The 72089-nt window shown below is 36.2% G+C and overlaps 1 protein-coding gene and 1 pseudogene across 1 annotated transcript; both read left to right on the forward strand.

The window, feature by feature from the left end:
- The first annotated feature begins 12213 nt into the window (after positions 1 to 12213).
- Positions 12214 to 40893, forward strand: YIPF4 (Yip1 domain family member 4). Its single transcript, XM_074209677.1, has 6 exons — positions 12214 to 12570; positions 33336 to 33489; positions 34938 to 35109; positions 36652 to 36729; positions 38850 to 38963; positions 40615 to 40893. Exons 1-6 carry the CDS (start codon positions 12489 to 12491, stop codon positions 40750 to 40752), a joined length of 738 nt encoding a protein of 245 aa, XP_074065778.1. The 5' UTR covers positions 12214 to 12488; the 3' UTR covers positions 40753 to 40893.
- LOC141504584 (protein LTO1 homolog pseudogene) lies at positions 12584 to 33327 on the forward strand (annotated as a pseudogene).
- Positions 40894 to 72089: the final 31196 nt, after the last annotated feature.

Genomic DNA, 72089 nt, shown 5'->3' on the forward strand with positions numbered 1-72089 from the left:
GTTTCAGACGTGGATTTACTTTTCTCTTCTCACAGAGTCTCTCTGCTTCAGGTCACTTGCACAGCAGTGGAACTGAGGCCCTCAGACAATAGCAAACTGCCAAACTTGGGCAGGGCATATTTTTTGCCAAGTTCCTAAAACCAAGGCATCCCCAATGGTCGTGTGATCCCGCTGGAGGCCCCAATTGTGTGGTATGTACTCCACCCAATAAATTTCAGAGATTTCTCAAGGTATGAAGAAAAGAGTTTTATTCAATTCGCATGAGAAGCAGACATCACCTCCACCATGCATATGATGAAGGGAGGCACTGAGTACAAGCAGCAGAAGCAATATATGTGATTCCTAATGTGACCCCCCCCCCTCCCCACTGACCCATCCTTATTAGCTAAGAATGTGGTGTTTACAATCTAGGTATGTAAATTAATTTAAAGAAAAGCACATAATTCAAACAAAGACATGTTTTTCCTCCTGCTCTGAGGAATATATAGACATCTGGACTAAGTAGATAAAGAGAAAGGTCAGTTTGCTCTTTACATTCTGGTCGTTGTGACATCCATTGACACACCAGGAGTTGTTTGTCAGGGGAGGAGGATCAGGAAAGACATAACTCATAGCTCAGCTCATTCTCATCTATAGTATTCTCCCGAAGAAATATCAGACTTTATCTCATTCAGGATGTAAATACATGATGCAAAATTGAGTACTTAGTTATATCTTTTCTGCTAAATTATGAAACTCCTGATGGCAATCTAACATCATTAATCAATGAGTCAATCAATACACACTTATTAAATGTTGATTTTATGCCCTACCCCATACTTGGGGGCTGTAGGAAACAATCAACTGTTTTGCTTTCACAGGATGAGAAAGGCTATGGCCAGATTCTCATAGATGTCTGTGAGGATAATATATTACAAAAACCAGAATGCCAGGTCTTTGTGGCAATTCAAGAGATGCCAATCAGTTTATAACAAGGACAGAGTTAAGACAAAAGGAAAAGGTTAAGTAACTTTACATAGGTTGAATGAAAGTCTGTGCTATTGTTCCTTACCCTTAGAGAAGGAAGTAGCTGTTCTTGTTCATTAGTATAAAGAGCAAGGTGAGGAAAAGAGTAGGTGTGAAAGTTGTGAATTAGCTCAAACTGATGCACCTGCTTAGTGAGGGGAGGGTGTATCCTAAGAATGTAACACTCCCCCCCCCCCATGATGAGGACCTATCAGGACTCAGAAGGGAGGAGCAGGGATCTTCTACTACATAATCTTGTATGTGAGGAGGATTCAGTGTGTCTCCCGCTACGGGACACCCATTTCTTGCAAGAACCATTAATAAATTCTTCCCACATTCCAGTTAGCATAGTCTCCTTTCACATGCTATTTAAAGCCAGTTTCTTCTTCCCAGAAATCATTGTAGTAGCAGAGAAAATTTGGAGTGGCTCCAGGCTATTCATACTTTCCCTTCAGCTCTGCTGAGGGAGAAAAACATGTTGCTCTGTTTATAACAAGGTCTGAGGAAACAAAGATATAAATAAAAACATCCCTGGACTCAAGGACATATCTTATAGGAAGAGACGACATATTCAATAGAAGAATATACAAAATTTGTGAAAGTAAACAAGAGGTAGTTTGGGTAGGGAAGCAATAGCAGGTGGGAGATTAGATGGGGGCTCCTGTAGCACATGGTATGTGAGTTGATCTTTGAAAGGAATTAGGGCTTCTTAAAGGCAGGAGTGAGGAGGGAGTATATTCAAAGTGGGCTAGATAGTGAAAAGGAAAAGACATAGGAGATAAGAGGGCTATTCATAATGTTTAACAAAAGGCCAATTTGATTGTTCTATTGAGTGCATTAAGTGGAATCATATATAATGATCTGAATGGTAGGTTGGAAACAATGTAAAGGATTTTAGGTTTGCATTTTATCCTAAAGTAATAGGGAGCCACTGGAGTTGAACTAGTGAGTACTTTGTGCTTCTGAACATGTTTGTGCTTCAGAGATTTTTTTGGCAGTAGTATGAAAGATGGTTGGAGGGGGAAAAATGAGTTAGAAAAAACAATTGCAATGTATATGAAAGGTGATGAGGAACTGAACTAGAGCCATGGCCATGTATATAAGGACAAAATATCATTATGAAAGGTATTTGGAATTAGGATTGAAAAAGTTTGGCAAATGGGGCAGCAAGGTGGGGTAGTGGATAAACCACAGTCCTGGACTTAGTTCAAATTTGACCTCAGACAACGATTGTCTGTTTAACCTTGGGCAAGTCACTTAACCCCATTGCTTTAAATAAATAAAATAATTTTTGAAAAGAAAAAAAGAAAAAGTTTGGCAAAAGACTAAATAAGTAGAGGGAGAGTGAGGAGTCAAACATTATTGTTAAATTTATGCTAATAGTAGCTTTGGCAGAAATAGGAAGGTTTGGAAGAAGTAGGTTAGCAGGAAAACTAATGAATTCTATTATAGTCATATTTGATTTTAAATATGAATTAAATTTTGATTTTTAAATTTGAAAATATCCAATAAGCTGTAGCAATATGGAACTTGATAATGGCAAAGAAAATACTGACACAGATGATCTCTTAGTCAAGGAAGTTTAGAATGCAGGACTGTGTATAACAGGCAAGGGAGGGACTCTTGTATGGGATTGGGGTAGGGTCCCTATATAAGGTGAGGTAAACAAAATTTGACAGGTGCAAGGATATGATTAGGAGGCAGTAGGACTTAGGATGCCAGCAGGGGCTTCAGACAGGATAAAAACATGTCTCAGGAAATCCTCCAGGACTTGTAAACATGTTTTCTAAAGTTTCTAAAGATATTCATAGTAGAAAGGTTTGTAGTCTCAAAGAATAGACATGATTGAGTTCTCATCATTGGTGAATGGAGTGTTGAATGTTGAAATCAGGAAGATCTGTATTTATATCTGGCCTTGGATATTTACTAGCTGTGTGTCCTTGGGCAAGTCATTTGCCTTCTGTTTGTGTCTTTGTCAAAATGAGGATAATAATAGCACCAATTTGGCAAAGTTGTCATGAAGATCAAATGAAATAATAATTGTAAAGCACTTATATTGTGTGTGGGATATAATATGTGTTATATAAACATTAACTTTAATAAAAGTAATTACTATTGTTAGCTAGGAATCATAAAGTTAATAACTGAGCTCCTGGAAATTGATGAGGTTGCTAAGAGAGCATGTATAGAAAAGAGACAAGCAAAGGGACTAATGCCATACTGAGGATAAACCAACAATTAGGGGTCACAATAGAGATGATGGAATCTGGGAAGAAACAGTCAATTAGACTTGAGGAGAGCCAAGAGAGAGAGAGCATGTTACAAGAATCCAAAGGGGAGAGTATCAAGGAGAAGAGGATTGTCAACAATGTCAAATGTTATGCAAAGGACAAGAAAGTTGAAAGTTGAAAAAAGTCCATCTGAGACTGAGGTTTTAATTTGGTGCAAAATAGCAACACCCAGACAATCAGACTATGATACTGATAAAGATAAATAAAGAAAAGCAGCTATGTGGACTAGATGGCTAGAGAGTACTGACTTTGTTTATCCTTGTGATCTATTTTAAATTCCTTTACATGCTAAGGATCTTGTGAGTATTCAATAATAAGGTAAATAATTATCAGCAATAGAATGTTTGATAGAGAAATTAAAAAGGAAAAACCTATTTTTTAGTAGGAGGAGCATTCTGCCAGTTTTGTCAACTGAGCATGGTGGAGATGATCAAAGAGCTAAAGGTTCTTCCCTTTTTTGTGTTATGTTCCCCCAATGGAATTTAAGCTCTTTGATGATCTTCCTTACATGTATTTATATCTTCAGAGCTTAATATAGGCCCTGGTACATAGAAAGCAATTAAAAAAATGTTTTTCACTCATTCATTCACATGAGAGAAGGAATTGCCTCGAGTATCACGGAAAAGGTTAGAAAATTAATGAAAAAAAGTAAAGGTATAAATATGAACTAGATTTTCTTTTCAGACTTATTCCACATTATTCTCTATGGTCCAGCCAAACTACCTATTTGCTATTCCTTACACATAGCTTACCATTTCATACCTCTTTGTCTTCACATATACCATTCCCTATGACTAAAATGTACTTGCTGCTCATATCTTCCTGAAATTCCTAGCTTCCTTTGAAGTTCACCTATTCTTCTTAAATGAGGCATTGGAGAAAGTGCTGCTAGTGTTACCCAACTATTCGTTTAATTTGTATTGCCTGAATATAATTTCACTATGTAAATTGGGTGAAATCAATTGGTCAAATATCCCCCAACTTCCTGAATTATATAAGTAAACAAAAATAATATGTAATTGACTAATATTACTCTAAGCTGCTACATAAGCACATTATTATTATTACTATTTCCTTAGTTGAGAGTAATCATGAGGGACCCCTCTCAATTGATTTCTCTTAGCCCAACTGATGAAATTACAGGCTATAAGAGACAGATATCAGAGACAATAAGATGTTAAGACATGCTGTATGAAAGAGAATTGACCCTAGAAATCAGGAATAGAGCTGCAGAGAGGAGCCCTGCAAAATGCTATATGCAGTGGGAAGCAATGTGAGGACACTATGGGAAGAAAAAAGACATTATGGCCTAGCAGCATCAGAGGCATGAATTAATTGCCTTGGCTATAGGTTATCCCTAAGTATGTATCTCTCTACCAGTTTATTTTTTTCTTTCCACAATTATTATGTGTGATTGTGGGAGAGTGCATGCCAGATTTATAATTCTGTTGCTCAAAATATATCATGTTCTTAACATTCTTTTGCTTTGATCTAATTGTGTCAGCTAGCTGACAATAAACAGTAAATACCCCAGTGGAGTTCATGAATTAATATTTTAGGAGTACAGGGTCACAGAGTGGTCTAAACCTTAGGTAATCATCCTTTGAGAGATTCCATATGTGAGTGTCAGTGTCAGTGAGTTTCAGGAGTGCTATACTTACTTACTTAAGTATATACTGTTTTCCCTTTAGAAATATAAGTTTCTAGAGATCGATCATAGATTGTTCCATTTTTGTCTTGATATCCTTAGCACTAAGCACAGTGTCTGACACATAAATGACATTTGATAAATGCTTATTGATTGATAGGATCTAAAGCTTATATTCCATTCCATTATCATATCCTTTAGGAACCCAGGGCACCCTCCATGCCACAATGAAGTGTCAGAGAAGGACTTTTATCAAAGATTCTTGATGATCAGAATTTCTTCAAATAACTGGCATGATATAATTTTATCAGAAATTGATTTGCATCATAGATGGAAGTATTCAGATTTATTTTGGTCTAGAGCTAATTTCCTCATTCCCTATTTCTCTGTAATTAAAGTAACAAATCAAAAATAATTTATAAACCTCAATCATCTCTGTACTGAATATTTCTCTCCCCCTCCTCCCTTTATTAGACAAAGAGTTTTGCTCTTATGCTCTGGTTAAAACTATGGGGGGGAAACTCCTTTCTGCCTGTTTATCCTTTTCAGCATGATTTCCTTTTGTCTTTTTCTTTATTTTTCTTTATGTTTTGGTTTTTGCAAAGCAATGGGGTTAAATAACTTGCCTAGGTCACACACATAGGCAATTATTAATCTGAGGTCAGATTTTAACTCAAGTTCTCCTGACTCCAGGGCTGGTGCTCCATCCACTGTGCAACCTAGCTGTCCCATCTCCTCAGAAATCTCTATGAATGTTTGTTAAATGAAGTTATAACTTCTAGTCTTCTCTCACAATTTTTAAAGCACTATGTTTAATTTTCCCTTTGCCCTTTACAAATTCTACCTTGTATTTCATATATTTCTTTACATGTTCCATCTCTTTCATATTCTTATCCATTAGTCTATAAGCATCATGAAATTAGGGACTGAATTGTTTTTATTTTTCACCTTTCTATACTCATCTCCTAGAAGTGGGACTTGCACAAGATAGTTGCTTAGAAACTAACTTTTAAATTGACTTGGATTTTTAAGCTGTCAACATAAGTTTGAGTCTCTACCATGCATAAGAAAATATACTAGAACTTAAATACAAAATACAGTTCCTTGTTGTTAATGTGTTTTTAATCTATTTTGGAAGAAAGACTATTTAAACAGTTGAGTGTTTTTTAAATTACTTTAAACTTTTAGCTAAATAACAGTTATTTGCTGAATGACATATAGCTCACAGAGCCTATAAGAATTCATATAAAGAATAATAAAGTGAGAAAAAATTTTGGAAGTGGGAATAATTTTAAATGTCTTAAAGAATAGCTAGATTTTGGATTTAAAAGTTAATTTTTTAAAAATTAATTGTTTTACATCACTTGTACAAAAATTTTCATAGCAGCTCTTTATGGTAGCAAAGAATTAGAAATCAAGTGATTTCATCATCTGGGGAAAGGCTGAATAAATTATGGCATATGTATGTTATGGAACACTATTGTTTTCTTAGAAACCAGGAAGGATGGGATTTCAGAGAAGCCCAGAAAGATTTGCATGAACTGATGCTGAGTGAGATGAGCAGAACCACAAGAACATTGTACACCCTAGCAGCAACATGGGGGTGATGATCAACCTTAATGGACTTGCTCATTCCATCAGTGCAATAATCTGGGACAATTTTAGGGTATCAGTAACAGAGAATAGCATAGCTGTAGAGTTAAAACAAAAATCAAAGACTACTGCCTTCTATCTAAAAAAAAGTTGTCTTTTATACTACAAATTTTTGCTATCTATAATATTTTATTTTTTCCTCAAGGATATGCTTTTTCTCTGTCAACACATTCAATTTTGATCAATGTATAGCATGGAAACAATGTAAAGATTATCAGACTGTCTTCTGTGGGGGGGGAAGGAAGGGAGGGTAGGGGGAAATTATAAAATTCAAAACCTTACAGAAAATGATAGGTAGAAACTACTATTGTATATAATTGGAAAACAAATATTTTTTTAAAAAATTCATTATTTTATTAAAAGTATATACATAGGGGGCAGCTAGGTGCACAATGGATAGAGCACCAGTCAGTAATATCTGAGTTCAGATCCAGCCTCAGACACTTGATTACCTAGCTGTGTGGCCTTGGGCAAGCCACTTAACTCCATTTGCCTTGAAAAAAACTAAAAAATAAAAGTATCTACACAGTGACTACAATAATGTAAAGAACAGATCACTTCCAGGAAGCTGAATTCTGAGTAACAAAATAACCATTGAAAGACTAGATGGATAGCCAGCCTTTGGGAATTGTACCTACTCTCTGCTGTAGGAGTGGAGCTCAAAGCTGAGCACAAGAGAGAACCTCACAGTATCTGGTATCTTATCTTTCCAGGTGATCTTCAAAATCTTCAGTTTCCCTGCATGGCTCTGGAAGACTGTCCAGGTTTCATAGGCATATAACAACAATGACCTTTAGTTTGGTAGGAAGCCTAATACTTCTCTCCTACACATTCTTTCAGAGCCTCTCAAACACTGAGCTAACTCTGACATTGTGTATATCAATATTATCATCTATGTATCCATCTCTGGAAAATATACAACCAAGATAAGTGAACTTATACAAAGCATTCAAAATTTCTCTGTTTTCTCTAACTGATAGATCCATTTATAGTTGGTTCAGTGCTTTCTTGATGTTAACTGTCAGGCCAAAATTAGCACAAGTAGCACAGAATTGATGTATACTTTCTTGCAACTCAACCTTTGCATTAAGTATACTATCATATATATGAACAAAAAGTCACTCACTAACTCTCCCTTCACTGTAATCTTGGCTTGTAACATTTTCAAGTTAAATAATTCATCATCAGTGTGGTAGTTGATTTTGATGCCATTTTTTGGTCCTCATTGAAGGCAATTGACAATATTGCCAGAAACATTGTGCTAAAAAGCATACGGCATTGCTTCTCTCCATTGGGGACTAGAAAACTTGAGAGTATTGTCCATTAACCAGAGCTCATACAAGCATGTCATCATGAAATTGGTATACTTCTCTGGGCAACCAAATTTTGCCATGATCTTCCATAGACCTTTATAACTAAGATCAATGCACTTAGGTCATTACAAATTGTGTACAGATTTTTGGTCAGCTCCTGTCACTTTTCTTAAAGTTGTCAGGGGGCAAACACCATGTCAACAGTTCCTTGGCCCTCTCTGTAGCTGTCTCTCTGATAGCCATCTTTCTAGTGAAGGATCAGCCTATTAAGGAGGACTCTTTCAAAAATCTTGCTTTCAATGAGTAAGAGAAAGATTCTTTTCCCCTCCCTACCTCCCTTCCTTTTTAACTCCTCCCCACCACTACTCTGTTGTTACAAGCCTACCTATTTCCTTTTTCTTTACATAGATAATGGTGTCATCCTTGATCTCCTGTGGTTTAATATCCAGTTGCCATTTAACTCAGATTTCTATCAATTTTTTTAAAATTTATTTAAGGCAATGGGTTTAAGTGACTTGACTGTGATCCCACAGCTAGGCAATTATTAAGTGTCTGAGACTGGATTTGAATTCAGGTCCTCCTGACTATCCACTGCATCACCTAGTTGCCCTGAGATTTCTATCCATTCTTAAATGAGCAATAGACTGACTCCTTGTCTTGTAGAACTCTGCTGAAATGGATGGAAGTGTTCAGACTATCTCTCCAGGATCATGTCCTTATCATCAATCAATGTGACTCCATCAGCACCAAGTAGTTGAGATGCACCAAAAGTCTTTTGACCCAAAAATAGCTTCAGAGCATTGTAAAAACACTTTGATTGTTACACATATAGAAGTGTTCTAATCTATTGATGTTGAGTCTGATAGTTGTTGTGTCCTGTTTTGCTTTTGTTGAATGTGAATGTTTAGTTTGGAGATGATAAGTCTATAATCCATCCAGCACTCACATATTGTCTCTGTTACTCTCACATCCTATCTCTTTTCTCTTCTCACAATGATGTAGTCTATTAAATGCCAATGTTTGCTATGAGGGTTCATCCATGAAGTTTTGTTGCTTTTAGTGGGGGAAAAAGGGGGAGTATCGAGGAGGTGGGACAGTAGATAGAGCACCAGCCCTAGAGTCAAGAGGACCTGAGTCCAAATCCTGCCTCTGACACTTAACATTTACTAGTTGTATGTTCCCTGGGCAAGTGTCTTAACTCTGATTGCTTCACAAATAAAGAAAGCTGAACTTAAAAAAAAAAGTGTAAGTGTAAGGCAATGTCAGCAATGAGGTTGAGAGATGCACACAATAGTAAATGACCATTGCTGTTGTGTTTCTGTCTCTTTTTCTCAAGGACTATGTTTGATAGTCTGTGCCTACTCTGGTATTAAAATCACCTTATCCTCTTTTAGCACTTTGATGTTGAAGGTCTCAAGATCTTAATAAAATTGTTCTTTGACTATATCAGGGTTCATTATAGTAGAAATTTATGCACCAACGATGGTGACATGGCACTCTACCATAAGTGGCAATCACATTGCCATAATCCTGTCATTTCCTCTTTTGGGGAGGTATGAGAACTCTTTGATTAGATTAGATTTGATCATAAAATATATGCAAGCTTCAAGGGTCTCTCTCTGCAGCCACTCCAGAAAATGTGTATCTAGCTCAATCTCAGTAAACTGGCCTTAATTTACCAACCTTGTTTCATTCAGGGCTGCTATGTGCTGAGAGACTGTCTAGCAAGAATTGTTTGTCTTTCAAGTCTATAGAATTTTTTTTGTCCATAAGCATGTCACATTTCACATGGCAATGATAAATTGGAATCATCTTTGCAAAATTTTTGCACATGTTTTTGTGTTTTGGTCACCTAGTGTATTCCCTGTCTGCCTTGATAAACAGGCCAGGATTAGGTGAAACCATTTCTAACCCCTTCCTTACACTAGGAGGTGAGCAGTATGGTCCTTAAGAAGACTGCCTAGATACTCAAGGGACTATCCCATTGCTGCTTTAGTCAAATGAGAAAATGGCTTGGTGCAGGGCTGTGACTACAGCTCCTAATATATATGCACTTGCTGCTATTACCACAGGATTTAATAGGTAAAATAACAAGATATTAAAATAGTAAATAGCAAAATATAAATAGGAAATGTTGAATAGGAAAAAATGAAATAGTAAAGTGGTACAGGTGATGCCTTTTGAATCCCAAATAAATTGGATTTAAGTAAGGCAGAGTTGAGTGAAGACATCAGCCTCACTCTCTATTCCAGAGACATCAGAGTCTAGGGGCAAAACAAAAGTCAAGATGATTTGCAATGTCTCTAGATGCAATGGATGACCTTGGCATCTTAAGTATCTGACAGTGTCCACTATTTTTATAGCCCATTGAAACAAAGTGATTACATCCACGTCAGGAAGTCTTCACATGCTTGGGGTCAACACCCCTCTAATTCCATTATCAGCACTTATTCTTAACTTGGTTTAGCCCCATCTATAGAAATAGTTTTGTGGGGGTGTGGTCACTTTGCATTCTACAACTTCTTTTGGAGTCACAAGTGAGAGCTGGTTGGTATTATGGACACCAAAGATGGATGAGCAGCCCTGAAAAGGGCTTGTCAGTCCTCATACAAAATTACTAACCCACACCGACCTCTGCATCCACTGAAAATCCTGTCCATTAACTACTCTTTGAGGAAAACCCACTCCCAACCAAAAAAAGGAGCCATTTAATTTTATGTTAAAAATATTAAGTTCATTTTAAACCTATTCCTTGTAGCTCTAATAATTATGAAAAGTCAAGTTTCTTGAGAAAGCAATGGGGCCCACTGGGAAGGACAATAGCTATGGAGTTCAAATCCCACTTTGCCAGCTCCTCTCTGGTGTTTCCACCTCTGTAAAATGAGAGGGTGGGCTATAAGGCACCTGGGTCCCTTTCCAGTTCTAAAATCCTATGAAAATCAACATAATATATCCTCTAAGATACAGCTTTCCTGTCATCCCTCACTAGAAACACTTCATTTCTCTACTCTGAAGCTTTTCACTGAATGTCCTCCTACCTGAAATTCTTTCCTTATTCATTCCACCTCTAGGAGTCCTTCCCATTTCACCTAAAATCTTACCTCCTAAAATAAGCCTTTCTGTAGGAGCAGCTAGGTGGCTCGATGGATAGAGCACTGGCCCTGGAGTCAGGAGGATTTGAGTTCGGATGTGACTCAGACTTTTAATACTTACTAGCTGTGTGACCTTGTGCAAGTCACTTAACCTCATTCCCTCACAAAACCAACAAAAAACCCAGCACTTTTTCTCTGAGATTCTCATTAATTCTTCCGGTATGTAACTTGTTTGTACATCACAGTTTGGATTTTACCTCCCCTATTAAGACTGTAAACTCCTTGGCAAGACTGTTTTTACCTTTTTTTCTTTCTTTTTTTTTTTAAAGTTTTTTGCAAGGCCTTGCCCAAGGCCTGAGGCCAGATTTGAACTCAGGAACTCCTAACTCCAGGGCCAGTGCTCTATCCACTGCGCCACCTAGCCGACCCTTACCTTTTTTAATAAAAAAAAAAAAAATCTGGGCCACCTAGCCGCTTCTTACTTAAAAAAAAAAATCCGGGGCGGCTAGGTGGTGCAGTGGATAGAGCACGGCCCTGGAGTCAGGAGGACCTGAGTTCAAATCCGACCTTAGACACTTAATGATTACCTAGCTGCGTGGCCTTGGGCAAGCCACTTAACCCCATTGCCTTGCAAAAAAATGCCTTAAAACCCCCCCACCCAGGTTTGATACAATGTTTGACACATAGTAGGCGCTTATTAACTTGTGTTAACTTGATTCTAAGAGCAAGTATAATGTAATGGGAATTAACTTTTGGGGACAAGTGTTTCCTATGTAGATAGCTCCTTGAGAACAGTTTTTTGATTGTTTTTGCCTTTTTAATAGTCTTTTGTCTTTTGTAATATCACTTTTAAGAAGCCCCACAACAACCCAATTCACTACAGGTTCCCAGGAGTGAAGGACTGGAGAGGACAGAATGAAGTTGGATGGAACATGGGAGAATGACGAGAAGAGAACGAAGGGAAAAAAGGGCTTTTCAAAAGAAAGAACGCCCCAAAGTAACAAAGGAAGGGGGGGGGAGACAGAAAGGCGAAAATGGACAGCCCGGCGCCTCCACCAATCACAAGTCAACTTCCTCGCCGAGCCCCGGGGAGAACTTCCTGAAGCAACAATGAGACCGGCCAATCGGCGTGATCCTCGAGGCGGCCAATCGGCGGCCGCATTACAAACGGCCAATGGGAGGCCTCCTGTTAGTGTTATGGTCCTGTCAGGGCGCCGGCGTCGTGGGGCTTGGGCGCTCGCCACCGCCGCGGCCCGGCTCGGGGTGTGGACCCCGCTCCGCTCGAGCCCGCCGGCGGCCTCCCGCTCGCTTCCTCCGCTCGCCTCCACCCCAGCTCGAGGGGCCGGGAGCCGCCGCCGTTTGCGCGGCCGGGGCCGGGGCCGGGGCCGGGGCCGGGGCCGGGCGAGGCTGCGTGTCTCGGGGTCGGCGCCGCCGCCTCCACCTCAGAGCCTGGGCCCGGTCGCCGCCGCCTCCGCGGGGCGGGGAGATGCAGCCGCCGCCGGGGCCGCCCCAGCTCTATTCGCCCACTAACGGGGACTTCACCTTCGTTTCTTCCGCAGACGCTGAAGGTGAGGTGTCGGCCGTCCCGGGGGGCCCTGAGGAGGCCGGCGCCCGGGGCTGCACTTGGTTTCGGCCTACTCGGAGCCCCGGCGGCTGCGAGGGGGCAGGGACGGGCCGGGCCGGGCCGGGACCGGACCCAGACCCACCCAAACCCGCCCCGGTGGCGCCTGTGGGAGGTTTGGGAGATTCTGGGCTCCACTCTCGGACTTGTGGGTGGGAAAGATGACAGGCAGGGAGGGAGGACGTGCGCACCTAAGACCATTCACGTAGCGCTTTAAAGTTGACGTTTTCAGGGATACGAGAATAAGAACGAAACGGCCCCTTCCAGCAATTGAGATTGTTCTCGCTTGATTCTCAATAAATGTTTGTGATTGATTTGATTTCAATTGTATGAGTAAGAATCTGTCATTAGCAGCATTTTACAGAGAAGGAAATAGGATCCGAGACATCGATTAGTAGAGGTTCAGTGACACGGCCAGAGCCTTAGAGGCATTTCTGACCGGCACCTTCGGTAGTGTACTTATTTACTCGACCTGAAAAGCTCCATCGAAGTGACGTTACCGGTGTACACAGAAACGCTGACACTGTGCAGTGATCAGCTGGGATTGCCTTGGCTCTTTTCAGCAGTACGGTGATCCAGAACAATTCCAAAAAATTCAGTGGCGGAAAATACTGTCCACATCCGGAGAAAGAATTATAAAGTCCCAATTCAGATAGAAGCATTGTTTCGCTTTTTTTTTTTGGTGGTATTTCTCTGTTGTTCTGTTCTTTTTTTTCATTAACATGACGAATGTGGAAATATGTTTCTATGATTGCACATATGTAACCTAAATCAGATTGCTTACCGTCTTGGGGAGGGAGAAGGAGGAAAATTGACAACTCAGATCTTATAAAAATGAATGTTGAGGGGCGACTGGGTGCTGCAGTGGATAGAGCACCGGCCCTGGAGTCAGGAGGGCCTGAGTTCAAATGCGGCCTCAGATGCTTAATAATTACCTAGTTGTGTGGCCTTGGGCAAGCCACTTAACCCCATTTGCCTTGCAAAAAAAAGCTAAAAATAAAAGAATGTTGAAAACTCTTTACATGTCATTGGAACAAAATGCTATTAACACGGGGGAAAAAAGCAACGTTACCAAAAGAGCACCGCTTTGGGGGTCCTAAGTTATTGAAGTCCACTTAAGATGCATTTAGGATTTAATGAGACACCTCATTGTCTGCTTGTTGACAAGAGTTGTAAAGGATCTATAATATAACTCATATAACTCATTTCACATGTGAGAAAGCTTGAAGTTATGGTTACAAAGTTAGTAAATGTTAGGGCCAGACCAGGTCTTGAGCTCTGTGCACCTAGTGATCCAGTTGGAAGTAGCAACTAGGAAAGGATTTGACACAGTCCTATGACACAAAGTATTGGAAGAAAAGTTGGCTGACAAAAACTGTAGCAATATCTATAGTCTCTGTACTGATGTTCCTTTATCATGCCTAATCATCTTTACACCTACATTTTTGACTCTTACTCTGCACAGTAGTGAACTTTTTAAAAAGTATCCTTTGTTTTTATAGGACCTGAATTTTGCAATGTCGTCCTCCTGCCCCAGTTATCTTTTATACAAAAAAAGAAAAATAGCAATATTGCAAAAAAAAAAAGTCTGACTTAAGGAATTTTCAACATTTAGAGTCCCTAACCCCAACAAAAATGTCTGGGAAGTGCATTCCCACATTTCTTCATTGATGCACACTTTATTATTTGAGTTTGTAAAACTTTAAAGTGCTGTATAAACGTTACATAAAGATAAAATCTATGTTCTTAGCAATAGAATTTCTGGATCAGAGGGTTTGGACGCATTAGTCATTTTCTTTGCAAAATTCCAAATTACTGTCTGAAATGATTAAACTAATTCAGAGCTCCACAAAAAGTGGATTGCTGTGCTTGTCTTTCCATAGCCTTCCATTGATGATTTCTACCTTTTGTCCTCATTGCCAGTTTTTGAGGTGTGAGGTTAAACTTGAATTGTTTTGATTTATATATTTCTTTTATCATTATTTAAGTTTTTACTTTGAAGAAGGGCAAGAAAGCAAAATGGTTATCTGAGGAAGCTTTACAAATAGTTGAGGAAATAAGGAAAGCTAAAGGGAAGGATGTACTTAATTGAATGTAGCCTTCCAGAGAATAGCAAGAAAACAACGTTTTCTTAAATGAGCAACACAAAGAAATAAACTATATAAGAAAGTTTGTAACATCACAGATAAGATAGTGTGGTTATTGATCTAAAGCCAGATATCTTAGAGAATGAAGTCAAATAACCCTTAGGAAGCATTGCTAGGAAGTGATGGAATTCCAACTGAACTTTTTAAAACCCTAAAAGATACTGTTAAAGTGCTGCACTCAATTTGCCAATAAATTTGGAAAGCTCAGCAGTGGTCACTGGATTGGAAAATATTTTATGTCCCAATCCTGAAGAGAGACATTGCCAAGGAATGTACAAATTGCCAATCATTTACACTCATTTCTTAAGCAAGATGATGCTTAAGATTCTGCAAACTAGGCTTCAGCAATATGTGAACCAAGAAGTGTATATTTTCAAAGATGCAGAGGGACTAGATAACAAATTGCCAACATTTAATGGATTATGGAGAAAGCAAAGGAATTTCAGAAAAACAGCTACTTCTGTTTCATTGACCGCACTAAAGACTTATACGGTGTGGATCACAACAAAATGTGGCAAGTCCTCAAGATGGGAGAAACAGATAATCTTGTCTCCAGAAGGAACTTGTATTCAAGTCAAGAAGAAACAGAATGGAACATGAATTGGTTTAATGTTTTTTAAATTAATTTTTATTAAAGATATTATTTTGAGTTTTACAATTTCCCCCCATCTTACTTCCCTCCCCCCACCCCCACGGAAAGCAATCTGTCAGTCTTTACTTTGTTTCCATATTGTACCTTGATCCAAATTGGGTGTGATGAGAGAGAAATCATATCCTTAGAGAAGAGACAAGAAGTCTAAGAGGTACAAGATCAGACAATAAGATATCTGTTTTTTATAAATTAAAGGGCATAGCCCTTGCACTTTGTTCAAACTCCACAGCTCCTTATCTGGATACAGATGGCACTCTCCTTTGCAGACAGCCCAAAATTGCTCCTGATTGTTGCACTGATGGAATAAGCGAGTCCTTCAAGGTTGATCATCACTCCCATGTTGCTGTTAGGGTATACAGTGTTTTTCTGGTTCTGCTCATCTCACTCAGCATCAGTTCATGCAAATCCCTCCAGGCTTCCCTGAAATCCCGTCCCTCCTGGTTTCTAATAGAATGATAGTGTTCCATGACATACATATGCCTCAGTTTGCTAAGCCATTCCCCAATTGAAGGATATTTACTTGATTTCCAATTCTTTGCCACCACAAACAGGGCTGCTATAAATATTTTTGTACAAGTATTGTTTTTACCCTTTTTCATCATCTCTTCAGGGTATAGACCCAGTAGTGGTATTGCTGGGTCAAAGGGTATGCACATTTTTGTTGCCCTTTGGGCATAGTTCCAAATAGTTCTCCAGAAGGGTTGGATGAGTGAATTGGTTTAATATTGGAAAAAGAGTACAAGTCTATATGTTGTCACCTTATTTATTTACTTATTTAATGCAGAATACATTATACAAAATGACTCGATGTAAGCTAGAATTAAGATTTCTGAGAAAAATACCAACAGTCTCATATATGCAGACTGCATCATTTTGATGGCAGAAAGTGAAAAAGAGTTAAGAAGCCTCTTGATGATGGGCAGCTAGGTGGTGCATTGAATAGAACACTGGCCCTGGAGTCAGGACCTGAGTTCAAATGTGCCATCAGACACTTAGTAATTGCCTAGCTGTGTGACCTTGGGCAATTCACTCAACCTCATTGCCTTAAAAAAATTTTTTAAATTTTAGAAAAAAGAAGCCTCTTGATGGACAGCAGAACTTGGTTCATGCTGGATGTAGTATTCTAGAGCCTGGGATACATCACTCTTGAATTCTACCCTAGATGCAAGTAGTCTCAGTGTACTCTGGATCTGTGATCTGGGACTTGGTAGGGAACAGAGCTGCCAGTTTGGTACCTGTTCTTATACCCTGCACAAATTTTGGCTATTCTGATTGGATTTTTCTTGTCCTTATGTACAACCTCTCCTTTTGCTGAAATATTCTGTTGGTGGTTCCCTTCTAGACCTAGTTTATACAGATTTCTCTTTGCCAACATTGGCAGGAAAAATGACTCACTGATTTTTTTTTTTTCTTTGCTTTTCTGATCAGAATTTCATGTGGTTACATTTTTATATCTATTTGCATGAACTTCACTGTATCTATTATTTTGACTTTTTATTTTCAACATATGGACTGAGAATTGAAGATTTAAACTTAAGATACTTAACAAGATATTTGCTATTCTTGATCATTATTTAATTTTATAAGCATGAAAAGAGTCAAAAAAGTTTTGTTATTGGAGTCTGAAGAGTAGGGTTCAAATAGCAACTCTTTTATCTTATATGAAGGACCTGGAAAAAGTTAGATAATTTCTCTAGGCCTTGGTCTGGGTGAGAATGGGTGCACTAAAGCTGTGATTGTATAATAGGGATTTACTATTATTTGGTGACAGTATTTCACAAAGTAAATTTAACTACAAGATAGAGAATGCTGTAATATTGCCAAGAATTTGAGTGATGTTTGTTTATTCACTTCTCTTTGAGTTTTGCTTTGATATTTGAGGAACTATGACTGCCTACAAAGATGAACTGTCTTTTTTTCCCTCTTGTTAAAACTATTAAGAAAAAAGGTATGGGCCAGCTAGGTGGCGCAGTGGATAGAGCCACTGGCCCTGGAGTCAGAGGAGTATACCTGAGTTGAAATCTGCCCTCAGATACTTAATAATTACCTAGCTGTGTGGCCTTGGGCAAGCCACTTAACCCCATTTGCCTTGCAAAAACCTAAAAAAAAAGTATAAGAAACACTTCTGAAAAAAATTAAAAATGGTGATTATCATCTTTTTTAGACTTTCATTGATAAAGTTTTTATTCAAACTGATTTTCTCTGGAGAGACTTTTTTTCTCTATTTTTAATAGAGAATAGTCGTTCAGAATTTGTGTTTTAAATTCTTTTATGGACAAGGTGCTGTGGAGGAAATAATTAAACATTTTCTGCCTTCCTAGAATTTCCAGGTTTCATTAGTAGTTCTAACTGTGGAGATAACTTAGTTTAATAGTTCTCTAAATCTCATTATTAAGAAGGAATAAAACAAGTAGATGTTATGTTTGCCACTGGCATAGAGGATCTCTTATGTGGAGTCCAAATAGAAAGGGGATACGTTATCAATTAAAGTTCTCCAAGTGTCCTATATGAATATAATGAAGGGCTGGTATCATCAAGTCTCAGGCTGCTACAGAACCTTATCAAAAATAGTTCTAATTCATGAGGTCTGCCTAACAATGAACACTGTTGTCCAGTCAAAGATAGGCAGTTGAATTATCAGTGTATTTAGTTAATATTTTAGTTTATATATCTTTTCCATATACTGAAGATGAATAATGAAGTGGACCTGAAATTGAATAGGAAAAGAGAATCACTTGGGGTGTCTTCAAGAAACTGTGCATGCAGCACTTGAAATGATCCCGACTCTTTGACTGGAGACCATCTTTTTTTATCTTGATATTATTTTATTTTTTCTAATTACATGTAAAGATAGTTTTCAACATTCATCTTTCTGTAAGTTTTGAGTTCTCATTTTTTTGCTTCCCTCCCTTTCCCTGCTCCCCCTGACAATGAATAATTTGATATAGTCTATCAATCATGTTCAACACATTTCAATATTCCTCATGTTGTGGAGAAGAATTAGAACTCAAGGGAAAAATTTATGAGGAAAAGAAAAAAGCATAAAAAAATTTTTTAAAGTGAAAATAGTATGCTTTGGTCTGCATTCAGAACTCCTTAGTTTTTTTCTCTAGATGTGAATGACATTTTATATCACATGTCTTTTAGAATTGTCCTTCATCACTGAACTGCTTATAGGAACTAAATTCTTCAAAATTGATCATCATATAATGTTGCTGATAATACAATGTTCTCCTGATTCTGCTCACTTCACTCAGTGTCAAATTCATGCAAGACTTTCTAGGCTTTTCTGAAGTCCACTGGCTTTTGATTTCTTACAAAATGATGGTATACCATATACCATACTTTTTTAATCCATTCCCCAAATGATGGGTAACCCCTTCAGTTTTCAATTCTTTGCCACTACCAAAAGAACTGCTATCAATATTATTGTACATGTTTCCCCCTTTTTACCATCTCTTTGGGATACAGACTTAGTTGTGAAATTGCTGAATCAAAGAGTAAGCACAGTTTTATTGCCCTTTGGGCATAGTTCTAAATTGCTCTCCAGAAAGGTTGGATCAGTTCACAACTCCACTGACAATGCATTAGTGTCCCAGTTTTCCCAGATCTCCTCCAACATTGATCATTTCCTTTTTTTTTTGCCATTTCAGTCAGTCTAATAGGCATGAGGCTCAACATTCATTTTTACAAAATTTTGAGTTCCAAATTTTTTCTCCTTCCCTCCTTCCTGCCCAAGACAACAAGCAATCTGATATTGGTTATACATCATGTTAACATAATCATATTAAATATATTTCCACATTAATCATATTGTGAAAGAAAATTCAGAACAAAAAGGAAAATCACAAGAAAGAAAGAAAAAATTTTTAAAGTGAAAATAGTATGCTTCGATTTGCATTCAAGGCTCCATAGTTCTTTTTCTGGGAGTGGATAGCATTTTCCATCACAAGTCTTTTAGAATTGAAAAATCCCCCCCCCCTTTTTAAATTTAAATTTATTTTTTATTAAAGATATTATTTGAGTTTCACATCTTTCCCCCAATCTTGCTTCCCTCCCCCCTCCCCCCCACAGAATGCACTCTGTCAGTCTTTACTTTGTTTCCATGTTGTACCTTGATCCAAATTGGGTGTGATGAAAGAGAAATCATATCCTTAAAGAGAAGTCTAAGAGGTAACAAGATCAGACAATAAGCTATCTGGTTTTTTTTCTAAATTAAAGGGAACAGTCCTTGTACTTCAAACTCCACATCTCCTTATCTGGATACAGATGGTACTCTCCTTTGCAGACAGCCCAAAATTGTTCCCGATTGTTGTACTGATGGAATGAGCAAGTCCTTCAAGCTTGAACATCACTCCCATGTTGCTGTTAGGGTATACAGTGTTTTTCTGGTTCTGCTCCTCTCACTCAGCACCAGTTCATGCAAATCCCTCCAGGTTTTCCTGAAATCCCGTCCCTCCTGGTTTCTAACAGAACAATAAATAGTATTCCATGACATACATATACCACAGTTTGCTAAGCCACTCCCCAAATGAAGGACATTTACTGGATTTCCAATTCTTTGCCACCACAAACAGGGCTGCTATAAATATTTTTGTACAAGTAATGTTTTTACCCTTTTTCCTCATCTCTTCAGGGTATAGACCCAGTAGTGGTATTGCTGGGTCAAAGGGTATGTACATTTTTGTTGCCCTTTGGGCATAGTTCCAAATAGCTCTCCAGAAGGGTTGGATGAGTTCACAGCTCCACCAACAATGTAATAGTGTCCCAGATTTCCCACATCCCTTCCAACAATGATCATTATCCTTCCTGGTCATATTGGCCAATCTAAGAGGTGTGAGGTGGTACCTCAGGGAAGCTTTAATTTGCATTTCTCTAATAATTAATGATTTAGAGCATTTTTTTCATATGGCTGTGAATTACTTTGATCTTCTCATCTGTAAATTGCCTTTGCATATCCTTTGACCATTTGTCAATTGGGGAATGGCTTTTTGTTTTAAAAATATGACTCAGTTCTCTGTATATTTTAGAAATGAGTCCTTTGTCAGAATCATTAGTTGTAAAGATTGTTTCCCAATTTACTACATTTCTTTTGATCTTGGTTACATTGGTTTTATCTGTGCAAAAGCTTCGAAATCATCTAATTGGTTTTTGGTGATGTTCTCCAACTCTTCCTTAGTCATAAACTGTTCCCCTTTCCATAGATCTGACAGGTAGACTAGTCCTTGATCTTCTAATTTCCTTATAGTATTGTTTTTTAATGTCTATGTCCTGCAACCATTTGGATCTTATCTTGGTAAAGGGTGTGAGGTGTTGGTCTAATCTAAGTTTCTTCCATACTAACTTCAATTTTCCCAGCAATTTTTATCAAAGAGGGAGTTTTTATCCCAGTGGCCAGACTCTTTGGGTTTATCAAACAGAAGATTACTATAATCATCTCCTGCTTTTACACCTAGTCTATTCCACTGGTCCACCACTCTATTTCTTAGCCAATACCAAACAGTTTTGATGACTGATGCTTTATAGTATAATTTTAGATCTGGTAGGGCTAAGCCACCTTCTTTTGCACTTTTTTTCATTAAGCTCCTGACAATTCTTGACTTTTTATTTCTCCATAAGAATTTACTTTAAATTTTTCCTAACTCGTTAAAGTAATTTTTTGGAATTTTGATTGGTAGGGCACTAAGCAGATCGTTTAGTTTTGGTAGAATTGTCATTTTTATTATATTAGCTCTACCTATCCATGAGCAGTTGATATTTGCCCAGTTATTTAAATCTAATTTAATTTGCATGAGAAGTGTTTTATAATTGAAAAAATCCCCCTTTTAAAACCAGTATATCCTACTGATGATTGGTGCAAATTCTACATCACCACTGATTCAGAAAAAAATAAAGAGATCATGTAATCTATGTGTTGTCAATGAGGGCTCATATACAGGAAGGCAGTGAAAAGTTTCCCCCCAAGCAGGGAGCAAAAAGGTAGGTTGGTTATATAGTAAGAGCAAGAGATAACATAAGGACACCAGTGTTGCACTGGTACTCCCAGAATGTTTAAAGGACTTAGAGAAAATTTCCAAGACATTGAATAGATCCTTGCATAAGGACTTATGGAGAAGCATGTACAAAAATTATAAAGAATAGGAAACAAAAGGTTTGTAATCTATACTGCTGGGAGAATTACCTTTGTGTTATATATTGAATAATATATACATGAAATGTTGATGCATAAGACTGATGGTTTATTACCATTTTGAGTATATTTCATGCATTGAAATTTGAGAACCAATACTTTAATATTTTCACATTTATTAACTCTAGCCTCAATGCTTTCTGTGCATATTTAATCTGATATAATTGCTCTTCCTGGCTTCATATTCCTAAGAGCCATTTCTTCTTTCTCATGGAGCACATCTGATAAAGTATATAAATGTTATAGTTTTACTTTCATCAGTTATGAGATTGGAAAACTATAACCCACCTTATTTTTTCATTTTGTTCTCCTTCTACTTTTTTTTTTTTTTTTTTTGTGAATGGTCTTGGAGCAATCATACCATACTGGTCTCATGCCAAGCTTTCTACAGATACATTATCTTCTCCAGAATGCTCTTTTTTTAGGTGAGATTGCTCATAATAAGTCATTTTTATGTGTGTTTTGCAAATTAGTTTATATTTTAAACTTGTGTTATTCTTAGCTATCATTTTGTGAAGTTTGTTAAGGAGATAAGTTTCCTAACTATTCAAGTTTAAAAGTTCTTTTGATCTTTGTTGACAATTGCTTTTTATCATTTAAGCTTCTCTAGGAAAAGGTAATTGACCATGCTGATAGGTTTTCTTTGACTTCTTTCTGTTAATCAGTAGTTAGTCATGGTATAGTGGATAATTCAGGATTTGAATTCTTCCTGGGATCCTTGATAGTGTGACACTATGGGTAAGTCACTTAATCTCTCTGAGAAACAGTTTTCATACTTTGGGTCTGCCACTTAACCTCTTTGAGCATTTGTTTCCTTTGCTTGTAAAATAAGGATAATATTGCACATGGTTGTGAGAGTAAATTTGATGATTGAATGAGAATATATGTATAAATTTGCAAGCCTTAAAATCTTACATAAATGCTAGCTGTTTTCATCATTATTGCATGTGAGCTGAATGAGTAGTTCAGAATGACTCTGAGGTTGTGAACCTGAGAAGATTGTAATGCCCTTGAGAAAAATAGGGGAGAGTTAGTAAAGAATTTGGTTTTGACTATCTTCAGTATGAACTGTATTATGAGATACCTAGAGATGTCCACAAAGTAGCTGATGATGCAGGACTGTAGCTCATGAGAGATATTAGGGTTAAATATATAACACTAAGAATTATCTCTACCGCTCTGTCCCAATGGCTTGTGTGCAGCTAGCTGGGGCCTGGAGGACTAGGCTGCCTTGGGGGTGGGGGGGGGCTGGAACCAACCCAGGCCATGAACCAGACCCCAGACCTGTTTGACACCATCATGATGGCAGAAGAGAGATAACCATGTTGAAAGCTATCAGGAAGGTTATGCCAAAGGCAGTTGTCTAGATCTGACTGAGGGAAGATGCTATAGAGTGTCCCATGGCGCTAACATTGGGTCTGAGATTGGGCTCCACCAAAGTTTTGCATTTACGTGGAAATGTGTGTTTTCTGAGAGCACCACTGGGAAGAACAGTAAGAGGAGGATGCTTGACTCACTACTAGGGATGTTGCAAAAATTCCCCTACGCCACCCCCACTTATGCCCAGCTTCATGAAGATCTGGACAGAATTAGAGAGAAGTTTGCTCTTTGCTTGGGGTTCAGCCCAACTTTAGAGTCAGTCTAGAAGCTCCACACTCTCATTTTGAACACAAGAAGACAGAAGAAATGTTAAGGAACAGATGCCTGTGTGTCAAGTGTTTAAAAATGAGATTCAAGTTCAAAGATCACTGGGCATTCGTTGTCCTGAAACGAGGGTTTCAGTCTTGCCATGAAAAGACTTGGTCAGGCCCTTCCTGCCCCTCCATACAGGCCTGTTCTTTGGCCTGGATTCTTTTGCCTTGTGGCCTTCATGAAAAGGTGGGGCTTCTTTGTAAAAGAAGAAATGGGAGGATCCCTTGGCTGGGGGGCCGGTCACTCCAGACCCTCCTCTTCCAGTCCTGACCTCAAAGAAATCGTAAAAGGATTTGAGAAGGGAGATTGAAATATGCAAGTGGAGAATTCCCAGCATCACCACCCTATGGAATTCTGGTCTTTAATTCTGTGTTAGGACCAGGACCATTGGTGCCTCATTGGTGCAGGGCTGTTTGAATCTGACCCCGTATAATAGATTCACAGTGGCAGCTAATGGCAGTTGGAGTCCTCATCAGAGAAGGGAAACAAAGAAAAAACATCCCAGAAAATAGTTTATCAACTAATCTTACTTTCCTTCAAGTTAGCCATTCCCTTGGAGGTGGTTAAAGATGAGAAACTGTTTGACCAAGATTAAATGTTGTGCCATGAAAAAAAAAAAGAATTATCTCTACAGAGATGAATTTGAACTGAGGTGAGTGTCCCAGGCTAAAACCTTGGATTAAGATCCATGATAGGAGACTGAGGAAACAACTGCCAGACAAATAGGAAAAGGACTTGGAAAGAACAGTATCACAAAAACCCAAAGAGTATCTGGGAAGAGAAAGTGATCTAGTGTCAAATGTTGTAAAGAGATTAAGGTTAAGGATTAAGAAAAAGCCATTAACTTGGCAGTTGAGATCTTTAGCTTTGGAGAGATCTATTTCAGTTGCATTTTGAGACTGAATGACATTGAGAGGATTTAAAAGGGGGGGGGCAGCTAGGTGGTGTAGTGGATAAAGCACCGGCCCTGGAGTCAGGAGTACCTGGGTTCAAATCCGGTCTCAGACACTTAATAATTCAAATCCGGTCTCAGACACTTAATAATTACCTAGCTGTGTGGCCTTGGACAAGCCACTTAACCCCATTTGCCTTGCAAAAACATAACATACATACATACATACATACATACATACATACATAAAAGAGGGTAGGGAGAGGAAAAGGAGGTATTTGTTATATGACTTTTTTATGGAGTTTAGTTGAAAAGATAAGGAGAAATATGGGACAATAAGGATTGGGAATAGTCTGATCAAGTGAGGATTTTAAAGGATCAGACCTATGTGTTTATTTGTAGGCAGCAAAGAAAGAGCCAGTAAATAGGGAGAGATTAAAGATAATGGAGACTGTCTTTTGAAGAAGATAAGAGGGGATGTGTTCAAGGGTGCATGTAGATGGGTTGGCCTTGGCAAAGAGAAGGGCCATCTCTTTATCTGAGAACAGAGTAAAGGAGTGATGTGAGATGAGGAGCAGGGAAGGAACTTTCACTGAATGGCCTCATTTATTTTGGTGAAATGTGAGGAGAGATCCTCATCAGGTGAGAAGAGAGGATTCTGTGGGAGACAAAAGGAGATACAAGAAAATTTGCCATAGCCACTGGTGAAGAGTGGGCTAGCAAATTGAAAAGGAAGGTGTAAAAGGATTTCCCTTGCTTTGGTGTGAAGCATCACTTTAGAATAGATGACATAAATTTGTGGTGGATCTAATCAGCAGTTTCATGATTTCTTCTAGCTCCATTCAGCTGTAAATGAATAAAAATGAAGGAGACAGATGACAAATCTAGAGTTTGGAAAGGCATGCTGGACAATCGTTCTAAGAGGCAAGGGATTCAAGAGTAAAGGGTGGTGAAAAATTGAGTTGGTTCACCAGGAAGCTGAAATAAAAAAGGGAGGAAACTGGGACAATACAAGGATGAATGCCTGGGAAAGAGATGGAATGAATGGAAATCATATTGAGAATGAAGAATAGAATTAAGACCTGTGAGGTTTAGAAAAGGTGGAATGATAATATGATGAGATAAAGTTTGGAGTTTATTATGAAAATGGAGCACTTCTGGGCTAAGAGTATAGTCATCTATCTTAGTGCGTTACTGAGTGGAGGAAGAGTTCATTGGAACTTAGGGTAGTTGAAGGGAGATCTATCCCTTCTCATCTTCTATAACAGTTAAGGTATGTGCATTGGATGTATAATATTGACTCTCCCTGCTATATGGGCTGGAGTTGGGGTGGAGAGTGAGACTGTAAGCTAGGCACTGAGCTAATTGAGGGAAAGAGAATAGTCTGAGAGTTTTTAGATAATGGCCATCAGGATCTGTATTAGATGATTTTTATAACAGAAGGTTGCAATTTATTTATACTAGTAACTGAGGGAGAAAGGGAAGAGTATACAATGTTTATAAAATTACAGAATGGATTACATATACACAATTAGTGACTTTGGGGTAGACAATACATTTAGCTAAGGATTGGGAGGAATAATATGAAGCAAAATCCACACACACTTCCGTCTTGAACTAAGTGAAAGAGAAGGGAGAGAGAGAGAGAGAGAGATAGGAAATAAGCTCCCTATCCCAGCATTTAAAGGGAATTGAGCTTTTTCCTCAAAGGGAAAGAAGTAGTTCTTGAAACATCCCTTCTAGGCTAGGATCATCTCATAGTTTGGTAGGGAATGGATTCAGTCTTGGTAGGAGAATTGAAAAAAAATGGGGGTCAGCTAAGTAGTGCAGTGTATAGAGCACTGACTCTGGAGGCAGGAGGACCTGAATTTAATTCTGGCCTCAGACACTTAATAATTGCCTAGCCATATGACCTTGGGCAAGTCACTAAAAACCCCATTGCCTTAAATAAATAAAAAATTTTAAGAAAAAAGAAAAATGGGCAAGTCATTGTGGGGCATCTCTGCTTTAACTATTTTCTAGATCAATTTTGGGCAGATAGGAACTACTTTGACCTCCAAGAGCATCCATCTTGTCATCTCTAGCCATCTGTCAAAAGGATTAAGGATTCCTCTGCTTCATAGAAGGCACAACAATCTGACTTTTCCAACAACAGTCTGCTTCTTGTTTCTATGGCAGGATTTAGAAGGGCTAAAGGGTTCCTGTGAAAGAAAAGATTTATGGAAAAAGAGGAGCAAGGATTACTTTGAATCCAGGTTCTCCTCTTGCTTCTACTCAGCCTTGGCTTTTTTTTTTTACTTAAAAAAATTTTGGACTAAAAATTTGGACTAAATTTGAACTAAAAAACCCCATCTGTAACTAATGTCAGTACTTGTCCAAAACAGCTTGAGCATGATGGTACTTTTGCTAGCCCATCAGGACCAATTAAATTTGTTAAACCAGTCCCCAAGTACTAGTTGGCCAGCTCAGCAATGGTGTCTCCAATCTGATAGGAGAAAAAAATACATGCTCATCCCTGTTGAGGTTTCTTAGGATACTCTTCCCCTTTTTGTTTAGTATTTCCACTAGTTTTAAAAATACATATACTGTTTCTAATTGAGTTGTTTCAGTGGTGTCCAGCTCTTCCTGACCCCACTTGGAATTTTCATAGCAAAGATACTAGAGAGGTTTGCTATTTCCTTTTCTAGCTCACTTTTCAGATGAGACAAATAGGTTAAAAGACTTATTCAGGGTCGCACAGCTAGTAAATGTCTAAGATGGCATCTGAACTCAATTTTCTGACTTCAAGCCTAACACTGAATCTACTGTGCCACCTATCTGCCCTCAAAACTTGTAATTCAACCACCATTCCTGTTGTTTAGATAATGGAAGCAGCATTGCCTGGGTCAGGAGATTAGGAAAGAAATCAATGTCCTCATCCCAATTTTCCAGGATATAATGAATTATATATCTGGATATAATATGACTCTCTTTCCTCTTCTTCCATGTACCTGGTAGCACTATCCTCTATCCTCTTCCTACCCCACACAGAGAAGGGCAAAAGATCAAGATTTTCCTCATAGTTTTAGACCAGAATAAAAAACAGGGGTGGAAGGTAGAAAGGGGGTCATCTGAGTAGACAGAAATGGAGTTGTATCAAAGCACAACAGTGAAAAAGATCAGCAAACAGCAAATGAAGATGTAGTATCCTTGAGGATTAGTCTGAGTCCTTTCCCAGGACAGGGCATGAGGTAAGAAAGCATTTCAAAAATGCAACGCCATCCCCTCTTATTTTGCAGTGCCTTCTTTTCTTTTTTTTTGAAAGATTTTATTTCACAATTCCCCCCCCATTTTTGCTTCCCCCCCACCCCCCATAGAAGGCATTCTGTTAGTCTTTATATTGGTTCCATGTTATACATTGATCTCAGTTGAATGTGATGACAGAGAAATCATATCAATAAGGAAAAAAATAAAGTATGAGATAGTAAAATTACATAATAAGATAACATTTTTTTTCTAATTTTAAGTCTTTGGCCTTTGTTCAAAGTCCATAATTCTTTATCTGGATACAGATGGCACTCTCCTTTGCAGACAGCCCAAAATTGCTCCTGATTGTTGCTCTGATGGAATAAGTGAGTCCTTCAAGGTTGATCATCACTCCCATGTTGTTGTTAGGGTATACAGTGTTTTTCTGGTTCTGCTCCTCTCACTCAGCATCAGTTCATGCGAATCCTTCCAGGCTTCCCTGAATTCCCATCCCTCCTGGTTTCTAATAGAATAGTGTTCCATGACATACATATACCACAGTTTGCTAAACCATTCCCCAATTGAAGGACATTCACTTAAATTCCAATTTTTTGCCACCACAAACAGGACTGCTATAAATATGTTTGCACAAGTGATATTTTTACCCTTTTCCATAATCTCTTCAGGGTATAGACCCAGTAGAGGTATTGCTGGGTCAAAGGGTATGCACATTTTTGTTGCCCTTTGGGCATAATCCCAAATTGCTCTCCAGAAAGGTTGAATGAGTTCACAGATCCACCACCAATGTATTAGTGTCCCAGATTTCCCACATCCCCTCCAACATTGATCATTGTCCTTTTTGGTCATATTGGCTAGTCTGAGAGGTGTGAGGTGGTACCTCAGAGAAGCTTTAATTTGCATTTCTCTAATTATTGATTTAGAGCATTTTTTCATATGGCTATGGGTTACTTTGATCTCATCTATAAATTGTCTTTGCATATCCTTTGACCAGCAATGCCTTCTTATTATGGACTTGAAGTTGAAATTAGAAAGGAAAAGGAAAGTTCTGATAAACATTTTACCTTCTCTCCCCTTTGGATGACAAATTTGGAAATCAACAGCAAGTGAATACAGATTGCTGAGTGGTAATGGTATACAGTGAATGGGGAGCAGTGAGCATTCCAACCTCTCCATCCACAAATCATAATGAAGATTAGTAAAAGTACAAAAGCTGTAGGAAAGGGTGGTAAGGAAAACTTTTGTTGTTTGGCCCTTGTTCTATAAGATGACCACATCCAGAGTCATCTCCAATTGTCCTGTTCCATATCTGGCCACTGGGTCCAGATGACTCCAGAGGAGAAAGTGAAACTAGGGATTTTGCACAACCCCCCTCCCTACCCTGAAGTCCAATTCAAGTGCATGTCATGGTATCACTTCTGGTGTGATCTAATCTAGAACAAAGGATAAACAATAACCTCTATGAGTAATAGTAGTCCCAATGCTGATCAGTTGACCCAAATAGCTCCCTCCTTCCTTCCTTCCTTCCTTCCTTCCTTCCTTCCTTCCTTCCTTCCTTCCCTCCCTCCCTCCCTCCCTCCCTCCCTCCCTCCCTTACCTGTGGGTGCTCTGAAGAAACGTTAGGCTCCAAATCATTCTGACTTTCATTGATTGGACAGTAGGTCCCAGACCAAGCCTCAGTTTCTCATTCTTTGGTCTCTGATTGGCCCAGCATGAATGTAAATAGCAATTGTTTCTGTTTTGGCCAGAAACCCCGAGGGTCTGCCCCTCAGATTGGTTTTTTTTTTCACTATGCAAAAGAGACTATTCTTTGCTTCATTTTTTCTTACCTGCCTTAAACACTGAGTGAAGAAAGTAGTGATATCTAGAAGGACCTAGGTCTCAATGAGAACCAGAAGATAGGAGTAAGAAAGGAGAAAGAAAGTTGGTTAACTATGATCCAGGCATTCTAGAAGTCTTAGTGGAAAAGGCAAATTGGAATGGAACATTCCAAGGTGGTAGGGGGAGGGGGAAAGGGAGAGTGAGAGGTAAGATTGAGGGGTATGGGGAATGGAGTTTGTATATTGGCATCAGGAGCATAGTAAAGTTTTCCTGTGAAGGCCCTAGAGGTTTGTCTCAAATATTATAGAAATAGAAAAAAGTACGGGGAGCCTAGCTAGGAGAAGTTTAAAAAATATCATTTTAATTTTAGTTATTTCTTCAATAATTTCTGAGAATTATTTCAAGTCACTTTTCCATTTAGTATATCTATCCCTGCTTGTACTCGTTTTGCCACACAATATTTTTAAAGCTCCAGCTGAGTAAAACCTATTAAAAATTCTGTCCCAGAATTAAAACTTCCAACAGTAATTAACTGTGAGTAAGCACATTTAAGACAGGATGTGAACTTCCCTTGAGATGGTTGTTGATGTCTTAATTTTAACGAAGTATCATAATAGCTAAAAGCTATTAGTGGCATATGTGTAAGAGGTAACCACTGGCTAACTAGCTTGTCTTCAGTTTCTTCCCACCCTCCAGTCCATCCATCATGTTGCTACCAAGTTAAAACTTTCTTGTACATAAGTTTTGGTCATGCTATCATCTTAAAGCTCTTTCATTGCTCCCCATTACCTATCACTCTATGATTTCTAAGTTCATCTAGCTCCTTGAACCTGGAATGTTCTCTCTTTGCCTCCATGTGATGGATTTCTACCTAACCAAAAGCTCCATTCAAATGCCACCTCCTTCAAGTCTTCCCTGAGTTTTCCCAGACTGTAATGATCTTTTATCTGGGCCTTCACTTAGAATTAGGTAATACACTTATGTTTTACTCTGTTTTATACCTCACCCTAATAGACTATATGCCTAAATGAGGGCAGAGACTTCATTACTTATACTTTATGTAATATCTTATGTTTAATACAATGCCACAACTCGGAGGTAATTGATAAATATTTGTTTCAATATAATTCCACATTGATTCTTCCTTATTTTGTACAACAGTATTAGTCAAAGTGGGGGCATATAAAGTTCATATTATTGAATCATAAAATTTAGTGTTAGAAGAGATTTTAAACATTATCTAGCCTAACTCCTCTCAATTTTACTGATGAAGAAGCTTAGCCCCAGAAAGATTAACACAAGATAGTAAGTAATAGAGATAGGATTTGGATCCAATTTTCTGATTTGAAATTTACACCCTTTCCCCTGGAGAAAAGGTTTAGGACAAATTCTTTGGGGTATAATAAAGAAAAAAATTCTTTTGGGGTATATAGGATAAAAGTATTGATAGTCCAACTCTGAGTGCCAACTTATAACAGGTTCATTTTTATGAATTTCTACAGTAATTAGAAATACTAGAACAGTAATAGAGAAATTGAAAAGTAAAGAAAACCACTGGGATGTTTATTTGCAGTTGAAGACTGATAGGAGATCAGGATTCTAGGGTAACAACTCTAGAAACATGAAAAATACTAAAAAAGGTTGTAGGGAAAAGGAGAATTAAAAAAAAAGTTGAACATTTTGACCCTTTGACTTGTTAACTATGTACCCTTGGTTAAGTCAGTTCACCTTGCTTGGTTTCAATTTCTTCATCTGTAAAATGAAGGGCCTGTATTATAGTACATTTAAGGTTCTTTCCTCCTTTAAATTCCTTTGACTCCATAATTCACTTCAAACTATGAGAGAAGTGAAGCACTGGAGTAGGGTGTGAGAAATTACCAGATTTGAGGACTTAAAGGGTCATTATGTATATACATATGTAAGTATGTGTAGTTAGTCTATGGCAAGTGATAAAATAGAGAGGATTATGAATTTGATGATTCAGGAAGTTGAGAAATGACCTAGAATTTAGTAGTGAAAGAAGCAAAGATGGACTGAGTGATAGATAAATCACATGTGTATCAGAAAAGAAGAGGTCATTGAGGAATGGTGTTACTAAAATGGTTTGAAAGCTATAAGTGGGAGTGATAAGTATGCCAATTCCAATCCTAACCTTGAAAGTGGGGGGGAAATGGCATTTATTGGAGAGGGCAGGAAAAAGATGTGATATTTTTACTGGAGAGTCAGTTCTGTTAAGAAAATTGAAGCTAGGTCTTTGGACTTTGTTCATGATTAAGGAGGCAGAATTTAAAGAGTGCAGTGGAATAGAGGAAAAAACTAAACAAAAAACAGTCCTAATCCATTTGGAGTCAGTGTAGAGAAGAATTGAGGCTGTTGAAAAATGGTTTCAGGATGGGGACTGTAGCATGGAATGTGCATCTAATGCAGGTAAGATTGAATGACCAGCATTGGAAAACTAGTACTCTGGGAAGGAGATTGGTTTGTCTTGCTCTGGCAACAGAATTTAAAGAATAAAAGACTGGCAAATTGTATTTACCTCAAAGTTTGAAATGGAATACCAAAATGAAATGTCATGAAAGATGGCTTTTGATGGTACTGTGACTTTTACTCTTATCAGTTTAATGAAGAAACTAGGAGACTAATAGAAAAGACCTCGGTGAAATTTGATTCCAGGTGAAGATCTGTTTTTATAACTAAGATAAGACAAATTCCTCATCTGTCATTTGTATTCTGTGCCTTTCCAGACTTTTCTCCCTTTCTACATGTTCTGTGCTTCAGCCAAAGTAGATAGCTCATCATTCCTAATGCATCTCCAGTGCTTTCTTTGTTCTCTTTAACCCTCAAATCTTTTTGACAGGTTTCCTTGTTCAGGGCATGATTTCCAAAATATATAAGGAATTGATTCAAATTTATATGATTTTATTTTTTTTTAAATTTATATGATTTTCAAGGCCTAGCTCAAATGCCATTTCCCCTAAGCCTTCTCTATTTCCTTTCTTTCCTTCCTTCGTGGTGGAAATTTTTTCTTAACTTGAAACTTGCAGCATATCTTGTGCAATTTTTATGCACTTAATGTTTTCTATTCAGCATTGTAGTGATTATATAGTTGCATGTGTATCTGTATACACATTTATATTTGTATATCTTTTCTAGCACTTAGAATAATGCTTTTGAACAAAGTAAATATTTAATCAATAAGTAATTTGTAGACTTTTAAGCATTGAAAGGCTTAATAAATTCTCTAATAATGAAGGAATCTACTTTGATAGATTATCATTTTACTCTTTTATATGTTATTGTATTTAAATCTTTTGAATTTTGTATATTTCTATGTACATTTTAGAGAGGTAGAATATAATAGCTCATTGACTAGGAAGCTGGAAGATCTGGGTTTTAATTCTGGTATATCACTATCTTTTGATGTGACCTAAAATATGTATTTGAATCTCTGGGCTTCTTTCCCTCATTTACAAATTGAGGAAGTTGAACTAGACAACTGGAAGATATTTAGGTACTTGAGCAGCTTGATGGTGCAGTGCATAGAGCACTGGCCTTGGAATCAGGAGGTCGGGAGTTTGAATCCAGTCCCTGACATTTATTACCTGGGTGACCTTGGGCAAGTTATTTAACCCAGATTGTCCCAAATCCAGGGTCATCTCGTTCAGATGGCTCTGGAGGAGAAAGTGAGACTGGTGACTTAGCACAGCAACCCTCACTCAAATCCAGTTCATGTGCTTGTCATGGTATCATCTCCCTGATATGATTTTCTTCAAAAATGAAAGACAAACATAATTATTTACGTACTTATTTCCAAAATTTTTTAAATTCTCAATGTTCACAGAAGTATTTGAATTTTAATATTTGAATTTTAATACTATTTGAAGATAGAAACAGTTGATCTTATTTATCTTTTCAATCTTCCCTAGTTGTTGTACTCTAGTGTTGTATTATTTCTGATAGGTGTTTAATGTATATTTATTGAGTAAATGAACTAAGTTGTATGTAATTTTTTTTATTAAATCACTAACATTTATTCAACCTCTCTATTTTCCCCTTTTTTCCTCTTTTCTTTAAGATCTCAGTGGTTCAATAGCATCCCCAGACGTCAAACTAAACCTTGGTGGGGATTTCATCAAAGAATCTACAGCAACTACATTTCTGAGACAAAGGGGCTATGGCTGGCTCTTGGAAGTGGAAGATGATGACCCTGAAGATAACAAGCCTCTCTTGTATGTCCAAATTATGCTACTCTTTCTTTTGACTTTTGAACAACATAAAGTTATTTCACTGTGTGGATGGTGGTATTCATCTTTTATTCAAAAAACAGATGGGAGGGCAGCTAGGTTGAGCAGTGGATAGAGCACAGGCCCTGGAATCAGGAGGACCTGAGTTCAAATCCAGCCTCAGACACTTAATAATTACCTAACTGTGTGACCTTGGGCAAGTCACTTAACCCCATTGCTTCCCCCCCAAAAAAAAGAAACAGGTGGGGGAGAATTTAAAGATTGTTTTAATTTGAAACTCTAGGAGCTTCCTAGCTTCACACTACCATCTTCACCTTGGAAGTCCTCTTAAATTTATGAATTTTATTAAAACCAAAGAATTTTAAAGCTGGGAAAAATCTCAGAAATCATCTAGTCCAACTTCTAACAGATACACAAATTCTTTGTAGCATCCTCAACAAATGATCAGCTTAACTTTTTTTTTTTTTTTAGTTTTTGCAAGGCAATGGCCAGTGCTCTGTCCACTGCACCACCTAGCCGCCCCTCAGCTTAACTTTTTCTGGACTCCTTTAGTGATAGGACTTTCTCATGCTGTCCATTCCTTTTATTAATATCTATAATTTTTAAAAGTTCTTTCTCATACAGATAGGAATTTGACTTAAAATTTTATTGGTATAGGGAATTTCCAAAGTGGGAAAATTCTTCTACCAGTGAAGATCAGTATCATTTCTGCAGTGTATAGAACATAGAAAAATTAAGTGACTTATCTAGGGCCAGAGGTGGTATCTGAATCCTTGTTTTCATAGCTTCAAGGTTTACTCCTTCAGGAGACTATGTTACCTCTTATATATTAAGCATATATCTGGTTTTTCATAACTTCCACCCCTTGGTTCTCTTCTTCCCTCTAGTTTCAAATAGAATAAGATATGATAATCCCTTTGAAGGAAGCAATCTCTCTTATCTTCTCTAATGTCTCCTCTCCTGTTAGTTAAATGTCAACAGATCTTTTCATTAAAGCTTTATCATCCTAGTCAACTTTTGCTAGCCTCTAATTTAATAAAGATATATGAAAATTGGAAATAGTATTCCAAATGTGATCTAAGCAGGACTTATTCTGTTAAGGTGATTTTATTTCATATTCTTTCTTCCGGTGTCATAATAAAGTATACAAGCTCTTCATTTATGTAGAACTCTTAGTAAGTCAGAAAATTTCCCCCTGTTCTTTAATGGATCCTGTAATTAACAGATCAGAACAACTTGATATTCAATAAAAGTAAAGAAAATAAGGATCACATATAGAATGTATAACCTTAAATGGAAAGACATGCTGCTTAAAGTTGGTGCTTTCAGAAACAACCCTATATAAATTGATACCCAGGCTCATGATTATTGAACCTAAGTCCCTAGTCCTGGTAATTTTGAAGTGACAACATTCCATTTCTTTTAAATTATAGGGAGGAACTGGACATTGATCTGAAGGATATTTACTACAAAATTCGATGTGTATTGATGCCAATGCCATCACTTGGTTTTAATAGACAAGTGGTGAGGGACAATCCTGATTTTTGGGGCCCTCTAGCAGTTGTTCTTTTCTTCTCAATGATTTCCTTATATGGACAGTTCAGGGTAAGTACACTGCTTTATTTCCGACTTTTTAAACTTGTAAAAGTGTTTGAGTATTGAATTTGTCAAATATTTGTTATTTGTGGTTAACAAAGGGATATAGAATTTAGAATAATACAAATTTTTGGTCAGTCAAAAATTTACCAAACTAAGTTACGTCTTCCTCTTTTGATTTGCTTGAAGAATTAGTGAAGGAGAAGTCTTAAAGGCTTATTTGTTTAGGAGTATTGGCCTATTAAATCAGTTAATTTGGCTTTCCCTCCCTTATTAAAAAAGGATTTTTTAATTTAGGTCCACAGTTCCTTCCCCCAAGGTTGTTTTGAATAGGTTGAATAGGAAAAATATACTTATTTCGATATAAACTTTTGGTAGTCTAATGTATTTTATTTATTGTGCATAAAAACATTATTCTGAATTCACCAAAATTCACCAGAATAGGATTCACCAGACTGCCAAAGGGAAGTCCTTAACAGGAAAATAATTAACTGCTGAAGTTTATAGTATCATCAATACAAAAGACAATCCTAGGGGCGGCTAGGTGGCACAGTGCATAGAGCACCAGCCCTGGAGTCTGGAGTACCTAAGTTCAAATCCACCCTCAGACACTTAATAATTTACCTAGCTGTGTGGCCTTGGGTAAGTCACTTAACCACACTGCCTTGCAAAAACAACAATAACAAAAAAAAGACAATCCTGTTTTATTCAAACTTTATATAATATTCAAGATGAAAATAAGTCACAAAAACTTCCTTAACCTCCATGGACCTGTTAATTTGTGTTTTCCCTTTGACTTTCAGCAGCCCCTATTTTTTTGATGCCACTGATTTTCTCCTCTCCAGTTCTCCTCCTAAATTCTTATTTTGTGTTCAATCTGCTCCATATTTTTAGAAAAATACACTTTTATTTTACTAATTACTCATATACATGTCAAAATTACTTGTGATAGATACATCTATAAAATATCTAGTAAGCTTTGGTTCAAAGTTATTACTTTTATCAGTAAGTAAAGTATTTTTACAAACATTTGACATTTGAAATAAAATCCTCATATTGATGTTTGTTTTCCCTTTTGCTTTTTTTTTTGCCATTTACTTAAAATAAATGTTAGAGAACTATGACAAGGGTCTGCAACAGACTGATGATAGCAGGTCATTCTCAGGTTTTAAGCATCAGTCCAAAACACTTCTTTTAGCCTGTCTTCTTTTTTTGTAGTCCCCAACCCCTGAGACCTCATCTTTAGTTTGCATGTACATATGTACACACACACACACACACACACACACACACACACACACCCCTTAGGTAACTGTTAGACTTCAGGAAAAAAGTAACTTTTTTCCCTAACAATTTAGCAGCTCCAGATTTGTGATACCTCCTAACTGTAAAGTGGAGAGGAATGTTCTGCAGGCTTCCCAGCCTACAGGGCACACTGTTTTATAACCAGAGACATATATAACCAGTCAGCTTAAACCTTGATGATTGACAATTATTCTGTAACTTGCAGGAGAAAAAAAAATTGTGTTTAATGTTTTATTTTCTATTAAGGTGGTTTCATGGATCATAACTATTTGGATATTTGGCTCCCTAACAATTTTCTTATTAGCAAGAGTACTTGGTGGAGAAGTAAGTAACTCTTTATGAAAATTATCCTTTACTTGGGTGATAAAATTTTGTGTTCCATAAACTTATTATAATTAATATGGCTTTAAGAATAATTCATTTGTAAATAATAGGAAATAATATAAACTGCAAAAATAGTTTTTCAATTTATATATTTGACTTTTAAAAGTTTTCTGAAAATGTTAACTTGTTAGGGAAGAAATAACTAAAATTTTGAAAACTGGAAAAGGCCTTAAAGAACATGTTCCTTAAAATAGATGAAAAGAATTCTTCAAAGGATAATACTGAAGGTAGGGAGAAAATTTGAGTTACTTTTCAAATTCACAGAAGATTCCATATCATATTAGGTACTTTTTTCTTCCAACTAAAATGATCGATATTCTATGTTAGAAGTTTTTACTTCTTAAAAGTTCCCTTAATTCTTTCTTCAAATCAGGAATAATTGAATATGGCAAGGAACTATGATTTTGTTAGCAATCCCTATATAGTTTAAAGTCAAAGAGAATTGGGTGAAGCTCAGAGAGTTCAAGTTACTTGCCCATAGTTACACAGCTGCCCAGTATCAGAAATGGAATTTGAGCTCAGTTCTTCCAAAGTCTAACATTTCCTTTATTGTGGTATTTTTCTTTATAATTGAACTTAGAGGGAACTGCGATAACTATAAATATCTGAGGATTTGGGCAGAGGGGTAGGGTGGATCTGTGCAGCCATATTTGTATGTTCAGGCTTTAGATTTTTTAATTTAAATTTTTTCCCCTCATTAATAAGCATTTATTTCCCTCTTCCCTCTTTCCTCACTGAAATGGAATAAGGAAAAAACTCTTGTAACATAGTAACAAAACATTCTCACAATTTGACCATGTCCAGTCAGGCTTTAAACATATAAAGGAGAAGACTTTTGTTGTCTGTCCGTTGCTTTCCCCCCTCATCTTTCAAATATAAATCACTAATCCTGTATCAAAGTTGAACCTAGGCCACTATCTCTCAAACTGTCTTCTGCTGATGAGTTAATTATATTTCCTTGTGTCTGAATTTTAGTGCTAGCAATAATTTTTCTTTATAGAATATCAAAAATCATAGATGAAAAATACCTGGGGCAGCTAGGTGGCGCAGTGGATAGAGCACCGACCCTGAAGTCAGGAGTACCTGAATTCAAATCCAGCCTCAGACACTTAATAATTTACCTAGCTGTGTGGCCTTAGGCAAGCCACTTAACCCCATTTGCCTTGCAAAAACAAAAAACAAACAAAAAAATGAAAAATGCCACTTGTCAAGTTTTCAAAAATAGATTTTATTTTTCACTTTTGCTCTAAATATCTCTGAATATCCCCCATTATAAAACAGTATTCTGTATCCTCATAGAGCTCTTTCTTTGTCTAACTAATATTAATTGGTTCTGTCAATGTATTTTAATCCTAAAAAAATTCTGTCCTCAAATTAATTTGAGAATTGTTGCCTCAGAATATAAATAATATTATATGTCTAATTTATTTATTTATTTATTTGTTTGTTTATAATTAATAAATAAGCTCTCCCACCAGAACTTAGATGGATGGGACCACTTCTGTTCCCTACTTTGAGGTTAGGATCCACATTTTATGATTTCTCTTTCTCTCTCAAGTCTACCCTTTATGTTCATTTCATCTTTTTTTTTTAGTAAATTTTCTTCATTTTAAACAAATAAACAAGAAAAAGGTGGCAAAACATTGCAATGTGTGCCACAAAACATGAATTTTCATTTCATGAAAACTTATTATTATATAATAATACTGTACATTATTTTCCAAACTGCCCAACTTTTCTTTGCTTACTTGGATGATTTTCTTTTGTTCTCTGCTTTGCACTTTTTACTTTATTTTTTCCCACCCTCTCTCAAACCCCTCCTAAAAAAAGGCTACAATTAGGTGTGGATACTAGATACATATAGATATCTATTTGAAAGATCATACATACTTATTTCCATTTGCCATCTGTTTCTCAATGCACCTGAACTAGGCTGATTTGAGTAATAATATGTGAAATATGATTTATGTACTAGTTCTACTATTTCCTAATTCTTAGGAAATAGTGTGAGAGTTCAAAATTTCTGGATTCCTTTAATATTAATTTTTTAATATTCACAGGTTGCATATGGTCAAGTTCTTGGTGTCATAGGATATTCGTTACTTCCCCTTATTGTAATAGCTCCTTTACTTTTGGTTGTTGGATCATTTGATGTTGTATCAACACTAATAAAAGTAAGTTTTATGGTGCATATTTTATTTTTAAAATTATACAGTATCTTTCTGTAGAAAATCATGCATGAAACAAGCATTTATTGTATGCATACTATATGCAGAGCACTGTGCTAAGCTCTGTGGCTACCTTTTGAAAAGTAAGACAGCCCTAGTTTTCAGTGAGCTAGTTCTCTCATGGAGAAAACAGCATATGATGAAAGTTTCAGCTTTAAGTCAAATGGAAAGACCCCATGGTCCTTAGGATGCAGTGGCAAAGCAGATGATGATGATGCTTCTTCTTTAATGTCATTTTTACTGATAAAATCATAAAATTTTCTTATCTTGAATCATTTGACTATGCCAGGGACTAGGGACTATTTTTCTTTTTTTTTTTTTTTTTGAGTTTTCAAATATAACTAAAACATTTGTAGGGGCCATTGCCATACCCTCATCTTCACAGGCTCCAGATACTGGATTGGAAGCATTGCTATTCTATTGGTTCAAGGTCCTGGACTATCTTCCTCTGGGTTCAAGGGGAGATGGTAGCCACCATTGTGTTCAAGTTGGCATTGGTCATTTGAGTTGCCCTGCACATGCTGCTTCTGCTAGGATTATCTGCCTACCCTATGATGGGCAATTGATGGGAGATGGTCAGTCTGAAAGCAGGATAAATGATCTAGGAGGGGTGGGGAATTATGGTACTGTTACTCTCAAAGTTCTTTTGTTCACATGCCTATTGGCGGCAGTTCCTGTTGTTGATGAGGAAAATATGCACTTTGATTATTTATAAAACCTACTTTGTGCAAAAGTAACCTCTGCAGAGTTTCTTTCTGCAGAAAGTACTTAAACATAAGTAAATACAACTAGGTGATGAATTGCCAAGAGCAGTGAACTTGGAATCAGAATATTCTTCTTTCTATATTCAAATCTGGCCTCAGACACTTACCAACTGTGTTACCTCTGGCAAATCACTTCATGCTATTTGCCTCAGTTTCTGTTCTGACATGGAAAAGGAAATGGCAAGCCACTCCAATATCTTTGCCAAGAAAACTCCAAGTGGGGTCATGAAGACTTGGTCACAACTTGAATAACTTAAAAAAAAGTAGTAAATACAAAGTAATGTTCAAGTGCGGTCTCTAAAACCTTGAGAATTGAGAAGATTTTCATTTTTGTTTCATTTTTTTTTTTTGTGAAGAGGAAAAGGTCTCTTCTCATTGAGAAATATTCCTGCTCACCTACCTTTAGTACTTGAAAAATAGAAACTATTATTATCCTTCCTGTAGTTCTAGATCTCAAGGTCATTTGAAAAGTCTAAGAAGCAAAAACAAGAATATACAACAATCCAATTAAGTATGAATCATAGACTGTAAGAGCCTAGTTCATTTAATCTAGTTCCTTTTTGTTTTTCACAGTTGAACAAATCAAGATTCAAAGTGATGAAATAATGTGTCCAAAGGTATACCACTAGATGTTAATATAGTCAAGTCTGGAATCTAGGTATCATGACTTCTAATATTGTTCTTTCTACTAGAGAAAGAGTATTCCTTGGAGGGCTGTCTAAATTTTTTACAATAATAGGTTGAGTAGCTTTGTCAGCAGTAGATGACATATCAAGTAGTATTCAAAAAGTACTTATATTTGCTAATATAATGTCTTTTTCTCTCTCCTAAAGTTGTTTGGAGTCTTTTGGGCTGCCTACAGTGCTGCTTCCCTATTAGTTGGTGAAGAATTCAAGACAAAGAAGCCTCTCCTGATTTATCCAATTTTTTTATTATACATTTATTTCTTGTCCTTATATACTGGGGTATGAGTTGAAAGAAAATCATATATGGGTAGAAAGTTAATGTATACAAATGCAGACTGGAAATTCATGTGGAATAGATTGGAGAAAATTTGTAGATGGTGGAGTCTTATATGTTTCAGTTTTTAAAGGCTGATTTAAAATTTAAAAGCCTGCTTATCCATTCTATTTAAGCAGTGTAGCTATATAGATGTGTCAGAATTCTAGATTTTGTTTAAAACTCTTCATATTTCAGTGAATAAAATATAAAAGCATTGTGTTTATAAATAAGATTGTGTCAATATATACCTAAATACCTGTGCCAAAAGCACTAGGACTGGGTTATTGTATTACACTTGAAGGGTAAATATGGCAAGATCTTGATAATCTAAAAGTGCAAATTTTTTTTTCATTTAATAAGCTGAATTTTTTTCGCACAGCAAATTCTGTAGGTATATATATTTATATATACACATATATATTTATGAAATAATCCTGATTATTCACAGAATATATTTCTGTATGACCTAAAAAAATTAAGATATTTTAAATTTGATGCTTAAAATTTCTTTTATTTGGCCATTGAGTTTTATAGGTTTAAATTTGTTTTTTAAATTGTACATAACATTTTTGTATCGATTGCACAGCTTTGACATTTCCTTGTTAAGAATTCTTATTGGTAACTTCTAAAATAATTTTAGTAGTTACTATAATAGATTGAGTTTGTTTGTGCTTTTAAAAACCATTTTTAAATATCTAGAAATCTGATTTAAAGTTCCTATTTATATTTCTGACCAAAGGAGCAAAGAAATGTATTGTGTATGGCATTTATTAAAATTGTTATTATTAGAAAAACAGTATATTTACAAGATTAGTAAATAATTTTAAAGTGTGAATCTTAAGTTTGACAGTAAAATGATTAGGGTTTTTTTCAGTCATTAAAAATTGAAGGTGCCAGAGAGAAACTTAAAATTCACATATTAAATTGTTATTTGAAATAGAAAAAAAATAAAATGTTTCCCAACTGTGTGTGTGTTTTATAACACCTTGTTTTATGTTATATTTGATAGTCTAGTGTTTTAACAAATGAGATGTGTTTTAACAATTATGCAGATTTTCAAAGAGAAATGTTTAGAACTTATAACAGTTGATTTTGTTGCAATAATTTAATGCTAGAGATCAAATCATCTAATTATATTCTTTTATTAAAAACAGAAGAGATGTTTTCATTGTATGTTTTGGTGTTAAAGGCTATAAACTGGCAAATGTCCATCAACTATTGTCAGATGATAATATTGTATCTTTTTCCCTTCTCCAACAGCTATTCTCTAGACTGTGATATTCTTAATTGGCACCCTCATTAGTGACTTTTACCAAATTAATATTCCTACTTCCATGAACTTGGAAAATAAGAGTGGAAAAAGGCCTATAAGGATAATCACTCTCACAGATCTTACATTTTGTGTTCTTTAGGAAAGGCATGAAGCCAATATGGGTTTAGATTCTGTGAAAAATGAGCTTACTGATTTTATAAACTTAGGATGCCTAACAGATTAAAAATAACAGGTGAGGGAAGAGAGACTTTTAGAAAACTAAAATATTGGGAACTATTATAACAGAGTGAGGAAGAAGGCAGAAGAATTAGCTGCAATATAAAAGACAACTTTATACACTTCAGTAAACACTGTACTGAAGCACAGTGAAAGTAGTTGAGATTGATGATTATTAACCTTAAAGGTTAAATTGTATACAGGAAGAAGACAGGAAAGTAAAGCATTTTAGAAACATAATCATTGAAAATGATTAAAATGCTTAAGACAATAAATTTCTGTTATCTAGAAAATTGATTTATGTGAAATATATTACTAAAAATTTTATTACTAAAACTTGCCAGATAAATGATCTGGTATTGTTGCATACATATCTAGCTTGTTTAAAAGGTACACTTAAAAAAAAGAATTAGCATTAAGAATAAGAGTAAATAAAATCATATTTTCTCTTTTAATCAGGCTCAATGGATAGCATTTTGACATGTGAGAGAATGAGGAAATTTGCTTAAATAAAGGATTAGATTGAAAATAGTAAGCAGGGGGCAGCTAGGTGGCGCAGTGGATAGAGCACCAGCCCTGGAGACAGGAGTACCTGAGTTCAAATCTAGCCTCAGACACTTAATAATTACCTAGCTTTGTGGCCTTGGGCAAGCCACTTAACCCCATTGCCTTGCAAAAACTAAAAAAAAAAATGGGGCGGCTAGGTGGCACAGTGGATAAAGCACCGGCCCTGGAGTCAGGAGTACCTGGTTCAAATCTGTTCTCAGATACTTAATAATTAATAATTACCTAGCTGTGTGGCCTTGGGCAAGCCACTTAACCCCATTTACCCTGCAAAAACCTAAAAAAAAAATAAAAAGAAAATTTTAAGCACAAATTTGCGTTTACTATTTTAGTAGTGGTATACTGAAAGTATATTTTTACATAATGTGAAATGTCATGTTGCTTTAAGATTATTGATGGATCAGCATAAAAATTTTTAGATCATGTCTTAGTTGACTTGGGAAAAGTGACACTAATATATGTGCATATTTTACCTTATTAAATCTGCTTTTCAGATGGAATCAAGAAAAGTCATGAAATATAGGTTTTAGATTGTTTCATGGCTATAAAAGTGAGGCTTTGTTTTGTTTTTAAAGAAGGAAATACAATGTCTTTATTTTTATTTGAAGGAGAATTCCTTCAAGTTCCATTCTTTTTTGTGCATAATTGTCTTTAGAATTTCACAACTTTGTACATTTTTAAAGACAGTGTTCATTGCTGCCCTACATCCAGTACCTTTGATAGCTGTTTTAGTTAGTGAACTTTAAACTTCTAATTTATTTTTACTTAAACTAGATGTAATAATAACAATAACTTGTATTTATGTAGATCTTTAAGGTTTTCAAAGTACTTTACACTAGTTACTTCATTTGATCCTTAAAACAACCTGTAAGGTAGATGCTATTATTATCCCCATTATAATGGATGAGGAAATTGAGGTGGAAGGATTAAGTGACTTAACTAGAATCATAGCTACTAGGTGTCTGAGGAAGAATTTGAACCTAGAAGTTGAGATACCAAGTCTACTTTATTCATTGTACCACTTGGCTGTTCTCATATGTATGCTATGTATATAATATATGTAACATGTAAAATCTATAGGGTTGTTTTTATTCAAGTTAGAGTAATATTTCTAAAAACCCTGGTTGCCAACAATTAAAATAAAGATAATTATCAGGTTAGTGTACATTTTGCCCAACTATATATCTGTCCCGCAAGTCAATTGGGTTATCATCTTTTGAATGACAGATCCCATCTGTGCTGTCTCCTCCATTTATAATCTTGAGCAAATTATTATTGTTGTTATTTTCTTGCTTTGTCAAATGAGTGTTTGGATTAGTGATCTCTAAGGTCTCCTTCCCATTCTATATCTTTGATCCTGTATTCTAGTATTGCTAGAACTAACATTGGTGAGATAGATTGTGCAGCAACCTGAGTCCTTGCATTATCAGCAGAAATAATTCTCAGTGGTGTGATATAGAAGGGTTAGATTCATGGCATAGATTCATAACCATCAAATTTCACTTTTTTTCTCTCAATGTTTACCTAGAATAGGTAATAAACCTTTTAAAATTTCACTTTAGAGTTTGAATTTAAAAAATTGTCATTTGGTCAGTTCTTAATGGGTGCTAGTTAGCATTTTTTAAGTAAATGTTTAGAATTTGGCTTTTCAGTATGAATAAATCAGTTAGTTAAAGCTTTAGGGATACTGACATTTCTAAAACCATATTTCCTGAATTAGGGAGTTGTAGATGTGTACACTATATTTTTAAAAGCACACATACTTTATATTCTTTGTAACAAAACAGCATGAAGTCAATTTATGATTTTACCTTGTCTTTTTGCAGATTGGGAACAGATAAATTTGGTGTTACAGGAAAAGATGGTAGTTAAATTAGAATCTATTGAAAAGAAGAGTTAAAAATTATTTGCAATATAAATCATTCATTTTTGACTTATTTAACTTTATTTTGGAAGTTAAGTATTTTTACAGCTTATTACAGAAAAGGTTTTTGGGATATAGTTATTAAAACAATTATCTTTTAAGTTTTTTATTGATGGTTACCCATGATAAAAGCTATAATTTGTAGCAGAATATATAGTTTTATTTTCTTTTGAGATATTTAATCTTTGTTTTGAAAATGCTATGAAAAAAAATGAAAAGCCATTCAACATTCTGTCTAAAGAGACTGATATAATTAGAAATGAATATAAAAACTGAAATATATTTTATAAAATTATTTTGAATTCAATTGTTTATAGAATGTATAAAGTTTGTTAATACTTTTGAAGCTATGTATACATTCCCACTTGTAAATCATTAACTTTGGAATAAAGCAGTATTAGATTTATCCAGTATACAAACTTTGGTTTGTCTTTAACCATGGCCATTGGGCATCTTTTAATTCTAGATGATAACAAGTAAATAAAGTCAGGAGAAATTAACTTAAATGATTTATTCTTTTTTTTTTAGGGTTTTTTTTTGCAAGGCAAATGGGGTTAAGTGGCTTGCCCAAGGCCACACAGCTAGGTAATTATTAAGTGTCTGAGACCAGATTTGAACCCAAGTACTCCTGACTCCAAGGCTGGTGCTTTATCCACTACGCCACCTAGCCGCCCCTAAATGATTTATTCTAGGGAGAGATTTATCATCTAGAAATAAAAGAAAGAAGGCTGAGAAAATTGCTAAAAGAATACAGATTCTTTTTGCACATGTAGGTAGATGTTGATTTAATAAAAAAAACTTTGGTATTTCGCAATTTATTTCTGCAGTTACAGTGATCATGAGAATAGTAATTGAATTATAATGATTCTTTATAAAATGACATTCCTCCATAAAAAATGTAACAGGTAGAATTTTTCCTGCCTACCTTATTTCATATACAGAAGAAATTTCAGAATGAATCTTTTAAATTATGAAAACAATATTATTTATAAAGTTGAGTTATTTGGTTGTTCCTTCATACTTTTCTCAGACCTGTTTTCATGAAAATAATTTATACTAGATATAGAACTCTCAATACAAGATACTAGATATAGTATGTAACTCTCAATACAAAAAGTAAATACATAAATGCATAAAAGAAAGAAGAGTGTAGAGGTGGTATAACAATGAAACTTTAAGAACAAAAGATACATTCAATCTCATCCTGAATTTTAAATAGTAAGAGATATTCATGAGATTGAACTGAACTGAAAATATTGATGTGTGGAGATAATAAATTTTCCTAGGTTGAATTTGCAAACAAGGGATTTTACAAAAGGAATTTTATCCAAGAAATATTCTTTTTTATTGGTTTTTGCAAGGCAGTAGGGTTTAAATGAGTTGCTCAAGGTTGCACAGTTAGGTAATTAATAAGTGTTTGAGGTCAAATTTGAACTCAAGTCCTCCTGACTCCAGGGTGGTACCCTATCCTCTATGCCACCTAGCTGCCCCAAGAAATATTTTTGAGATAGGAGAAAGTAGGGTAACCTTGAAAAATATAAGAGAACTGATTCTATCAGTTAGAGAAAGGGCCTCATTTTCTGCATAAAATTCTTTTAAGTGGATTTCAGTACATACTTCCCTTACATTATTCATGTTACCAACATGAATAGGTATTTCTTGCCCAGTTTATATGGGGCATGTGGGAAGGCATGGAGAGGAAAAATAATGAGTAAGTATAACCAGTCAGGTATATCTCATTTTACTACACTTTATAGATACTGGTTTTTGGCTTGGTTTGGTTTCTACAAATTGCAAAATGGATGTCTCAAACCCCTGCATCAAGTATGTCTATCGAAATCATTTTTCTAATAGTGTGTTTTCCCATCATGTCTTTGTAATTGTTTTGGGGTGCCATGAATTGTACTCAGATCAGATAGTGAACTTAATTGATAAATTGCATATATCTGACTGTTTCCCCATCTCTTTCCCTGTCTTTGGGGTCGAAGATACTGTATTAACTTAGTTGATAAGGCAAAGGCAGGGTTTGAGAGAAATAGCACCGATTTTGAATGAAGTGGATAAAATACTATCAAAAATCATCACATGCTACAGAGAAATGTTTCATGAAAAGAAGAGTCATTTGATGCACCAACTTCATTATGGTCTTATTTTAAATTGCCACAGCTACCCAGCCTTCAGTAACCACCACCTTGTTCTATCAGCAGCCATCAAGTCTGAGACAAGACCTACCAGCAAAAAAAATTATCATTCACTGAAGACTCAGGTTATGGCTAGCATTTTTTAACAAAATATTTTTAATTAAGGTATATACATTGTTTTTTTCAGACATAATACTATTGTATAAGTATTGCATACTTAGTAGACTACTGTAAGGTATAAACTTCATTTATATGCACTAGGAAACCAAAAAATACTGTGAGCTTTATCCAAATTCACAATATTTGTGAGGTATGACTAGAGAGATACTGTACTGACAAGATACTGTACTGACAATTCTAAAAGGAGAACCAGAAGATGGGAGTAAGAAAGTTTTCAGATAGAAACTTCTTAATTATAAAGCTGACATTCCTAGAGCAAAATATGAGTTGGGGGCAAGATGTTAGTGGAACATTGGGAGTTTGGGGAATGGGTATTATATGTGATCAAAAGATCCTTATTGTGATTGGAAGAGTGTGAGGGGGTCAGAGCATGTTAATTCTTAAGAAATGAGTCCAGGCAGATTGACTAGAAAGGTTTATTGAAGTAGACAGTTGTAGCTTAGATTGTTGATTCAAATTCCCAGTTTCCACATTTGCTTGACCCTATCTTGAGCAGTCAACATACAAACAATAAAGTACCTACCATGTACTGTCAAGTACTGGAATTAAATTTTTTAAAAAAACTTCCTTAACCTGTAAGGAGTAATGGAGGAGGCAACATTTACAGATAGATATTCAAATAAAAATTGGAGGGTTTTGGGGGGGGAGGGGAGGGGAGAATGAGGAGTTAGCAGATTCAGGAAATGCTTCATGTACAAAGTGGCACTAGAACAGAACTTCAGATTCTGGGAGATGGATTGAGAATGGCCTTTGCAAAGTCTTATATTTCAAAGAGCAACAAAGTCAGTAGCTGAAAGGTAATACTTAAGCTGGGAAGTAATGTATAATAAGCTTTGAAAGGTAGATTGAAGCCAGGTTGTGCAGAGTTTTAAATGCCAAAAGGAGAGTGATCTTAAAAATATTAGGGAGCAACCAAGGTTTATTGGATACAGGAGTGGCATGATTAGGATTACTTTGGGAAAATTACTTCAGCACCTTGGTGGAAGCTTGACAAAAGGGGGAGAATCTTAAAACAGGTAGACCAATTATGTAACTGCAATAGTCCAGGCAAAAAATGATAAGCACTTTTACTAGGGTGATGGCCTGAGAAGAGAAAAGGCATTGGGTACAAATAAAAAAATGTGAAGGTAAAATTGAATGAATAATATATGGATTGAAGGAAGTGAGATGCTATTGGCAATTTGTGTGACTATGTGGTGAAACCCTCAACAAAAGTAGGGAAGTTTGAAGTAGTTGTTTGGGGTAGAAAGATCATTATTGTAGTTTCTGTTTTAGACTTGCTCAGTTTGACATATCTATGGGACATCCAATTGAAAATGTTCCTTAGGCATTTGGTTTCTCTCAGGAGAGTAATCAGGAATAAATAAATAGATCTGGGTTACCAGCCTCACTTTCTCCTTCGGAGCCATCTGGTTCCAGCAGCCAGATACTGGAGATGACCCTGGATGTGAGGCAATCAAGGTTAAGTGACTTGCTCAAGGTTACACAGCTAGTAAGAGTTAAAAGTGTTAAAGAAAGAGTTAAAGGTCATATTTGAACTCAAGTCCTCCAGACTCCAAGGTTCTATCCACTTTGCCAACCACCTGCCCTAGTCAGAAAAGTTGGAAATTAACAAGGAGTAATGTCGGGAAATTCTCTCACAAAATGGGGCCAGGAGTTGGTAGATAGGGATATAATGTATTATCTGTATCCACAGATTACCCCTATTTCCCTGTGTGTTTATACTTCATTGCCATTTTACAGCATGGCCCACTTCTCTTTTTTTTTAGGTTTTTGCAAGGCAATGGGGTTAAGTGACTTGCCCAAGGATACAAAGCAGCTAGGTGATTATTAAGTGTCTGAGGTTGGATGTGAACTCAGGTCCTCCTGATTCCAGGGCAAGTGCTCTATCCACTGTGCCACCTAGCTACCCCTGGCCCATCTCTTCTTAATGGAATCACATCCTGATTTTTTTTACTCTTATCACACTGAAAACAAAAGTCTTTAAAATTGTGTAGTCATTTCTTTTTTCTTTTTGAATTTTTTTCAATTAAAAATAGTTTCCAATATTTGCAAGGCAAATGGGGTTAAATGGCTTGCCCAAGGCCACACAGCTAGGTAATTATTAAGTGTTTGAGACCAGATTTGAACCCAGGTACTCCTGACTTCAGGGCCAGTGCTTTATCCGCTGCGCCACCTAGCCACCCCTTCCAGTATTCATTTTTAAGATTTTTGAGTTCCACATTTTTCTCCTAACTTTTCCTTCCCCTTCCCCAAAATAGCAAGTAATGTGATAGTTATTATACATGTGCAATTATGTTAATCATATTTCCATAGTAATCAAGTTGGGAAAGAAGAATCAGAACAAAAGGGAAAAAAATGAGAACAAAACAAGAAACAGTGAAAATAGTATGCACTGACATGTACATATAAATTCCATAGTTCTTTCTCTGGCTATGGATGGCATTTTCCATCCAAGTTTTTTGGAATTGCCTTTTATCACTGCATTGTTGAAAAGAGCTAAATCCATCATAGTTGAACATCACACAATTTTGCACAATTTTGCCAGTGCTCTGTACAGGGTTCTGAGTCTGCTCACTTCACTCAACATCAGTTCATATAAGTCTTTCCAGGTTTTTCCAAAATCAGCTTGCTCATGATTTCTTACAGAACAGTTATGGTATTTCATCACATTCATGTTTGTGTAGCAATTTCTAAACATTGGAAGAGAAGTTTGACTTTGATGAGGTAGACAATTGAGATAGCTATTATCATAGGTCGTCGTAGGTAGCATAATTTTCCATAGTCATTATATCCAGATGAATGACATGAAGAAAGTAGAGTTAGAGATGTCTGGAAGTTTCAATGATGGATTAGGACAGAGATTTGAGATAGAAATTTAGTTGGTTATTACAGTAATATCAGCAAGTCAAAGAACCTGAATTAGTATGATGACATTAGAAATGGAATAGATGAGATAAATCAGATATTTTGAAGAAATATCAGTAATTATTTACTGGGAATATTGGGATTAAAGGAAATGAAATCTCAGAATCATAGTTTGTCACCATAGAAACAATGAGAATGTTGATAATCCACCAATGGAAGCAAGATAGTTGGGAATGAAGATTTGCTTGTGGAAGAAGAAAGCATGTTTTATTTTGAACATGTTATATTTCATGTCACAGTAGTGTAAATAATACTGAAGCTGGATGGAGATGGGTTACACATGAGAAGTGTCATAATTTCACTGAGAAAAAGTAAATTTCAAAAAGGAGTTGGGTCATATAAAAGAATGTTTCAGATCATTAAGAATAAAAGATGCTTAATGATCATTGTTGGAAGTGTGGGAAATCTGGGACACTATTACACTGTTGGTGGAGCTGTGAACTCATCCAACCCTTCTGGAGAGCTATTTGGAACTATGCCCAAAGGGCAACAAAAATGTACATACCCTTTGATCCAGCAATACCACTACTGGGTCTATACCCTGAAGAGATGATGAAAAAGGGTAAAAACATCACTTGTACAAAAATATTCATAGCAGCCCTTTTTGTGGTGGCAAAGAATTGGAAATCAAGTAAATGTCCTTCAATTGGGGAATGGCTTAGCAAACTGGTATATGTATGTCATGGAACACTATTCTTCTATTAGAAACCAGGAGGGACAGGAATTCAGGGAAGCCTGGAGGGATTTGCATGAACTGATGCTGAGTGAAATGAGCAGAACCAGAAAAACACTGTACACCCTAACAGCAACATGGGGGTGAAGATCAACCTTGTTGGACATGCTTATTTCATCAGTGCAACAATCAGGGAGAATTCATGGCTGTCTGCGATGGAGAATACCATCTGTATCCAGATAACCGTGGAGTGTGAACAAAGTTAAAGGACTATTCCCTTTAGGGAAAAAAACCTGATATCTTATTGTCTTGTTATCTCTTATACTTTATGTTTCTTCTTTAAGGATATGATTTCTCTCTCATCACACTCAATTTGGATCAAGGTACAACATGGAAACAATGTAAAGACTGACAAATTGCTTTCTGTGGAGGGGTGAGGGATTGGGGGGAAATTGTAAAACTCAAAATAAATAAAATCTTTAAAAAAAGAAACTAGCCTCAGGGAAATAGTGATTTGTCCAAAAAAAGAATAAAAGATGCAAATTAAATAGTTCTTGAAATTTTTTCTTCACACCTATCAGATTGGCAAAGATGAAAAATGTTAAATGTTGGAGGAACTGTGGAAAGACAAACATTAATGCACCCTTGGTGGAGCTGTGAATTGGTGTGACTGTTCTTTAGATCAATTTAGAAATCTGGCTGCAAGATGCAATGATCTTTATTTTTTTTAGGTTTTTGCAAGGCAATGGGGTTAAGTGGCTTGCCCAAGGCCATACAGCTAGGTAATTATTAAGTGTCTGAGGATGGATTTGAACTCAGGTCCTCCTGACTCCAGGGCCAGTGCTCTATTCACTGTGCCACCTAGCTGCCCCTGCAATGATCTTTAAAAGAAGTTATTGCCAATTCAGATAGATGATTGATCTTAGTGAGAGTGGGAAACAAAGTATTCTAGTTCCTCCTGACCTCAATAAAAAGACAGAATCTTGGAAAGAATGTTAGGATATTGGAATCTTCAGAAGAAACTTAGATTTCCATGAATATCTGGTTATAGAAAGCTACATGATAAGAATATAGCATGAGGGAAAATCTGTTGATAATGGAGATATGCTCCAGAGGGTCCAGTGGAAAGGGAAAGCATAGGGTATGATGAAAAACTTTTATATAGATATGTAGACCAGCATTAAGCATAAAATATACATAGAAAAAAGTTTTAAAAAGAGATTTTTTAATAAAAATGACAATTCTACTAAAACTAAACTATCTGTTTCGTGCCCTACCAATCAAAATTCCAAAAAATTACTTTAACAAGTTAGAAAAAATTGTAAGTAAATTCATACGGAGAAATAAAAAGTCAAGAATTGTCAGGAGCTTAATGAAAAAAAGTGCAAAAGAAGGTGGCTTAGCCCTACCTGATCTAAAATTATAAAGCATCAGTCATCAAAACTGTTTGGTATTGGCTAAGAAATAGAGTGGTGGACCAGTGAAATAGACTAGGTGAAAAAGCAGGAGATGATTATAGTAATCTGTTGTTTGATAAACCCAAAGAATCTGGCCATTGGGATAAAAACTCCCTCTTTGATAAAAATTGCTGGGATAATTGGAAGTTAGTATGGAAGAAACTTACATTAGACCAACACCTCACACCCTTTCCCAAGATAAGATCCAAATGGTTACAGGACATAGACATAAAAAACAATACTATAAGCAAATTAGAAGATCAAGGACTAGTCTACCTGTCAGATCTATGGAAAGGGGAGCAGTTTATGACTAAGGAAGAGATGGAGAACATCACCAAAAACCAATTAGATGATTTCGATTACATTAAAAAGCTTTTGCACAGATGAAACCAATGTAACCAAGATCAAAAGAAATGTAGTAAATTGGGAAACAATCTTTACAACTAATGATTCTGACAAAGGACTCATTTCTAAAATATACAGAGAAGTGAGTCATATTTTTAAAACAAAAAGCCATTCCCCAATTGACAAATAGTCAAAGGATATGCAAAGTCAATTTACAGATGAGGAGATCGAAGTAATCCATAGCAATATAAAAAAAATGCTCTAAATCATTAATTATTAGAGAAATACAAATTAAGGCTTCTCTGAGGTACCACCTCACACCTCTCAGATTGGCCAATATGACCAGGAAGGATAATGATCATTGTTGGAAGGGTTGTGGGAAATCTGGGACACCTATTACACTGTTGGTGGAGCTGTGAACTCATCCAACCCTTCTGGAGAGCTATTTGGAACTATGCCCAAAGGGCAACAAAAAATGTGCATACCCTTTGACCCAGCAATACCACTACTGGGTCTATACCCTGAAGAGATGATGAAAAAGGGTAAAAACATTATTTGTAAAAAAATATAGCAGCCCTGTTTATGGTGGCAAATGTCCTTCAATTGGGGAATGGCTTAGCAAACTGTGGTATATGTATGTCATGGAACACTATTGTTCTATTAGAAACCAGGAGGGACGGGATTTCAGGGAAGCCTGGAGGGATTTGCATGAATTGACGCTGAGTGAGATGAGCAGAACCAGAAAAACACTGTACACCCCAACAGCAACATGGGAGTGATGTTCAACTTTGAAGGCCTTGCTCATTCCATCAGTGCAACAATTGGAAACAATTTTGGGCTGTCTGCAAAGGAGAATGCCATCTGTATCCAGATAAGGAGCTGTGGAGTTTGAACAAAGTGCAAGGACTATTCCCTTTAATTTAGAAAAAAACAGATATCTTATTGTCTGATCTTGTTACCCCTTAGACTTCTCTTCTTTAAGGATATGGTTTCTCTCTTATCACACCCAATTTGGATCAAGGTACAACATGGAAACAAAGTAAAGACTGACAGAGTGCTTTCCATGGGGGGTGGGGGGAGGGAAGCAAGATTGGGGGGAAAATTGTAAACCTCAAATAATATCTTTAATAAAAATAAATTTTAGAAAATAAAATAAATCTTTGTAAATCTGGACAAAAAAAGATTTTAAAAAGGGGCAGCTGGGTAGTGCAGTGGATAGAATACTGACCCTGGAGTCAGGAGGACCTGAGTTCAAGTTTGGCCTCAGACACTTAATAATTACCTAGCTGTGTGACCTTGGGCAAGTCACTTAACCCCTTTCTCTTATTAAAAAGCAAAAGGGTCAAAAATTTATTTAAACTACCTCTTAAAAGTAATATACATGATTTCAAAATGTATAAGTTCACAGTTTCTTTTGGAATGTGATTGTTAATTGTTAGGTTAAAATAAATGAAAAATAATTTATGGAAGCAGAGGGAAATACTACACAGCTTCATTTTAGCATGGATATAACTTTGTGTCAGAGAAACTTAAACTGGTGAAGTTTTACCAAACTGTATAGACTCTGACCTTGGCCTAGCAACAGAATGGGTTTGCTGTACAGGGACTACATTTGCCTTCATTTCCCCTGCCTCAGGGAGGAGGGAGGGAAAGAAGGCAGAGTGGTAGAAAAATGTGGATGAAAACTATCTTTACATGTAATTGAAAAAATAACTAATTTTAAAAAAAGATTTATTTAACCTAAAGATACTCTAAACATAATATCTTTGTCCTGTGATTCAACATATTATTAGAAGAATTAAACTTCAATATTGAACTTCCCATATTAAATGAAATAAGAAGACAAAAAGATGTTGCCATGAAATGGAAGTGTGACTCGCAGGTTCTTGGAAAGATAAATGATTTGATGCACTTGTTTTCACTGTGCATACAACAAAAAACATTATTTCTTGGGACATTGGTAGGTTTGTTTTTACAAAGCTCATGAGAAGGATAACAAAATTAACAACTGAAGATAATTGCAATTTACATGCCATTCCCTGTGACAGAGGATGAGGAGAAGTTGAAGAATTCTATAAAGAACTTGATGAAATTATCCAAAGCAATAAATATCTGCTTTACTATTTCAGCACTGCAATGCAAAAGGGAATCAGGAGGAAGATGATGAAAAAATGTGCTAGAAAATATGGTTCATTTTGGAGTAATGAAAGGCTAGCAGGAAACAAACATTTGTTAAATGATTTTTATGTGCTAAGGTTCAGTGCTAAGTTCTGGGGATACAAATATAGACAAAAGAAAGTTCCTGTCCCCCAATGGGAGAAGACAGTGGGAATAGGTGGAAAGTAGATACCCATGCAGAGGGACATAGTAATTTTGGAAAGTAAGAAACAGAATCAATAGGGGAATGAAAGTTGATTGGCCTATGATCTTCCCCAAAATGATACCCTGGGAGGAATTCACCAATGGAAGGAGGCTGGTATGGTAGAGGGATGTTCCAGGGTGAGGAGGCCCCAGGGACTAAGAAAAGTTCTAGTATGAGACTCACAGTCTGGTGGCAATGTCCAGGTAAACAGATGCAGAGCTGGAAGAATTGCAAGCAGCTTAGTATGTTAGGTTTGGAATTAGATCTTGGTTTGATTTCTACCTCAAACATTAGCTGTTGGATCTTAGGCAATTGACTTCTCCCAGCCTCAACTTACTATCTATAAAGCTAGATTAATAATAGTAACTATTTCAAGGTCAAGTGAGATGAACATCTATAAAGTTCTTCGCAAATCTTAAAACATTTTATAACTATAAACTGTTACTATTAAATTATTATTCTGAAACTTTGTGTCTACATTATGGATATTTTCTTTCAGAAGGTACTGAACATGACAGGCACACACAAAAAAATTAAATTGACTTATAACAATAAGCAACTGACTACATACTTGAGACATTTCAGAATTAATGATCTGTGTTTGACCATTGACTTCTTATTAGTTACAGCAAAAGTCACAATCACATTGATTTTTACTTGTTATTTGTTATTTTTATTTTTTTAGGCAATCACATTGATTTTTAAATCTAATCAGCTACTATTAACAACTGCAAAAGCTATTATATGATGGATTTTAAATCTGAAACTGAAAAACATGGAATGGAAAAAGTAAAGATGCTGACCTTGATTCTTAAAATTATAACTAAGTCACCATATTGAACAGGCCCAAAACAGCAAAAACTACTCAACTAACACTTCATTTTTCTTGCCAAAGAAGAAATGGAAGACAAAGGCAACATTGGTTTAAAATAAAAGCCAAGGGGCGGCTAGGTGGCGCAGTAGATAAAGCACTGGTCCTGGAGTCAGGAGTACCTGGGTTCAAATCTGGTCTCAGACACTTAATTACCTAGCTGTGTGGCCTTGGGCAAGCCACTTAACCCCATTTGCTTTGCAAAAACCTAAAAAAATAAAATAAAATAAAAAGCCGAGAGATTAGTAGAATGCTATTATTAACAATATTGTCTCTTAAAAAAATAAAAAAGTAGTGGACATCAAATGTTTTATAGAATTAGCAAAGATAATAGAGTTCATATATGGAGGAACAAAAGATCAAGAATCTGAAATTCTTGAAAATCAATTTGAAATGATTTGTTACATTAAAAAAAGGTCAATTAGTGGAAAAGATTAGTAACACAAGTACAGAAGTAAACAAGCACAGTAGCATAGTGTCTGACAAATCCAAAGAACTCAGTTATGGAGGAAAGACTCACTAGTGGACAAAAATTCCTGGGAAAGGAGAAGATAGCAGTCTGACAGAAATTAGGTTTAGACAACAGTTCATACCATACACCTAGATAAGTTACAAAGGGTTATATAACTAAAGACAAAAAAGATTATATAATAATCTAATTAGAGGAGCAAGGAAGATATACTTTTTTGGATCTACAAATAAGAGAAAATTATGTTTAAACAAGATAACAAAATAAAATAGATAATTTTTCTTATACAAAATTAAATTTTTTGCACAAACATTGAAGTTAAGTTTAAAAGGTAAATAGGTAAATAGAAAAAAATCTTGGCAATAAATTTACCTGATAAAATTCTCATATCAAAGTTATATAAAAAGCTTTCAAATTTTAAAAAGCTATTATCTATTCCCCAATAAAAAAGGATCAAAGAGAGTTTTCATCCAATAAGTACAAGATATCAACAATCTAGAAAAAAACTATTCTAAATCACTAATAGCTATGCTAAAGCAAATTTGAGATTCCTCCCATCAGAATGACAAAGATGACAACTGAGGAAAATGCCAAATGTTTGTGGGGAAAGAATCACATTCCAAAAAACAATTAAGAACTATGCTAAAAAAAATCACTATACTACATTTTTTAACTCAACTCAATATTATTAGACCTCACCCAAAGAGATCAGACAGAAAAGAACTATATGTACAAAAATATGACGGTTCTGTTCATAGTAGCCCAAAACTGAAAAATAAAAGACTCTTTCTTTTAGAAAAATAGCTAAACAGATTGTGCTATTTGAATATAATAAAATATTATTGTGCCACAGAAAATGATGAAATGGACAGGTTTGGAGGAAACTGAAAAGTCCTCTATGAACTGATGCATATCAAACTAAGGGGACCTAGAAGTACAATGTACACCAACAACAATGTTGTAGAGAAAAACAATTTTGAAAAACTTTTATCTTTTTAAAAATTTACTATTTTTAACATTCTTCAAAATTTTTGAGTTCCAGATTCCCTCTCTCCCTCCCAAGTCCTCCCCCACCCACTGAGAAGGAAAGCAATATGATATGAATTATACATGTGAAATCATGCAAACCATTTCCATATTAGCCATATTGCCAAAAAAAGTGAGAAAAGTATATTTAAATTTACTCTTCGACTTCATCAGTCCTCTTCTCTGAAAATAGCATTTTTTCCATCATGAGTCCTTTGGAATTGTCTTAGATCATTGTAATGATCAGAGTAGGCAGTCTTTCACAGTTGAATATCATTACAACATGGCTATTGTGCAAAATAATCTCCTGTTTCTCACTTTGCATCTGGTTATATAGGGCTTGCTGTGTATTTTTGAAAGCAAACTATAATCATTTCTGATAACAGTACTCCATCACAATTTTATGCCACATTTATTCAGTCATTCCTCAATTGATAAACATCTCTTCAATTTCCAATTCTTTGCCACCACAAAAAGGACTGATATAAATATTTTTGTACATATATGTACTTTTCCTTTTTATTTGATCTCTGGAATACAGTCTTAGTAGTGATATTGCAGGTCAAAGAGTATGCACAGTTTTATAGTCCTTTGGGCATATTTCAAATTGTTCTATAGAATGGTTGAATCAATTTACTACTTTCCCAACAATTTATCTCTTAGTGTATCTATTTGTGTTTCTAGTTTCCCTTATCCCCTCCAGCATTTATCATTTTCTGTTTCTGTCATATTAGCCAAGCTGATAGGTGTGAGATGGTATCTCAGAGTTATTTGAATTTGCATTTCTATAATCAGTAATGATTTACAACATTTTTTCATATGACTGTAGATAACCTTGATTTCTTCTTCTGCAAACTGCCTGTTCATATCTTTTGAATTTTTAATCGATCAGGGATTTTTTATAAAATTAATTCAATTCATATATATCTGTGAGAAATAAGGTCTTTTTCAGAGAAACTTTCTGCAAACATTTTTGTTTGACTTTATTTTCCAAGGTACTTTTTTTTAAGGTTTTTTTTTTTGCAAGGTAAACGGGGTTGAGTGGCTTGCCCAAGGCCACACAGCTAGGTGATTATTAAGTGTCTGAGACCGGATTTGAACCCAGGTAGTACTCCTGACTCCAGGGCCAGTGCTTTATCCACTGCACCACCTAGCCGCCCCTCTAAGGTACTTTTTAGCACAATGTAGTTTCTCTCATCTCATCTAATTAGGTCTGTCTTTGCTTTTGCTTTGTCTGAAATCATGATTACTACCTCTCTTTTTTTTTTTAATTTCTGCTGAAGCATATTAGATTATGCTCCAATCCTTTATTTTAACTCTGTTTTTGCCTTATGTTTTAATTGTTTTTCTTGCAAATAACATAAATAGCATGTTGTTGGATTCTGGTTCTAAGCTATTCTATTATCTGCTTCCATTTTATGGGTAAACATCTCATTCACATTCACAGTTATGATGACTAACTGTATTTCCCTCCATCCATTTTCTTTTATTTATTCTTCTCTCTTTTTATCCTGTCTCTCCTCAAAAATCTATTTTGTTTCTAATCATTTCCTTCTTTAATCTGTCTTCCCCTTTATCATTCATTCCCCACTTTTTCAGATCCTTTTCCCTCATTTCCTTTTTTGGGTAAGATATGTATGCATGTGTGTGTATACATACATATATCTATACATATATATATATATATATACATATATATAATTCCCCTCTCTGAATCAATTCCAATGAGAATAAGGTTCAAGCATTGCCTTCCACCCCACCCCCCATTTTCCCCTCTACTGTTAATGTTCTTCCTTACATACCTCTTTCATGTGAGGAAAATTTTTCTTATTCTATCTATCCTTTCCCTCTTCTTTCAGTGTATCCCTCTTTTTTCCATTCATTTTTTGTGGAGATAATTCCAATATAATCAGTTCACACACATGCCCTTTAAGTAAAATTTTAAAATTGTTTTAATAATGATAAAGTTCTTAGGAGTTACATGAATCATCTTACGATATAGGATTGTAAAGAGTTTAAACTTATTGAGTCCTTATAATTTCTCTTTCATGTTTATCTTTTTTATGCTTCTCTTGAGTCTTATATTTAAAAGTCAAATTTTCTATTCATCTCTGGCCTTCTATCAGGAATAGTTGAAAATCCTTTATTTCATTAAGTATCCATTTTTCCCCTGAAGGATTGTACAGGCATACTTTGGAGGTTCAGTTCCAGACTATTTCAATAAAGCTAGTCACTCTTTTTGGTTTCCCAGTGCATATAAAAGTTATGTTTACATTATTCTATAGTTTATTAAGTGTGCAATAGCATTATGTCTTTTGAAAGTACATATTTAAATAAAATATTTTATTGTTAAAAATTGCTTATCTTAATCTTTTTGCTGGTGGAAGTTTTTGCCTTATTGATGGCTGCTGACCAATCAAGGTTGAGGTGACGGTGGCAATTTGTTAAAATAAGACAACAATGCTGCAGCTATTGATTCTTCTTTTATTTGAACACTTAGAAATCATTGTAAGGTTATTAAATGCCCCAGTTTCAGTATTGTTGTATTTCAGGAAATAGGGAGGCTTAAAGAGTTCAGGAGAAAGGCTAGAATGACTGGTTGTTGGAGAAACAAGATTGCAACATTTATCAATTTAAGTTCACTTTTGTATACGGGCACAGTTCATGGTACCCCAAAACAATTACAATTATATTATCAAAGTTAGCTGATCATAGATACAATAATAATGAAAAAATTTGAAATATTCAAATAATTACCAAAATGTGACATAGGATGTAAGTACATGCTATTGGAAAAATGGTGTTGTAAGACTTTCTTATCCCATGCTTACCACAAACTTTCAATTAAAAAATAAAACACTAGATATATTATTAAAGAATATCCAAATAATACCAAAAATAAGTCAGGGCCCAATAAAACAAGGTATGCCTGAACTTAGTTTTGCTGGATATGTTATTCTTGGCTGTAATCCTAGCTCCTTTGCCTTTTGGAATATCATATTCTAAGCCTTCCACTCTAATATAAAATCTTGTGTAGTCTTGACTGTGGCTCCCCAGTATTTGAATGGTTTCTTTCTGGCTGCTTGAAGTATTTTCTCTTTGACCTGGGAGTACTGGAATTCAGCTGGAATATTCCTGAGAGTTTTAATTTTGGATCTCATCCAGTAGTTGATCAGCCAATTCTTTTGATTTCTGTTTTACCATCTGGATTTAACATATTGGGGTAACTTTTCATAATAATTTCTTGAAATATGACTAGTTTCTTTCTTTGAATATGACTTTTAGGAAGTCCTATAATTCTTTTTTTTAAGTTTTTTTTTTTGTAAGGCAAATGGGGTTAAGTGGCTTGCCCAAGGCCACACAGCCAGCTAATTATTAAGTGTCTGAGACTGGATTTGAACCCAGGTACTCCTGATTCCAGGGCCAGTGCTTTATCCACTATGCCACCTGGCTGCCCCTAGTCCTATAATTCTTAAATTATCTCTCCTTGATCTGTTCACCAAAACAGTTGTATTTCTCATGAAATATTTCACATTTTCTTCTTTTTTTATTATTTTGATTTTTAAATTTTGTGTGTGTGAGTTTTTTGAGCAGTAGGTAAGGCAATGGGGTTAAATGACTTGTCCAAAGTCATACAGTAAGTATCAGATGTCTAAGACTGGATTTGAATCAGGTCCTTCTGATTTTAGGACTCTTTTTTTTTTTAGGCTTTTGCAAGGCAAATGGGGTTAAGTGGCTTGCCCAAGGCCACACAGCTAGGTAATTATTAAGTGTCTGAGACCAGATTTGAACCCAGGTACTCCTGACTCCAAGGCTGGTGTTTTATCCACTACACCACCTAGCCACCCCTCCTTCTGACTTTAGAGCAGTGTTGCATTCCACTGTGCCATCTAGCTACCCCTTGTTTTATTATTTCTCAGTATCTCATGGAGTTCTTAGCTACCACTTGTCTGATTCTAATTTTTTTTGAGGTGTTTTTAGCAAGACAATGGGCTAAGTGGCTTGCCCAAGGCCACACAGCTAGGTAATTATTAAGTGAGGTTGGATTTGAATTCAGGTACTCCTGACTCCAGGGTAGGTGCTCTATTCACTGTGCCACCTAGCCACCCCCTGATTCTAATTTTTAAAGAATTATTTTCTTCAATGAGATTTTTGTACCTCTTTTTCCATTTGATAAATTGTTTTACCTCATTTTCCATTTGACCTAGTTTGCTTTTTAAGAGGTCTTTTCTTTAGTGAGTTTTTATTATCCTTACACCAAATTCTATTTTTTTTTAGTTTTTTTCAAGGCAATGGGGTTAAGTGGCTTGCCCAAGGCCACACAGCTAGGTAATTATTAAGTGTCTGAGGCCAGATTTGAACTCAGGTACTCCTGACTCAAGGGCCGGTGCTCTATCCACTGTGCCACCTAACCGCCCCCCAAATTCTATTTTTAAAATATTTCTGTCTATATTTTTCTGCCTCTTGTAGTAAGCTGTTAATTCTCTTTATAATTTTCTTGCATCACTCTCATCTTCCCCAACTTTTCTTCTATTATTCTTATCTCTCTCTTTTTTTTAAAGGTTTTTGCAAAGCAATGGGGTTAAGTGGCTTGCCCAAGGCCACACAGCTAGGTAATTATTAAGTGTTTGAGAGCATTTGAACACAGGTACTCCTGACTCCAGGGCTGGTACTTTATCCATTGTGCCACCTAGCTGCCCCTATTCTTATCTCTTTACCTCTTCTAGAAATTCTTGTCAGGCTTGCATTCAATTAGCATTTTTCCTCTGAGGTTTTGGTTGTAGCTATTTTTGCATTATTGTCATCTGAGTTGTATCTTAGTCTTATTATGTTCAAATTCTTTTTTTGTTGTTGTTGCTTATTCAGTTTTCTAGCCTATTTTTTTCTTTCTTAAAAAATTTTTCAAGGCAATGGGTTTAAGTGGCTTTCCCAAGGCTACACGTCTAGGTAATTATTAAGTGTCTGAGGCCGGATTTGAACCCAGGTACTCCTGACTCCAAGGCTGGTGCTCTATTCACTTCGCCACCTAGTCGCCCCCTTTAGCCTATTTTTTTACTTTAAACTTTATGTTAAAGTTGGTCTGTGGCAGGCAGCTAGGTGGCGCAGTGGGTAGAGCACCAGTCCTGGAGTCAGGAGGACCTGAGTTCAAATGTGACCTCAGACACTTAATAATTACCTAGCTGTGTGACCTTGGGCAAGTCACTTAAACCCATTGCCTTGCAAAAAAAAAAAGTTGATCTCTGCTCACCTTGGGGTTGAGTGGTCCTGTCTCAAGCTTCAGGCTTTTTTGTGATGCTGTTTTAAGAGCTAGTTCTGGCAACTTCAATATTTAAGTGCTTCTAAGATGGTGTGATCCAAGGAGGGGTGTGATCACTCCTTTCCTAGTCTAGATTCTGGTCTTTACCTGGGAAAGGTTCCAGATACCCTGTAGCTGCCACTGCCACATGTACTTCTATTGTAACTGTGACCAGGTGCCCTGTTCTCCAGCTGTTCTGAGTACTACTGCTCCTTTTGTAACCAGGACCCTGCTCTCTCTGACCAACCAGAAGCATTCCTCTCTGCCCTGGAACTGTGAACTAGAACTGCATGGATTGTAGAGTTGCATCAACTGAATCCAGCACCAGCAAAATGTTCCCTGTAATTTCTTTCTGACCAGTTCTTAGGCACCCTTATTGTCTCTCAGCCATGAGCTCCCCTAGCTAATGCTGCTGCAGCATATCTGTCTCACCCCATCCCCCCCAAAAACACAAAAAATATAAATAATAAAAAATAGAAGAAAATGTAAAATATTCCATGAGAAATATCACTGTTTTGATAAATAGATCAAGAAGAGATCATTTAAAAATTATAGGAACTAGTCATCATATTTCAAGAAATTATTAAGGAATACCTTCACTCAGATATCCCAGATGTCTTATATTTTATTAGACAGAAAAATGTCTCACCCTAATCTTTTGCAGTCTCTACCACTCCAAAATTTGATTTGAGGCATTGTTTTTTCACAGTTGTTTGGAGAGTAATGTTGAGAGAGTTCATCTGAGTTGCTGACTCTAATCCATCATCTTGGCTCCATCTACATCCAAAATGATCCTCTGAAAACTTTAGAATTCTGATCAATGTAATAAAAAAGTCTAAAGATGAAACACAGTACTTATTTCCTATTTAGAAAGGGATTGAACTTAAAATTCAGAAAGAGGGATATATTTTCCAATCTAGTAAAATGTGAAATTTTGTTTGGTTTGATCAAGAATGATTATGAAGAAAATTTAATTTTTCAGGGTTTTGTGTCTTGTTTGGTTTTTGGTTCATTTTTTTATGATTCATTAATGTGGGGAATAGGAGGGTGAGTGCTTATAAATACATTAAAAAATAAATGGTTATTTAGAAGGGGGTCAAGCAATGGAGATATACATAAAACTGCACAAGAATTGGCATGAGACTCAACCAAATTATATCATATCAAACATTCATAAATTAAACTGGCAAGAGGACAAGTGGAAAAATGGAATAAATTTATCAACATTTCTATAAATATATATTTTTTCCTCATCAGTGACAGAACAACCACATTTGGACCCTAACTTCTCAGTCTTTAATGTAAATATGAGGAAATTAAAATGGCACTTAAGAAGATTAGTCAGAAAGACCAAGAAAACTATATTAAGTGTACCCTGAGTAAATCCACGATGGAAACAAGATACTCTTGAGGACATTGCAGGAGTATTTTACAAAGATGTCTTGGGGAGAAAAAGAGCATGGGACCTGTAGTCAGAAAGACCTGAGTCCAAATCTCATCCTCAGCTGTGAATCTAGCAAAGCCTTCACTTTTCCTGTGCCTCATTTTCCTCAGCTATAAAATGAGAATTATACTCTGGTCTTCATGACTCCTATGAATGGAGAAAACACGAATGATGATATTAGTGCCCAAAAAAGGAAAAATAAGAGATCAACATTAAGCTGAGAAGATAACATTCTGTGCAATACAATGGAAAGAACACTTGACACAGGGGTAGAGGACCTGAATTCATATCCTGGCTCTATGTGACACCTTTGTGATCATAGATGTCATTTAATATCATTGGGCCTCGGTTTCCTTTGATGAACATTTGAGAAAGGAGCAGATAGAGTTTTAGATGTTTCTCCTCAGAAACCACATCATGGTTGACCAATAGAAAACATAAGATTCTGCTGTGCTGATGGATGGATATTATTAAATTTTTTTAAAGCACAAAATGAACACTTAAGGCATGAGTATTCAACCTTTTAGCTCTTCTGGGCTACACTGCCCAACAAAAACTTGTCAAGGATCATATATAGAACTTAATATTTATTACTATAGTGTAACCCATATAAACAATGAGTATAATAATAAAATGTAATTATGTCTGCATGAATGGGCTTTGAGGGCTGACTGTGGCCCACAAACCATGGTTGGACATACCTGCCTTAAAGATTTTTCTCCAGCAAGGAATAGTTTATATATGTGACAGAATCATACATGACTTCTTGATAAATGTAATCATAAAGATAATTCGGTTCAGTAACCCTCTGATTCTTAATGTATTTAAAACATTGTCTACAACATTGCAGGACTTCTTCAAAGAAGTCAACACTTATTCAAAAGGATTAGTTTAAGAATCTGTGAAAGAAAATGAAATACGTATTGTTCAGGCTAGGATGGTCAGTTAGATGACCAGTTTATTGATTTAGTTTGACAGTGCACACAACTGTAAGAGGCATTTTGGATAGATTAAAACAAAAACAAAAACAAACTATCAACAGAGCCCAGAACTGAACAGGAGGAAAATAGTGGTCAGGGCATTAAGGAAATTATATAGCACCTTTAACAAAATCAGAACTAGAATTAGAGTGCTAGGGCTTTGTCTCATTTGCCAACATCCAAGAGGGCATGTATATTTCCTCTTCAGAAGAGGGCCAGCCCATGATTGTCCAGTCTCTGACCCTGTGAGATGCTACACATATAGTTCTGATTTCTTTCTAGAAGGCTTATCCTTCAGCCAGGGAAGACTGACTGTCCTTATCTTCCTACTGCTTCTTGAAAAAAAAAATTTAAACTCTTCTGTGTAGCTTTTAAATCCTTTTTTTTATCCTAGACCAAGCCTATATTTTCAGATTCTTTTGACATAACTCCTCCTTATGCACAATACAATCCAGACAAACTGGTTTTCTCTCTATTTCTTTCACATACTCCTTTTCTTATCATCTTGTTTTGCATTGGCCATCCCACATATCTGGAATGCACTTCCTACATATATCACTGCTTCACATCCCTCTAAATTGCAACTCAAACATAATATTCTCTATGGAACCTTTCCTATTTCTTCCAACCATTAGTGATTTGCCTCTCAAATTAATTTGTATATAACTTCCCCATTAGATGGCAATCTTAATTCTGAGTGGAGATTATTCTACTCTTTATAATTGTATTGCTAGCCCTAGTAGAGTGCCTAAGACATAGTAGACACAATAAATGAATGTTGCTTGGTTGATTGACTGTCACGAGACATCAACATAAGATCTGGGATATGTGAGTGGGATAAGGGACAGAGTCTGCTTAGGAGGAGTGAGAACATCAGTGAATACCTGGATCCTCCCCTATCCACAGAAAATAGCCTGGCCCTCCTTATTGCCTTTCTTCCTCTGCCCTTCCTCTGTACTGGGATTGACATTCTGACATTAACAAATTCCCTTTTATCCTAACTCTTTTCTTCCCATATTTTTTTTCCCTTAAAAGGCAATGGGGTTAAGTAACTTGCCCAAGGTCACACAGCTAGGTAATTGTTACGTGTTTGAGGCTGGATTTGAACTCAGGTCTTCCTGACTCCAGGGCTGGTTTTCTTATCCACTGAACCACCTAGCTATCCCCATATTCCTTTCATATTCTGATACTCACTTTTTTTTGCAAGGCAAATGGGGTTAAGTAGCTTGCCCAAGGCCACACAGCTAGGTAATTATTAAGTGTCTGAGACTGGATTTGAACCCAGGTACTCCTCACTCCAGGGCCAGTGCTTTATCCACTATGCCACCTAGCCACCCCATTGATACTCACTTTTAAAACTTAGTTTACTCTTTAATTCACTGCTTCTTTTTCTATCCTCTCCAAGACTCACTCCAAGGTACTACCCTGAGATGCCTGTCTAGGAGGAAAAGTTATCATTCTCTTTGTTCTCCATTTCTACTTTTAGACTCTGGCTTAGTCTGTCACTCAGCAGTTTCTTTTTTTTTTTTAGAAAATGGTGCAAATTGATTTTCCTCTATGTATGTTATCATTAATGACAGTTAGATGACAAATTCCTTGATAGCATAATGGTCCCAAGGTACATTTGGGCTGGGAAACTATCTTTTTCTTGGCTTAGTAACTCCTTGGGTGCTCTTGGAAATTAGACTACCTACAAGTGATCTTAATATAGACCTTAAGAGACTATACATGACTTTAGTCATTCAAAAATAGGTGGTCCTCCTTCACCACCACCCCTATATTACAGGGAAAGAAAGAGAGTACAATACAAAGGAGAGGAGCAGCAAAGGACATCAGTCAGTCAATCAGTGAACAAATATTAAGTATTGACTATTTGTCAGATGCTTCATGTGATAGTAATGCAAAGAAAGGTTAAAAACATTGTCCCTACCCTTGAGGATCTCACATTGTAATGAGGAGAAAAGATGCAAACAACTATGTGCATATGAGATACATATATGTATATGTGTGCATGCATGTAGTAAATGTGTACATATCATATATGGTAAATGGTGATATATGTGTAAACCCATACACACATATATGATGTTTGAGGTGTTCAGGGAGGATTAGCACTTCAGGTGTAGTCACTTGCTGAACCTTTTTTCAGGGTTGCTCATCTAACTTTGGTTTCCACCTCCATTCACCCAACTCTCACCTGTGACTCCAAGAAACTACAGTGTGTTTTGGAGGTATTCTCTAGAAAAACCACCTTGGCCAATGGGCTAAACCAGTTTGAGGGTTACCAAAAGGCCTCAAACCCATTGTTAAATTAGGGAGTGTCTATTCTAAGCAAGTGAAATGGGTAGATGAGAACAATTTGTTCCAATGATCATGAAGGTGGTTGAAGTGGGTTCTGTGGGGTGCTTAGAGCTTGGTCTGACACTGAAGACATCAGCATCCTCTACTGCATCTCAGACCATCACCAGTCATACCTTGACCTTTGTCCTGCCACTGGATTTCAGTGACTCAGAAAGAGAGAGTGAGGTTGATAATTTTGTGCAATCTGACTTTATTTAAATCCAGTTTACACATAAGTCAAGATGTCACTGGTCCTCTTCAAAATATGGACAAATTTCTATCTATCTACACATACACACATTTGTGTGTACACATGTATGTGCAGTCAGAGACAGAGACAGACAGAGAGATGGAGACTGGAAGGAGAGAGAAAGAGACTAAATGCAAGAAAGAGAATAACTAGAAGGCAATCAGGGAGAAGAGACTAGCAGGGGGACCAGAAAAGGCTTCCTGCAGAAGGTAGAATTGATCTGAGTCTTGAAGAAAGTCAGAGAAGCAAGGAAAAGAATCTAAGGAGGGAAAACATCCAAAATATGGGGACTAGCCAGTGAAAAAATATGTAGGCAGGAGTTGGAGTGCTGTAGGAGAAATAGCAAGATCAGGCATCACTGGATCAAATAGTTTATAGAACAGAGTAAAGTATAATACAGAAAAGGTTAGGAAAGGGTCTGGTTGTATCTGGCTTTAAATCTCAGAGAATTTTATATTTGATCCTAGATGTAGTAGAGTTTGTTGAGAAGGACATAACATGTTTAAAACTTTGTATTTTAAAAAATTCACTTGGCAGTTGAATGGAGAATAGATTGGAATGGGGAGATCCTTGAGGCAAGGAGATCAGCCAGCAGGCTACTGAAATAGTCCTGGTATGAGGTGATAAGAACCTGTACCAGGGTGATGGCTGAGTGAGTAGAAAAAAAGGGAGGTATAGGAGAGACGTTGTGAAGGTAAAAACTTTCAGGCTTGACAAAAGTTTAGCTATGCAGGATGAGTTAAAGTAAAGAGTTGAGAATGATATTAAATCTGATTGATTGGGAAAGTGGTGGTTCCAAAGAGAAATTAATAATCTTGAGGGAAGAAGTGAGAAGGGGATAAATGATAGAAGTTATGGCCTGCATAGCAGAAATAATTAACTGGAATCCTCAGTGGCTAATTTTTACAAAGAAGCACAAGAGAGAACATAATATTAGGAATACTAATAGAATATCTCCTTTAGAGAGGGTATTCTGTATCTGCAAATCTGTAATTTAGAGATTGCTGTTCATCTCTTAAGACAAGGGAACATTATATGGTTTAGGTCCAGAGAAAGACTAAAAGGGGAACCTGAGAAAGAGAAAGATCAAGAAGTTGGAGAGGAGGGAGATGACAGAATTTCTTCCCTGATAATATGGATTCTCATGACCATGGGACCAGTGGCAACAATAGTGGTAATCACCCCTTTCAGTTCCTCCCTTCTCTCTAGAACACAGGAAAGGTGAAAGTTAAAGTGGCAAGTGGCAAAGTAGGAGACTGGGTTGTTTTTTTTTTTATGGTGAGTCTCTTCTCTTGGTTGGAGCATTAAGTAAAAAAGAGAAACACATAAGAACTGGTTGTATTTATTTTTTTAAAAAACTTTTTTTTTATTTAAGGTAATGGGATTAAGAGTGACTTGCCCATGGGCAGCTAGGTGGCTCAGTGGGTAGAGCACTGGCGCTGGAGTCAGGAGGACCCGAGTTCAAATTTGACCTCAGACACTTAATAATTACCTGGTTGTGTCTTAATAATTACCTGGCTGTATGGCCTTGGGCAAACCACTTAACCCCATTGCCTTGAAAAATCCTAAAAAAAAAAAAAAAAGAATGACTTGCCCAAGGTCACATAGCTAGATATTATTAAGACACAGGTAGGTAACTATTAAGTGTCTGAGGCCGGATTTGAAGTGGGTCCTCCTGACTCCAGGGCTGGTGCTATATCCACTACACCACCTAGCTGTCCCAGAACTGGTTGTCTTAATTCCCTCTCTCTCTCTCTACCTTACTTCAGACAGATACAACTGGCAGCCATTTCTGCCAGTGGGCAGAATAGGCATCTCTAGTCTCTTCCCCTTCCCCCCCCCCTTCTCCAAAGGACTTTTGTGCTTCCCAACAGGGGAAGCACAAAAGTGAGAGGACATGGGGCTTGATTTATAACTACCTACTCCTTTAAATACTGTTAGACTAGGGGATGAGGTTTTCAGCTTTAAGCTAACTTGCTATTAAGAGAAGGACTCCAAGTTTTATGTTCTAAACTCAAGCACTTTCCCTCCATTTCCACCATTCCACAATAAATACATAAATAACAAAGAAACCCATTTAGCCATATCATAGCATAAAAAAAAAAAGAGAAATCAGAGAAGCTATATCTAGGAAGATAAATACCACACTGTACAGAGTGGGGGAAGAGAGAGAGAGAGAGAGACCTAGATTTCAAGGGGATGTTCCCTGAAATCTCTAATGTAGCAAAGTGGGGATTGAGACATGTTAGAGATTGTCAGTTCTTTGCATGTAAGCATCTACCCAAAATATATTCCTGTGGCAATTTGATACAGGGTTGAATTCAACCATCTTTTCTCTCAAAACTGAAAGCTATAAGTATCCAAAGTCTGAATAGATTCAGGGACTCTAAAATAACTTGGAAAAGATCATAACTTTCTTGCTCTTTTCAGCTTCACCCAGTCCCTCAAGTAGGGGAGGGCATTCATTTCCATCAATATGGAAAGAGAACCCAATGGGTATTGGGACTGGAGTTACTTAAATATCCAAGGTTGACTCTCCACTCATTTATTTGTATTCTTTTTTTCTATGGTATGAGGGAATAGGATAGCTCTGGCAGTTTCACATTAGAAAGGAATTTTTCCCTAATTCAAAGCTTAGATTACAATACTCAGAGCCCATTATTAGAGATCTTTCCCTAAATGGGGGCCTAATTGTGAGCCATTCATGTTTCATAACTACATATACAAAGGCAGAATTATTACTAAGTTGTGCTTTTAAAATCTGCCTCATCAGTCCATGTGCCTAACATGTTGACTCCCTTTTAGTTTTAAGTGGGAATGTTATCCTGGGATCAATTTTCTTTTTCCCCTCCTCCTCTTCCTAAACCTCCCCCCCTCCTTCCAGGGTGTTTGTGAAGTTAAAAATGAGAAAATTTTCATAAGATACTTTACAAACTACAAAGCATTATATAAAAGTTAGCTATTATTTTATTATTATTATATTATTTATTGAAGAGAACTTTTATATATCAAATATTATGAATTTTGTGCTATTTTAAAATTTCTGATGGGATTTTTGCTGCTAGTTTGAGAATTGCTTTTTTCAAATCTTATCTATGTTGACACATATACTATTCAAACATTTATAAATATTCTTGTTATTCTGTGCAATCAGTGAGAATCTTTAAGAGTAATCTGTTTTGTGACTTCCTTTGTTATAACTATTGCTCATGATGCTAATTATTAAGACTAAGCTATATCTATTGGACTAAATTGTTCAACTAGTATATTATTTTTTAGCAACTGGCTAAAAATTGGCATAATGGAACAAAACTGTGATTCTCGGATAATTGTAATTGGCAAAATATTGTCACTTTGAAAATATCACTGTACATACCTGTCTTCCTAATATATTCAGTAATTCCAGTGCATGATAATGAGAGAGAGAGTTATGAAAGTTTTGAGGAATAGCAGATAGAATGAAGAATGGGGTTATAATCCATCTAGGAAAGGGGCTTAGAAAAATAACCAGGGATGTGCTATGTGAATCAGAGTTACACAAACACTGAAAGTTAATAGAAAAAAAAATGAGGTAAAGATTACTATCCAGGGATACTAGACATTGGTTTGTGACCTATCAACCTCCAACCTCCTCCCTAACATGAAATAGAAGTAGTATTTGATAAAATTATGACTGATGAGCAAAGGCAGCAACACAGAATAAATAGTGATTTAAGGTCAAGTTTGAAAATACATTGGTCTTTTCATCTATTCATGAGCTTAAGAAAACACTGTTGTTGGGATGGCTAGGTGGTGCAGTGGATAGAGCACCGGCCCTGGAGTCAGAAGTACTTGAGTTCAAATCCAGCCTCAGACACCTAATAATTACCTAGCTGTGTGGTCTTGGGCAAGTCACTTAACCCCATTTGCCTTGCAAATACCTAAAAAAAAATTTAAAAATTAAAAAAAAAAGAAAACACTGTTGCCCACATTGTTGTGTGACTGATGTTGCTGGGTTTTTAGTCTACAAATCAAAAATGTTGCCCCTTTATTGTTCCTAGATATCCAAGGTGGGATGTCTCTTTTTAGTATGACTGAAAGGTGGCATCAACACCAAGGTCAATGTACCTCATAGAGTCAAAGAAGCAGAACTAATTACTTTATTCAAAAGAGAAACTTTACCTAAAGTTCAGGAAAGGATCAGAACTGTTGAACTGGTCAGAAAAACTTTCCTGGATGGTAGGTCATAAGACAAGATGTTTCATAACAGAGAAATGATACTGTTTTAATTTTCTCAAATGAAGACACATATGTACTATGGAATAGCTATGGGAAATCTGAATCACACAGGCATCAGTAGCATTATGATGCTGAAGTACATCTGATATGCTGAAGAAAGACTAGCTGACAGTGGTAAAACTTGTATTTTATGGGATGCCTGATGGCAAGGGCTACAGAGATTAAATAGTAAATATGCTTATAAAAATTTGAAAAATAATTTGGAGATAATGATACATCAATTCAAGAATATTTTTTCATTTATTGCATCTATATGTCAGCTTAGGTGATACTTTTTGCTATTAAATTT

The sequence above is a fragment of the Macrotis lagotis genome, chromosome 1 (genome assembly GCF_037893015.1).
Source record: "Macrotis lagotis isolate mMagLag1 chromosome 1, bilby.v1.9.chrom.fasta, whole genome shotgun sequence".
Classification (NCBI taxonomy): Eukaryota; Metazoa; Chordata; class Mammalia; order Peramelemorphia; family Peramelidae; genus Macrotis; species Macrotis lagotis.

Excerpts from the sequence above, each read along its gene's own strand:
- YIPF4 (XM_074209677.1), top strand. The coding sequence starts at position 12,489 with ATGCAGCCGCCGCCGGGGCCGCCCCAGCTCTATTCGCCCACTAACGGG. Across the intron at positions 36,730-38,849 it reads CAAGAGTACTTGGTGGAGAA|GTTGCATATGGTCAAGTTCT; the intron begins GTAAGTAACTCT and ends TAATATTCACAG. Across the intron at positions 38,964-40,614 it reads TTGTATCAACACTAATAAAA|TTGTTTGGAGTCTTTTGGGC; the intron begins GTAAGTTTTATG and ends TCTCTCCTAAAG.